We start from the raw sequence: 69,146 nt of genomic DNA, 5'->3' as shown, positions 1-69,146 counted from the left end.
CAGGGGTGCAGATTCGGTGTTGCACGCTCCGCGGGGTGCAGATTCGGTGTTGCACGCTCCGCAGGGTGCAATGGTGGTGTTGCACGCTCCGCGGGGGCGATTTGGTGTTGCACGCTCCGCAGGTGCAGATTCGGTGTTGCACGCTCCGCAGGTGGTGCAATGGTGCTGTTTGCACGCTCCTCAGGGTGCAGATTCGGTGTTGCACGCTCCTCGGGGTGCAGATCGGTGTTGCAACGCTCCGCGGGTGCAGATTCGGTGTTGACGTCCGCGGGTTGCAATATGGGGTGTTGCACGTCTCGGGTGTGCAGTTCGTGGACGCTCCTCGGGGTGCAGATTCGGTGTTGCACGCTCCGCGGGGTGCAATGGTGGTGTTGCACGCTCCTCAGGGTGCAGATTCGGTGTTGCACGCTCCTTGGGGTGCAATGTGTGTTGCACGCTCCGCGGGGTGCGAGATTCGGTGTGTTGCACGCTCCTCAGGGTGCAGATGGTGGTGTGGTGGTGCACGCTCCGCGGGGTGCAGATTGCTGTTGCACGCTCCGCGGGGTGCAATGGTGGTGTTGCACGCTCCGGGGGTGCAGATTCGTGTTGCACGCTCCTCGGGTGTGATCGGTGTTGCACGCTCCGGGGTGCAATGGTGGTTGCACGCGCGCGGGTGCAGATTCGGTGTTGCACGCTCCGCGGGTGCAATGGTGGTGTTGCATCACTCTAGGGTGCAGATCGGTGTTGCACGCTCCTCGGGTTTGCAATGGTGGTGTTGCACTCCGGGGTGCAGATTCGGTGTGCACGCTCTCGGGTGCAATGTGTGGGTTGCACGTCCGAGGGTGCAGATTCGCTGTTGCACGCTCGTCAGGGTGCAATGGTGGTGTTGCACGCTCCTCAGGGTGCCGATACGGTGTGCACGCTCCTGGGTGCAATGGTGGTTTACGCACTCCCGGGTGAGTGATCGTGTGTGTTTGCACGCTCGCGGGGTGCAGATTCGGTGTTGCACGCTCCTCAGGGTGCAGATTGGTGTTGCACGCTCGCGGGGTGGCAGATTCGGGTTTGCACGCTCCGCAGGGTGCAATGTGGTGTTGCACTCCGCGGGGTGCAGATTTGGGTTGCACGCTCCGCAGGGTGCAGATTCGTGTTGCACGCTCCGCGGGTGCAATGGTGCTGTTGCACCTCCTCAGGGTGCAGATTCGTGTTGCCGCCTCTCAGGGTGCAGATTCGGTGTTGCACGCTCCGGGGTGCCAGATTCGGTGTTGCACGCTCCGCGGGTGTGCAATGGTGGTGTTGCACGCTCCTCGGGGTGCAGATTCGGTGTTGCACGCTCCTCGGGGTGCAGATCGGTGTGTTGCACGCTCCGCGGGTGCAGATTCGGTGTTTGCACGCTCCGCGGGTGCAATGGTGGTGTTGCACGCTCCTCAGGGTGCAGATTCGGTGTGTTGCACCGCTTGGGTGCAATGGTGGTGTTGCACGCTCGCGGGGTGCAGATTCGGTGTTGCACGCTCCTCAGGGTGCAATGGTGGTGTTGCACGCTCCGCGGGGTGCAGATTCGCTGTTGCACGCTCCGCGGGGTGCAATGGTGGTGTTGCACGCTCCGTGGGGTGCAGATTCGGTGTTGCACGCTCCTCGGGGTGCAGATTCGGTGTTGCACGCTCCTCGGGGTGCAAATGCGTGGTGTTGCACGCACTCCGGGGGTGCAGATTCGGTGTTGCACGCTCCGCGGGGTGCAATGGTGGTGTTGCACACTCCTCGGGGTGCAGATTCGGTGTTGCACGCCCTCGGTTGCAATGGTGGTGTTGCACGCTCCGCGGGTGCAGATTCGGTGTTGCACGTCTCAGGGTGCAATGTGGTGTTGCAGCTCCGCAGGGTGCAGATTCGGTGTTGCACGCTCCGCATGTGCAATGGTGGTGTTGCACGCCCTCAGGGTGCCGATACGTGTTTGCCCGCTCCTTGGGTTGCAATGGTGGTTTTACGCACTCCTCGGGGTGCAGATTGGTGTGTACGCTCCGGGGTGCAGATTCGGTGTTTGCACGCTCTCAGGGTGCAGATTCGGTGTTGCACGCTCCGCGGGGTGCAGATTCGGTGTTGCACGCTCCGCAGGGTGTGCAATGGTGGTGTTGCACGCTCCGCGGGGTGCAGATTCGGTGTTGCACGCTCCGCAGGGTGCAGATTCGGTGTTGCACGCTCCGCAGGGTGCAATGGTGCTGTTGCACGCTCCTCAGGGTGCAGATTCGGTGTTGCACGCTCCTCAGGTGAGATTCGGTTTGCACGCTCCGCGGGGTGCAGATTCGGTGTTGCACGCTCCGCGGGGTGCAATGGTGGTGTTGCACGCTCCTCGGGGTGCAGATTCGGTGTTGCACGCTCCTCGGGGTGCAATGGTGGTGTTGCACGCTCCTCGGGGTTGCAATGGTGGTGTTGCACGCTCCGCGGGGTGCAGATTCGGTGTTGCACGCTCCTCGGGGTGCAATGGTGGTGTTGCACGCTCCTCGGGGTGCAGATTCGGTGTTGCACGCTCCGCGGGGTGCAATGGTGGTGTGACGCTCCGAGGGTGCAGGATTCGGTGTTGTCACGCTCCGCGGGTGCGATGTGGTGTTGCACGCTCCTCGGGTGCAGATTGGTGTTTGCACGCTCCGCGGGGTGCGATGGTGGTGTTGCACGCTCCTCGGGGTGCAGATTCGGTGTTGCACGCTCCGCGGGGTGCAATGGTGGTGTTGCACGCTCGCAGGGTGCAGATTCGGTGTTGCACGCTCCTTGGGTGCAATGGTGGTTTTACGCACTCCTCGGGGTGCAGGTTCGGTGTTGCACGCTGCGGGGCGCAGATTCGGTGTTGCAACGCTCCTCAGGGTGCAGATTCGGTGTTGCACGCTACCGTGGGGTGCAGTGATCGGTGTTGCACACTCCCGGGTGCAATGGTGGTGTGCACGCTCCGCGGGTGCAGTTCGGTGTTGCACGCTCCGCAGGGTGCAATGGTGGTGTTGCACGCTCCGCGGGGTGCAATGGTGGTGTTGCACGCTCCGCAGGGTGCAGATTCGGTGTTGCACGCTCCGCGGGGTGCAATGGTGGTGTTGCACGCTCCTCGGGGTGCAGATTCGGTGTTGCACGCTCCTCGGGGTGCAGATTCGGTGTTGCACGCTCCTCGGGGTGCAGATTCGGTGTTGCACGCTCCTCGGGGTGCGATGGTGGTGTTGCACGCTCCGCGGGGTGCAGATTCGGTGTTGCACGCTCCTCGGGGTGCAATGGTGGTGTTGCACGCTCCTCGGGGTGCAGATTCGGTGTTGCACGCTCCGCGGGGTGCAGATTCGGTGTTGCACGCTCCTCGGGGTGCAATGGTGGTGTTGCACGCTCCGCGGGGTGCAGATTCGGTGTTGCACGCTCCGCAGGGTTGCAATGGTGGTGTTGCACGCTCCTCGGGGTGCAATGGTGGTGTTGCACGCTCCGCAGGGTGCAATGGTGGTGTTGCACGCTCCGCAGGGTGCAGATTCGGTGTTGCACGCTCCGCGGGGTGCAATGGTGCTGTTGCACGCTCCTCAGGGTGCAGATTCGGTGTTGCACGCTCCGCGGGGTGCGATTCGCTGTGCACGCTCGCGGGTGCAGATCGGTGTTGCAACGCCTCGGGGTGCATGGTGGTGTTGCACGCTCCGCAGGGGCAGATTCGGTGTTGCACGCTCCTCGGGTGCAATGTGTGTGTTGCACGACTCCGCCAGGGTGCAGAGTCGGTGTTGCACGCTCCGCGGGTGCAGATTCGGTGTTGCACGCTCGCGGGGTTGACGATGGGGGTGTGTTGCACGCTCCGCGGGGTGCAGATTCGGTGTTGCACGCTCCTCGGGGTGCGATGGTGGTGTTGCACGCTCCGCGGGGTGCAGATTCGGTGTTGCACGCTCCTCGGGGTGCAGATTCGGTGTTGCACGCTCCGCAGGGGTGCAATGGTGGTGTTGCACGCTCCGCAGGGTGCAGAGTCGTGTTGCACGCTCGCGGGGTGCGATGGTCGGTGGTGTTGCACGCTCCGCGGGGGTGCAGATTCGGTGGGCACGCTCGCGGGGTGCGATGTGTGTTGCACGCTCGCGGGGTGCAGATTCGGTGTTGCACGTCCGCGGGGTGCAGATTCGGTGTTGCACGCTCTCGGTGCAGTATGGGGTGTTGCACGCTCGCGGGTGCAGAGTGGTGTTGACGCTCGCGGGGTGCAGATTCGGTGTTGCACGTCCTAGGGTGCAATGGTGGTGTTGACGCTCCGCAGGTGCAGAGTCGGTGTTGCACGCTCCGCGGGGTGAGATTCGGTGTTTGACACGCTCTCGGGGTGCAATGGTGGGTTGCACGCTCCGCAGGGTGCAGATCGGTGTTTGCAGCTCCGCGGGTGCAGATTCGGTGTTGCCAAGCTCGCTAGGGTGCAATGGTGGTGTTGCACGCTCCGCAGGGGTGCAGAGTCGGTTGTTGCACGCTCCGCGGGTGCAGATCGGTGTTGCACGCTCCGCGGGTGCAGATTCAGATTCGGTGTTGCACGCTCCGCAGGGTGCAATGGTGGTGTTTGCACGCTCCGCAGGGTGCAGATTCGGTGTTGCACGCTCCTCAGGGTGCAATGGTGGTGTTGCACGCTCCGCAGGGTGCAGAGTCGGTGTTGCACGCTCCGCGGGGTGCAGATCGTGTGTTGCACGTTCGCGGGGTGTGCGAGGTGGTGTTGCAGCTCCGGGTGCATGAGTCGTGTTGCACGCTCCGCGGGTGCAGTTCGGTGGTTGCACGCTCGCGGGGTGCAGATTCGGGTGGGGTTGCACGTCGCGGGTGCGATGGTCGGTGTTGACGCTCCAGGGTGCAGATTCGGTGTTGCACGCTCCGCGGGGTGCAGATTCGGTGTTGCACGCTCCTCGGGGTGCAGATTCGGTGTTGCACGCTCCGCGGGGTGCAGATTCGGTGTTGCACGCTCCGCGGGGTGCAGATTCGGTGTTGCACGCTCCGCGGGGTGCGATGGTGGTGTTGCACGTCCTCGGGTGCAGATTCGCGTGTTGCACGCTCTCCGCGGGGTGCGATGGTGGTGTTGACGCTCCGGGGTGTGAGATCGGTGTTGCACGCTCCGCGGGTGCGATGGTGGTTGTTTGCACGCTCCGGTGGGTGCAGATTCGGTGTTGCACGCTCCGGTGCAGATTCGTGTTGCACGTCTGGGTGCAATGGTGGTGTGCAGTCCCAGGGTGCGAGTCGGTGTGCACGCTCCGCGGGGTGCAGATTCGGTGTTGCACGCTCCTCGGGTGCAATGGTGGTGTTGCACGCTCGCAGGGTGAGAGTCGGTGTTGCACGTCCGGGGTGCAGATTCGGTGTTGCACGCTCCTCGGGTGTGCAAAGGTGGTGTTGCACGCTCCGCGGGTGCAGAGTGGTGTTGCACCGCTCCGCGGGTGCAGATCGGTGTTGCACGCTCCTCAGGGTGCAATGGTGGTGTGCACGCTCCGCAGGTGCGAGTCGTGTTGCACGCTCCGCAGGGTGCAGATTCGGTGTGCACGCGTCCGCAGGGTGCAGATCGTGTTGCACGCTCCTCAGGGTGCAATGGTGGGTTGCAACGCTCCGCAGGGTGTGCAGATTCGGTGTTGCACGCTCCTCGGGTGCAATGGTGGTGTTGCACGCTCCGCAGGGTGCAGAGTCGGTGTTGCACGCTCCGCGGGGTGCAGATTCGGTGTTGCACGCTCCGCGGGGTGCGAGGTGGTGTGCACGCTCCGCGGGGTGCAGATTAGGCGTGTTGCACGCTCCGCGGGGTGCGTGCAGATTCGGTGTTGCACGCTCCGCGGGGTGCAGATTCGGTGTTGCACGCTCCGCGGGGTGCGATGGGGTGGTGTTGCACGCTCCTCGGGGTGCAGATTCGGTGTTGCACGCTCCGCGGGGTGCAGATTCGGTGTTGCACGCTCCGCGGGGTGCAGATTCGGTGTTGCACGCTCTGCGGGGTGCAGATTCGGTGTTGCACGCTCCGCGGGGTGCGATGGTGGTGTTGCACGCTCCGCGGGGTGCAGATTCGGTGTTGCACGCTCCGCGGGGTGCAATGGTGGTGTTGCACGCTCCGCGGGGTGCAGATTCGGTGTTGCACGCTCCGCAGGGTGCAGAGTCGGTGTTGCACGCTCCGCGGGGTGCAGATTCGGTGTTGCACGCTCCGCGGGGTGCAACGGTGGAGTAGGTGCAACCTAGCCGGAGTAGGAAAATCCGTGGCTACTGGTTTCCACCTGGGACCAGAGGGAGACGGGAACATCCTCAGCAGAGGAAAATCCTGATTGGAGATCTCCGGGTGAGGTCATCACAAAAATTCCGTGGATTGGGATTTCCAGTCGCAAAAAAATTCCGTGGATTGGGATTTCCAGTCGCAAAGAAATTCCGTGGATTGGGATTTCCAGTCGCAAAAAAATTCCATGGATCGGGATTTCCAGTCGCAAAGAAATTCCGTGGATCGGGATTTCCAGTCGCAAAAAATTCCGTGGATTGGGATTTCCAGTCGCAAAAAAATTCCGTGGATTGGCATTTCCAGTCGCAAAAAATTCCGTGGATTGGGATTTCCAGTCGCAAAAAATTCCGTGGATTGGGATTTCCAGTCGCAAAAAAATTCCGTGGATTGGGATTTCCAGCTGGTTTGGGGTCAGGAAGGAGATGGGAAGAGCCAGGGAGGATCCCAGAGGGATGGAGGATCCGGGGGGGGGGGGGGGGTCTGGAATATTTTGGGGGGGATCCCAACCGGAGGATCCTTGGGGAACTGGGACATCGAGGGGAAATATGGGATGGAGGATCCCGGCGGGATGGGGGTATCAGCAGGGGGGGGCGATTCCTTCACAGCGGACCCCCAAAATCCCCGTTTTTTCCCCCGATTTGCCGCAGCTCCCCAGCTCCTTCCTACGTAAAGGCACAGGGAAAAAAAAAAAAAAAAGGGAAAAAAAACACTGGACCTTTTCTCTGCGCCCCCCCCCCCCAAAAAAAAACCCCCACCCTGGGGCGCCCCCAAAATACCCTGGGGACCCCCAAAACCACCCCCTACCCCCCCTGTGGACCCCTGGGGTTTCCCCTAAACCCCCTTGGGACCCCCAAAGTGCTCCAAGGGTCCCCCAAAATCATGCCAGGGACACCCCCCCCCCCCAAAAAAAAAACCAACCCCCCCCCCATGCCAGGTATACCCCAGAACTATCCCAGGGACCCCCGAAACCCCGCAGGGACCCCCCCCAAACTGCTCCAGGGACCCCTCAACCCCCCCCAGGGACCACTTAACCCCCCCCCAGGACCCCTTAAATGCCCCCTGGGACCCCCCAAATCCCCCCGGGGACCCCCCAGATCCCGCCTGGGACCCCCCCAAACTGGTCCAGGGACCCCCTAAACCTCCCCAGGGCCCCCCCCAACGACCATTCAACCCCCCCCCCGGGGACCCCCGTAGCCCACCTGGAGTCTCCAAATCCCCTCTGGGAACCCCTAACCCCCCCCCAGGGACCCCCCAAAACCTCCCTGGGGACCCTCTGAGCCCCCCCCAAAATCCCCAAAGTCCTCCAGGGACCCCCCCAAACCCTCCCTGAGGACCCTCTCAGCCCCCCCAAAACCCCCAAACTCCTCCAGGACCCCCCCCCCAATCCCCTCTGGGAACCCTACCCCCCCCAGGGACCCCCTAAACCCCCCCAGGGACCCCCCAAAACTTCCCTGGGGACCCTCTCAGCCCCCCCCAAAACCCCCAAACTCCTCCAGGACAACCCCCAAATCCTCCCCGGAGACCCCCCCAAACCCCCCAAACCTCCAACTCCCCCCCCCGGACTCCCTCACCCCCGCCCCAAACCCCCCCAGGGACCCCCCAAAACCTGCCTGGGGACCCTCTCAGCCCCCCAAAAACCCCCAAACTCCTCTAGGGACCCCCCCCAATCCCCTCTGGGAACCCCCCCCCCCCCCCAGGGACTCCCTAACCCCCCCCCAGGGACCCCCCAAAACTTCCCTGGGGACCCTCTCAGCCCCCCCGAGACCCCCAAACCCCTCCAGGGCAACCCCCAAAATCCCCCCCAGAGACCCCCCACAACCCCCCCAAACCTCCAACTCCCCCCCGGACCCCCTCACCCCCGCCCCAAACCCCCCCAGGGACCCCCCAAAACCTGCCTGGGGACCCACTCAGCCCCCCCCAAAACCCCCAAACCCCTCCGGGGGAACCCACAAAACCTCCCCAGGGACCCCCCCAAATCCCCTAAGGAGCCCCCCAAAACGTCCCTGGGGACCCTCTCAGTCCCCCCAAAACCCCCAAACCCCTCCAGGGGAACCCCCAAATCCTCCCCAGAGACCCCCCCAAACCCCCCCCAAACCTCCCTAGGGACTCTCCAACTCCCCCCCGGACCCCCTCGCCCCCCTTGGACCCCCCTAAACCTCTCCAGGGACCCCTCAACCCCCCCAGGGACCCCCCCCCCAACCTCCTTGGGGACGCTCTTAGCCCCCCCAAAACCCCCAAAACCCTCCAGGGGAACCCCCAAACCCTCCCCAGGGACCCCCTACACCCCCCCCAAACCTCCCTGGGGACCCTCTGAGCCCCCCCCAAAACCCCCCAAACTCCTCTAGGGACCCCCTCAGTCCCCTCTGGGAACCCCAGAACCACACCAGGGACCCCCTAAACCCCACCAGGGACCCCCCCCCAAATCACCCCATAGACCCCCCAACCTCCCGAGGACCCTCTGAGCCCCCCCAAAACCCCGAAACTCCTCTAGGGACCCCCCCCAATCCCCTCCGGGAACCCCACCCCCCCCCCCCCAGGGGAACCCCCCCAAAACTTCCCTGGGGACCCCTCTCAGCCCCCCTGAGACCCCCAAACCCCTCCAAGACAACCCCCAAATCCTCCCCAGAGACCCCCCCCAAACCCCCCAACTCCCCCCCGGACCCCCTCACCCCCCCCCCCAAACCTCTCCGGGGACCCCTCAACCACCCAGGGACCCCCCCAACCCCCCCAGGGACCCCCCAAAACCTGCCTGGGGACCCTCTGAGCCCCCCCCCAAACTCCCAAACTCCTCCAGGGCCCCCCCCATTCCCCTCTGGGAACCCCAGAACCCCCCTCAGGGACCCCCCCCAAACCCCCCCATGGACCCCCCAACCTCCCTGGGGACCCCGTCAGCCCCCCCTGAAACCCCCAAACCCCTCCAGGGGAACCCACAAACCCCCCCAGGGACCCCCCCAAATCCCCTAAGGAGCCCCCCAAAACGTCCCTGAGGACCCTCTCAGCCCCCCCCAAAACCCCCCAACTCTTCCAGGGGAACCCCCCCAATCCCCTCTGGGAGCCCCAAACCCCCCCCAGGGACCCCCAAAACCCCCCAGGGACCCCCCAAACCTCCCTGAGGACTCTCTCAGCCCCCCCAAAACCCCCAAACTCCTCCAGGGACCCCCCCAATCCCCTCTGGGAACCCCAGAAACTACCCCAGGGACCCCCAAAACCCCCCCAGGGACCCCCAAAACCCCCCAGGGACCCCCAAACCTCCCTGAGGACTCTCTCAGCCCCCCCTGAAAACCCCCAAACCCCTCCAGGGGACCCCCCCAAACCTCCCCAGGGACCCCCCACACCCCCCCCCAAACCTCCCTGGGGACCCTCTCAGCCCCCCTGAGACCCCCAAACCCCTCCAGGACAACCCCCAAATCCTCCCCAGAGACCCCCCCAAACCCCCCCCAAACCTCCCTAGGGACTCTCCAACTCCCCCCGGACCCCCTCGCCCCCCTTGGACCCCCCTAAACCTCTCCAGGGACCCCTCAACCCCCCCAGGGAGCCCCCAACCTCCCTGGGGACCCTCTCAGCCCCCCCAAAACCCCCAAACTCCTCCAGGGATCCCCCCAATCCCCTCTGGGACCCCCAACCCCCCCCAGGAACCCCCCAGGAAAATCTCCCTGGGGACCCTCTGAGCCCCCCCAAAACACCCAAAGTCCTCCAGGGACCCCCCAATCCCCTCTGGGAACCCCAAAACCCCCCCAGGGACCCCCCAACCCCCCCCAGGGGACCCCCCCAAAACCTCCCTGAGGGACCCTCTCAGCCCCCCCCAAAACCCCCAAACTCCTCCAGGGCCCCCCCCAATCCCCTCTGGGACCCCCAACCCCCCCCAGGAACCCCCCAAATCTCCCTGGGGACCCTCTGAGCCCCCCCAAAACCCCCAAACTCCTCCAGGGACCCCCCCCCAATCCCCTCTGGGAACCCCAAACCCCCCCCAGGGACCCCCTAACCCCCCCCAGGGACCCCCCCCAAAACCTCCCTGAGGACCCTCTGAGCCCCCCAAAACCCCCAAACTCCTCCAGGGCCCCCCCCCAATCCCCTCTGGGAGCCCCAGAACCCCCCCCAGGGACCCCCTAACCCCCACAGGGACCCCCAAACCCCCCAGGGACCCCCCAACCTCCTTGGGGACGCTCTTAGCCCCCCCTGAAACCCCCCAAACCCCTCCAGGGGACCCCCCCAAACCCTCCCCAGGGTCCCCCCAAACTCCCCCCCAAACCTCCCTGGGGACCCTCTCAGCCCCCCAAAACCCCCAAACTCCTCCAGGGCCCCCCTCAATCCCCTCTGGGACCACCCCCCCCCCCCCCCCCCAGGAACCCCCCCCAAGCCCCCCAAAGGACCCCCCAAAACTTCCCTGGGGACCCTCTCAGCCCCCCTGAGACCCCCAAACCCCTCCAGGACAACCCCCAAATCCTCCCCAGAGACCCCCCCCAAACCCCCCCAAACCTCCCTAGGGGACTCTCCAACTCCCCCCCCGGACCCCCTCGCCCCCCTTGGACCCCCCTAAACCCTCTCCAGGGACCCCTCAACCCCCCCAGGGACCCCCCAACCTCCCTGGGGACCCTCTCAGCCCCTCCAAAACCCCCAAACTCCTCCAGGGACCCCCCCAATCCCCTCTGTGACCCCCAACCCCCCCCCAGGAACCCCCCCAAATCTCCCTGGGGACCCTCTGAGCCCCCCCAAAACCCCCAAAACTCCTCCAGGGCCCCCCCCAATCCCCTCTGGGAACCCCAAACCCCCCCAGGGACCCCCCCTAAACCTCCCAGGGACCCCCCCAAAACCTCCCTGAGGGCCCCTCTGAGCCCCCCCAAAACCCCAAACTCCTCCAAGGCCCCCGCAGTCCCCTCTGGGAACCCCCCCCCCCCCCAGGGACCTCCGAAACTTGCCCAGGGCCCCCCCCGTCCTCTCCCAAGACCCCCAGCTGACTCTCAGAAGAGGGATCCAGGATTCCAAGAGAGCACCCAGGCATCTGGGGGGGGGCACCCAGGCATCTGGGGGGGGGGGGGGAGCACCCAGGCCCCCTCGTTAGCCGCTCTCCGGACCGTGATGCCCCAGTGCCGCCTGTTCATTTGCTTAGCAATTAACGGTGACGAGGGAGGGGACTGACCCACAACTGGACGCCTGGGTCCTTTTTGGGGGGGGGGGGGGGTGCCCAGACTCCTGGGGTCCCTGTTTGGGGGGGCATGAAGGCGATGGGGGGGGCTTTGGGGGGGGACATTTGGGGTGTCGTCCCCCCCCCCCCCCCCCCCCCACCCCGATGCCTGGGTCCCTGGGTGCTCCGTGGGGCTCTGCCCAACCCCACCCCCTCCCACAGCCGCCTGGGTCCATGGGTGCCCCCCCCCCCCGTGCCCCCCCCAATCTATTGTTCCGGAGAACAAAAGGCTCCCCGATTTGTCGCAGCCCCAATTATCCGGCGCAGGAGAGCAGAGGGACCCGGGTGGCCCCAAATGGGCCCTGCCCGGATCCTTGGGGGGGGGGGGGGAGGAAATTGATGGATGGGTGGTTGGTGGGATGGAAGGATGGGTGGAGGGATGGTGGGATGGTTGGAGGGGTGGAAGGATGGACGGTGGGATGGTTTGGAGAGCTGGAGGGATGGTTGGATGGATATCGGGATGGTTGGAGGGATGGAGGGATGGGCAGAGGGATGGCGGGATGGATGGCGGGATGGTTGGAGGGATGGTGGGATGGAAGGATGGATGGCGGGATGGTTGGAGGGATGGAGGGATGGGCAGAGGGATGGAAGGACGGGTGGAGGGATGGTTGGAGGGATGGTGGGATGGTTGGATGGATGGCGGGATGGTTGGAGGGATGGTGGGATGGAAGGATGGATGGCGGGACGGTTGGAAGGATGGTGGGATGGAAGGATGGATGGTGGGATGGTGGGAGGGATGGTTGGAGGGATGGAAGGACGGGTGGAGGGATGGTTGGAGGGATGGAGGGATGGTTGGATGGATGGCAGGATGGTTGGAGGGATGGTGGGATGGTTGGATGGATGGCGGGATGGTTGGAGGGATGGTGGGATGGAAGGATGGATGGCGGGATGGTTGGAGGGATGGAAGGACGGGTGGAGGGATGGTGGGATGGATGGAGGGATGGTTGGAGGGATGGAAGGATGGTTGGAGGGATGGTTGGAGGGATGGTGGGATGGTTGGAGGGATGGTGGGAGGGATGGAAGGATGGGTGGAGGGATGGTTGGAGAGATGGAGGGATGGTTGGATGGATGGCAGGATGGATGGCAGGATGGTGGGAGGGATGGTTGGAGGGATGGCGGGATGGTTGGAGGGATGGTTGGAGGGATGGAGGGATGGAAGGATGGATGGCGGGATGGTGGGAGGGATGGTTGGAGGGATGGCGGGATGGTTGGAGGGATGGTTGGAGGGATGGTGGGATGGAAGGATGGATGGCGGGATGGTGGGAGGGATGGAAGGATGGGTGGAGGGATGCTTGGGTGGATGGAGGGATGGTCAGAGGGATGGAAGGATGGGCGGAGGGATGGTGGGACGGAGGAACAGACGGATGGCGGGATCACCAGAGGAAGGAATTGGAGGGAGGATGGACAGAGGGAGGGACAGATGGGTGGGAGGAGGGAACGGCTGGAGGGCTCCGGGGGTGGGCGAAGGGACGGAGGGAAGCGGCATTGGGCGGACAGAGGTACGGACAGATGACGGGGTGGATGGACAGAAGGACGGATGGACGGAGGGATCTTTGGATGGAGATACGGACGGACAGACGGATCGAGCGTTGGATGGACGGACAGAGGGGTCATTGGATGGAGACATGAACGGATGGATGGACAGACGGATGGACCCAGATCCGTCCAGCCCCAGATCTTATCTCTGCCCTGGGGCCAGGGTGCCCCCAGGCCCCGCCCCCTCCATAGGGACGAGTGGGGCGGCACTTTGGGGGGGGGCGGAGCCAGCACGCCATTGGTTGATGCCATCCCATTGGTCCCTACAAAAAGCCGGAGCCCTTGGAGGAGCCACAGCCCCGTGGTCCCGGCATGGTGAGTCCTGGATATTTGGGTCCCCTGTCCATTCTGGGGGGGGTTATGGGATCTGTGGGGCAGGATTGGTCCTGGGCACCTGGGTCCTGTGTCCTGCTGTGGGGTCTATGGGGCAGGATGGGTCCTGGGCACCTGGGTCCTGTGTCCTCCTGTGGGGTCTATGGGGCAGGATGGGTCCTGGGCACCTGGGTCCCCTTTCCATTCTGCAGGGGTTATGGGATCTATGGGGCAGGATTGGTCCCGGACACCTGGGTCCCCTTTCCATTCTGGGGAGGGTTATGGGATCTATCGGGCAGGATTGGTCCTGGGCACCTGGGTCCCCTCTCCTGCTGTGGGGTCTATGGGGCAGGATGGGTCCTGGGCACCTGGGTCCCCTGTCCATTCTGGGGGGGTTATGGGATCTATGGGGTAGGATTGGTCCTGGGCACCTGGGTCCTGTGTCCTGCTGTGGGGTCTATGGGGCAGGATGGGTCCTGAGCACCTGGGTCCCCTCTCCTGCTGTGGGGTCTATGGGGTCTATGGGGCAGGGTGGGTCCTGGGCACCTGGGTCCCCTGTCCATTCTGGGGGGTTATGGGATCTATGGGGCAGGATTGGTCCTGGGCACCTGGGTCCCCTCTCCTGCTGTGGGGTCTATGGGGCAGGGTGGGTCCTGGGCACCTGGGTCCCCTGTCCATTCTGGGGGGGTTATGGGATCTATGGGGTAGGATTGGTCCTGGGCACCTGGGTCCTGTGTCCTGCTGTGGGGTCTATGGGGCAGGATTGGTCCTGGGCACCTGGGTCCCCTGTCCATTCTAGGGGGGGGTTATGGGATCTATGGGGCAGGATTGGTCCTGGGCACCTGGGTCCCCTCTCCTGCTGTGGGGTCTATGGGGCAGGATGGGTCCTGAGCACCTGGGTCCCCTTTCCATTCTAGGGGGGGTTATGGGATCTATGGGGCAGGATTGGTCCTGAGCACCCGGGTCCCCTCTCCTGCTGTGGGGTCTATGGGGGTCTATGGGGCAGGATGGGTCCTGGGCACCTGGGTCCCCTGTCCATTCTGGGGGGGTTATGGGATCTATGGGGCAGGATGGGTCCTGGGCACCTGGGTCCCCTCTCCTGCTGTGGGGTCTATGGGGCAGGATGGGTCCTGGGCACCTGGGTCCCCTCTCCTGCTGTGGGGTCTATGGGGTCTATGGGGCAGGATGGGTCCTGAGCACCTGGGTCCCCTCTCCTGCTGTGGGGTCTATGGGGTCTATGGGGCAGGATGGGTCCTGAGCACCTGGGTCCCCTGTCCATTCTGGGGGGTTATGGGATCTATGGGGCAGGATTGGTCCTGGGCACCTGGGTCCCCTCTCCTGCTGTGGGGTCTATGGGGCAGGGTGGGTCCTGGGCACCTGGGTCCCCTGTCCATTCTGGGGGGGTTATGGGATCTATGGGGTAGGATTGGTCCTGGGCACCTGGGTCCTGTGTCCTGCTGTGGGGTCTATGGGGCAGGATTGGTCCTGGGCACCTGGGTCCCCTCTCCTGCTGTGGAATCTATGGGGCAGGATGGGTCCTGGGCACCTGGGTCCCCTGTCCATTCTGGGGGGGGTTATGGGATCTATGGGGCAGGATTGGTCCTGGGCACCTGGGTCCCCTCTCCTGCTGTGGGGGTCTATGGGGCAGGATGGGTCCTGAGCACCTGGGTCCCCTGTCCATTCTAGGGGGGGTTATGGGATCTATGGGGCAGGATTGGTCCTGAGCACCCGGGTCCCCTCTCCTGCTGTGGGGTCTATGGGGTCTATGGGGCAGGATGGGTCCTGAGCACCTGGGTCCCCTGTCCATTCTGGGGGGGGTTATGGGATCTATGGGGCAGGATTGGTCCTGGGCACCCGGGTCCCCTGTCCTGCTGTGGGATCTATGGGGCAGGATTGGTCCTGGGCACCTGGGTCCCCTGTCCATTCTGGGGGGGTTATGGGATCTATGGGGCAGGATGGGTCCTGGGCACCTGGGTCCCCTGTCCATTCTGGGGGGGTTATGGGATCTGATGGGAGGTATGGGGTCCGTGAGCACTGGGGTCCCCACTCCTGCTGTGGGGTCAATGGGGTCTACGGGGCAGGATGGGTTCCTGAGCCCGGGGTCCCTCCTTCATTCGGGGGGGGTTGTATGGGAATCTAGGGGCAGGAATTGGTCCTGGGGCACCCGGGGTCCCCTCTCCTGCTGTGGTGTGTCTATGGGGCAGGGATTGGGTCCTGAGCCCCCGGTCCCCCCGCCCCTCATCCACGCGTATGGTCTCTCCAAGCGTGGGGAGAGGGGCCTCTCGGACATCCTCCTCATCTGGGTTGATCAGTGGCTCCAGTGGCGGTGAGTCCCGTGGCAAAAAAGGCCACGTTTATACACCAAAAGTTCCCCCACCCCCGGACCATCTTTACACCAAGTCTCCTTCCCAACATTGTTTGAAGTGCATTACACCCCAAATTCGGACATCAAGCCCCAAAACACCCACTTTTATTACACTTATGACCGTTCCTTCTCAACCCAAACAAACCACGCATTGCACAGGGGGAAAAAAAATGAAGTTTTTTGCAGAGCAAGCCACGCATTGCACGGGGAAAAAAAAAAGAAGTTTTTTGCAGAGCAAGTCGTGCATTGCACGGGGAAAAAAATGAAGATTTTTGCAGAGCAAGCCGTGCATTGCACGGGGGAAAAAAAAATGAAGTTTTTGCAGAGCAAGCTGTGCATTGCACAGGGAAAAAAAGAAGATTTTGCAGAGCAAGCCACGCATTGCACAGGGGGAAAAAAAAATGAAGATTTTTGCAGAGCAAGCCATGCATTGCACAGGGAAAAAAATGAAGATTTTTGCAGAGCAAGCCATGCATTGCACAGGGGGAAAAAAAATGAAGCTTTTTGCAGAGCAAGCCGTGCATTGCACATGTAAAAAAAATGAAGATTTTGCAGAGCAAGCCATGCATTGCACGGGGAAAAAAAAAGAGTTTTTTGCAGAGCAAGCCATGCATTGCACAGGGGAAAGAAAAAAGAAGTTTTTGCAGAGCAAGCCATGCATTGCACGGGGAAAAAAATGAAGTTTTTTGCAGAGCAAGCCGTGCATTGCACGGGGGAAAAAATGAAGTTTTTTGCAGAGCAAGCCGTGCATTGCACGGGGGAAAAAAAAATGAAGTTTTTGCAGAGCAAGCTGTGCATTGCACAGGGAAAAAAAGAAGATTTTGCAGAGCAAGCCACGCATTGCACAGGGGGAAAAAAAATGAAGCTTTTTGCAGAGCAAGCCATGCATTGCACAGGGGAAAAAAAAATGAAGCTTTTTGCAGAGCAAGCCGTGCATTGCACGGGGGAAAAAATGAAGTTTTTTGCAGAGCAAGCCATGCATTGCACAGGGAAAAAAATGAAGATTTTTGCAGAGCAAGCCGTGCGTTGCAAGGGGAAAAAAATGAAGATTTTGCAGAGCAAGCCATGCATTGCATAGGGAAAAAAATGAAGATTTTTGCAGAGCAAGCCATGCATTGCACAGGGGGAAAAAAAAATGAAGCTTTTTGCAGAGCAAGCCATGCATTGCACAGGGAAAAAAATGAAGATTTTTGCAGAGCAAGCCATGCATTGCACGGGGAAAAAAATGAAGATTTCTGCAGAGCAAGCCATGCATTGCACAGGGAAAAAAATGAAGTTTTTGCAGAGCAAGCCATGCATTGCACAGGGAAAAAAATGAAGATTTTTGCAGAGCAAGCCATGCATTGCACAGGGGGAAAAAAAATGAAGCTTTTTGCAGAGCAAGCCGTGCATTGCACGGGGAAAAAAATGAAGATTTTGCAGAGCAAGCCATGCATTGCACGGGGAAAAAAAAGAAGTTTTTTGCAGAGCAAGCCATGCATTGCACAGGGGAAAGAAAAAAGAAGTTTTTGCAGAGCAAGCCATGCATTGCACAGGTAAAAAAAATGAAGATTTTGCAGAGCAAGCCGTGCATTGCACGGGGAAAAAAAAAGAAGTTTTTTGCAGAGCAAGTTGTGCATTGCACGGGGAAAATAAACCCCTCGATATTTGCACGCTGCAGCTTCCCCCCCCCCGACTCCGTCGCCCGAAAATTGCATCCGCCAACCGGCGCTGAGATTTTTGCAAAACCTTGCGACCGAATAAACCCTTGCATCGCTTTTCCGGCTTCTTCTCGCTCGCAACCCGGGCCCGGCCAACCGCAACGGCTCCGGTTGCAAAAGCAACCGGGAATCCCGCCAGCTCCTCTGGGGATTTCTGGGAAATTTGGGCCTCCCGCTGCCAAAGGCGGTTGCTCCTCCTTTGTTTTCTTAGTTCTTTATTTTTTGCAACGGGGACAGCTGAGACGTGGCCAACACCTGATATTTCTGCTCCCCCCCCCCCCCAACCCTGCCCTTTCCAGAGGTAAATAAAAAGCAAAAAAAAAAAAAAAAAATCTCTGCTGCCCTCCGCCCCCTCCCCGGATCTTGCATAATTGCGGCCGCAAAAGGTCGGGAAAGTGAGAAGCCGGGGCGGCGTGACGGCATCTGGCTCGGGATTTCAGCGCCGGTGGGTTCGGGTGGCGGCGCGAGCGGCTTTCGGGTTGCGATGACGCCGCTCGCCGGGGTTTGCGACGATGCCGCTCGCCGGGGATTTCGAAGCGCGGAGCCTTGGGTCGCGCCGGGCCTGGCTTAGGATTGCGATTCCTGTTGCTTTGGTTTGCAGGGGGCTTTGCTTTGGGTTAAAACAGGCCTCGTGCTGCATTGCAGCGCTCCTCGCTTGGGATTGCGACGCCTGTTGCTTCGGTTTGCGACGGGTCTCGCTTCGGATTGCGACGGGTCTTGCTTTGGATTAAACCAGGCCTTGCATTGGATTGCAACGGGTCTTGTTCCAGATTGCAACGGGCCTTGCTTTGGATTGCAATGGGTCTTGCTTTGGATTGCAACGGGTCTTGGTTTGGTTTGCAACAGGTCTTGGTCTGGATTGCAATGGGTCTTGCTTTGGATTAAAACAGGCCTTGCATTGGATTGCAACGGGCCTTGCTTTGTATTGCAACGGGTCTTGCTTTGGATTGCAACGGGCTTTTCTTTGGATTGCAACGGGTCTTGCTTTGGATTGCAATGGTTCTTGCTTTGGATTAAAACAGACCTTGCATTGGATTGCAATGGGTCTTGGTTTGGATTAAAACAGACCTTGCATTGGATTGCAATGGGTCTTGGTTTGGATTGCAGTGGGTCTTGGTTTGGATTGCAATGGGTCTTCTTCTGGATTGCAATAGACTTTGCTTTGGATTGCAACGGGCTTTGCTTTGGATTGCAATGGGTCTTGCTTCAGTTTGCAGTGGGTCTTGCTTTGGATTACAACGGATCTTGTTCTGGATTGCAATAGGCTTTGCTTTGGATTGCAATGGGCTTTGCTTTGGTTTGCAATAGGCTTTGCTTTGGATTGCAACGGGTCTTGTTCTGGATTGCAATGGGTCTTGCTTTGGATTAAAAGAGGCCTTGTTCTGGATTGCAACGGGCCTTGGTTTGGATTGCAACGGGCCTTGCATTGGATTAAACCAGGCCTTGTTCTGGATTGCAATGGGTCTTGCTTTGGATTGCAATGGGTCTTCTTCTGGATTGCAGTAGTCTTTGCTTTGGATTGCAACGGGCCTTGCTTTGTATTGCAACGGGTCTTGCTTTGGATTGCAACGGGCTTTGCTTTGGATTGCAACGGGTCTTGCTTTGGATTGCAATGGGTCTTGGTTTGGATTGCAATGGGTCTTCTTCTGGATTGCAGTAGTCTTTGCTTTGGATTGCAACGGGCCTTGCTTTGTATTGCAACGGGTCTTGCTTTGGATTGCAACGGGCTTTGCTTTGGATTGCAACGGGTCTTGCTTTGGATTGCAATGGGTCTTGGTTTGGATTGCAATGGGTCTTCTTCTGGATTGCAATAGGCCTTGCTTTGGATTGCAAAGGGCCTTGCTTTGGATTGCAACGGGCTTTGCTTTGGATTTAAAGAGGCCTTGTTCCGGATTGCAAAGGGTCTTGCTTTGGATTGCAATGGGTCTAGCTTTGGATTAAAACAGGCCTTGCATTGGATTGCAACGGGTCTTGCTTTGGATTAAAACAGACCTTGTTCTGGATTGCAACGGGCCTTGCTTTGTATTGCAACGGGTCTTGCTTTGGATTGCAACGGGCTTTGCTTTGGATTGCAATGGGACTTGCTTTGGATTAAAACAGGCATTGGTCTGGATTGCAACAGGTCTTGCTTTGGATTGCAACGGGCTTTGCTTTCGATTGCAATGGGCCTTGTTCTGGATTGCAACGGCACTGATTTTGGATTCAATGCACATTATTTTGTATTGCAGAGCAGCTGCTTTTGGATTGCAAAGCCTGTTGCTGTGGGTTGCAACGCACCACGCTTCGATTTGCAATGCACCACGCTTCGGTTTGCAATGCACCACGCTTCGATTTGCAACACACCACGCTTCGATTTGCAGTGCACCACGCTTCGGTTTGCAACCGGCCTTGCTTCACGTTGCGGTGGGCCTTGCTTCGGATTTCCACCATCCCTAGAAAACCTCGAAGCATTGGGGCAGAAAGTTGCAAAAATCCCCCCAATCCCACTGGTGCATGATTTTTTCCGTGCATCTTTTTAGGGGCTGATCTCCCGGGGTGGCCTCCACCCATTTTTTTGGGGGAAAAAAGGCAATTTCTTCATCCCCGGGGATTATTTTCCCAGGAAAATACCCTTTTCTAGGACAGAGACCACCTGGTTGCTCATAAGCGATGTCAGCGAAAACATTTTTCTGGGGAAATCGTCAAACTCAGAAGTCTTGTAAATATTTGGGCTCAGAAATAGCAATTGAGTCCTGTGCCCGGGGAAGGCATCCAAAACCAGCAAGTGATTAATTCTGTTTAATTTGTGCTGGATTTTGCATGATTTCGGGTGAATTTGGTGACCCCGGGGAAGATTGTTGGTGTTGAAAGGTTCCTCGGCTGCAAGAGGCCAAAATTCAGTGATTTATACCTTTTTTTTTTTATTTAATTGTTTTGGGTTTGTTAGAATTCTTTGGGGATAATTTATAAATGGGGCGGGATTTTATTTAATTGCTTTGGGCTTTTATTTAATTGCTTTGGGATTTTGCTTTACTTGCTTTGGGAATTTGCTTTAGTTGCTTTGGGATTTTGCTTTAATTGCTTTGAGATTTTTGCTTTACTTGCTTTGGGATTTCTTTTAATAACTTTGGGATTTGCTTTAATTGCTTTGGGAATTTGCGTTAGTTGCTTTGGGATTTCTTCTGGTTGCTTTGGGATTTTGCTTTATTTGCTTTGGGAATTTGCCTTAGTTGTTTTGGGATTTTGCTTTAATTGCTTTGAGATTTTGCTTTAATTGCTTTGGGATTTCTTTTAATTCCTTTGTGATTTGCTTTAATTGCTTTGGGATTTTGCTTTAATTGCTAGAACTCATGCGGGATAATTTGGAAATGCTTTGGGGGTTTGCCATGATCGCTTTGGGATTTATTATAAATGCTTTGAGATAACTTCTAACTTCTTTGGACTTACTTTATCATCACTTTGAGAAGTTATAAATACTTTGGATTTTTTTATAAACATTCCGGGGGGGGTTGTAATTGCTTTGGGATTTGTTATAATTGCTTTGCGATTTGTTTTAATTGCTTTGGGATTTATTTTAATTAATTGCAGGGGGGTTCTTTGACATTAATCCCTTCAGGATATTCCCCAGCTTTCTCCGGTCGGTTGGGATCACAGAAACTCCCTCATTATTGTGGGTTTCTCACGTCAAGTGAAATATTCCAGAAGTCGAGCAGCTGCCGATGGCAGCGTTTTCCTGCTGACTTGATGACAGGAAAGTTTTCTGTAGAAATAGAATGACCTTGCATAGACTTTGCGGGAAACAGCTGGGTTGTTGGTTTTTTTTTTTTTTTTTCTCTAATTTATGTTTCAAAAATGGAGCTATTGATGTATTATATTAAAAAAAAAAAACCTGCCCAGAAAGAGGGACAGCGGATGCACAGGGACGTGTGCACGTGGCTGCCGTCAACTCAAGCAAGTTTCTGCCTTTGACGAGCCCAAGAATTTACTTCTCGAGCAGGCAATTCTCGGTTTTGTCCCAAATTGTTCATTATCCTTTATTTGTTTTTAATTACTCAGCCTATTGCTACCGCCCCGTGTGAAGTAACGCAAGAGCTGGGGTTGTGTTTGTGTCACCTCCGAAAAGGTTTAGTTCCCACAGTAATTCAGCTGTACCCTCAAGTTGCAAATAATTTGGGATATTTCACCACGGGAAATATGTTGGGGTGTTTCCTCGTGGAAAAATCGCCGTGTTTCACCGTGGGAGACGTGTCGGGTGGGTTGTTTGACTGTGGAAGCCACGTTGGGTTGTTTGACCACGGGAGACACGTCGGGTGACCTCTTTCCCCGTGGGAAGACGCGTTTCACCGTCGGAAACCACACTGAGGTATTTCCCTGCAGGAACAATGTCGGGGTGTTTCCCCACCAACGGTGGAAACAGAGAAGACAATTCCCATTTTTTCCCCCCCACCCCAGAATTTACAAAGCAAAAAAACCCCCCACAAACCCATGAGAAAAAACTTTGTAAAAAGGGTTTATTGAATTACCCAACAGCAGGCAGTATTATACTGAAAACAGTCAAAGGGAATAGTGCATTTCTGGAGAAAAAGGCTACGATTTGGGTCTGTGGATCTCAATTTTATGTTTATTTCGGCTTGAGGTGTTTATCTCGCTTTCCTTCAGGCCGCTCCGGTGCAGATGGGTCATCTCGGCTTTGCGCTCTACCTGAAGTAGATCAGGTCTTTAAAATACATCTTTTTTTCCTCACCATTTGAGGCCAGATCAAGCGTTTGCCCTTTTTTTTTTTTTTTTTTGCAGGTATTTGAGGCCGTGCGACCCTGCTGCTGTAGGCGCCCATCATAGCTCAGTGCCGGTTTTCCTTCTGCGCTTGCAGAAACTCAACCTGAGACGCCGGTTTGTGCCTCCCGAGGCATGAAAACCTCGGCAGAAGTTATTTACAAGAAGCGCGGGAACCGGTGCGCGCGCGCGTGCGGAAATTGTCCTCTCGCATCGGTCCCCCGCGTGGTTTCGCCTACTGCATAGGGTAGACGGGGGCTTCCACTTCCATCCGCACGAGGCTGGAGGCGCGGCTGAAAGAGACGAAACGCGGGCAGCCGTCAGGGCCCCCCCTTTGAAGAGGAACCAACAGCCCTTCCTCACCCTCGTCATCGCAGAACATTGCATCTTCCCCTTCCCGAAAGGTGAGTTTTGCTCAGCGCGACCGCGTTTTTATGGGGCCGATCTTGTCCTCGGGCGTGGGATCGCGCTCAAAAAATTTCCAAGCCTGGCTGGCTTCATCTTCCGCGTCACGGATGTCGCCAAAAAAAAATTGCAGTTACCTCCCCACCCACCACCCTGTTGTTGCGACCTTGTCCGATTTCCCTCGGGAGCATCCTCGTAGCCAGCAGCAGAGGGGAAGCAAGGGTTAAACGGTTGGGTTAGGGCACGTTTTGGTGTTAGGCGGCGGCGCGGAGGTGCCGTGCGGGACGGGCAGCGCGACGCGGCGGGGCTGGGGAAGGCGGTGGAGTGAGGGGAAGGCGGTGGGCAAGCAAGCAGAAGGTGGGGATGGGATGGCCGTTGGGGAGATCTTCGTTGCCCTGTAGCGGTGGCTTTGGGGTTGCTCTGTGTTCGGCAAAATGGCTCTGAATTGGGCAAAATGGCTCTAAATTGGGCAAAATGGCTCTAAATTGGTTCAGTAAAATGGCTCTATAGTGGGCAGAATGGCTCTATAGTGGGCAAAAAGGCTCTATAGTGGTTCAGTAAAATGGCTCTATATTGGTTCAGTAAAATGGCTCTATAGTGGGCAAAATGGCTCTATAGTGGGCAAAAAGGCTCCACAGTGAGCAAAAAGGCTCCATAGTGAGCAAAATGGCTCTATATTGGGCAAAATAGCTCTATATTGGTTCAGTAAAATGGCTCTATAGTGGACAAAATGGCTCTATATTGGTTCAGTAAAATGGCTCTAAATTGGACAAAATGGCTCTATAGTGGGCAAAATGGCTCTATATTGGTTCAGTAAAACGGCTCTATAGTGGGCAAAATGGCTCTATAGTGGGCAAAATGGCTCTATAGTGGGCAAAAAGGCTCCACAGTGAGCAAAAAGGCTCCATAGTGAGCAAAATGGCTCTATATTGGGCAAAATAGCTCTATATTGGTTCAGTAAAATGGCTCTATAGTGGACAAAATGGCTCTATATTGGTTCAGTAAGATGGCTCTAAATTGGACAAAATGGCTCTATAGTGGGCAAAATGGCTCTATATTGGTTCAGTAAAACGGCTCTATAGTGGGCAAAATGGCTCTATAGTGGGCAAAATGGCTCTATAGTGGGCAAAAAGGCTCCACAGTGAGCAAAAAGGCTCCATAGTGAGCAAAATGGCTCTATATTGGGCAAAATAGCTCTATATTGGTTCAGTAAAATGGCTCTATAGTGGACAAAATGGCTCTATATTGGTTCAGTAAGATGGCTCTAAATTGGACAAAATGGCTCTATAGTGGGCAAAATGGCTCTATATTGGTTCAGTAAAACGGCTCTATAGTGGGCAAAATGGCTCTATAGTGGGCAAAATGGCTCTATAGTGAGCAAAAAGGCTCTATAGTGGGCAAAATGGCTCTATATTGGTTCAGTAAAATGGCTCTATAGTGGACAAAATGGCTCTATAGTGGACAAAATGGCTCTATATTGATTCAGTAAAACGGCTCTATAGTGGGCAAAAAGGCTCTATATTGGGCAAAAGAGCTCCATATTTGGCAAAAAGGCTCTATACTGGGCAAGATCGCTCATTAATTGGCAAAATCACTATCTGTTCAACAAGAGCAACTTATATTCAGCAAGAACAACTTATATTCGGCAAGATCACCTTATATTCAGCACGATTGCTCTATATTTGGCACGATGGCCCTATATTCAGCTGGATCACGCTATATTCGCCCAGATCGCACTGTATTTGGCAAGATCACACTGTATTAGGCAAGATCACCCCATATTTGGCAAAGTTGCCCTATATTCGGCAAAATGGCTCAGTATTTTGCAAGAAAGCCCTGTGTTCAGCAAGGTTATTTTATATTGGGCAAAATTACCCTATATTCAGCAAGACCGTTCTATACTCGGTGAAACCTATCTAAATTCAGCACTCACTCTATATTTGACTCTGCTTCTCATGGGGACAAACCCGAGCAGCTTAGCGAAGTAGAAGGCATCCCGTGAGACACCAAAGAACTATTTTTTTCAGCTTGATCTCGGCTTAGTTTTTCTTTCTACAAAGAAAACTTCCCTGGGCACCGTGATTTTGGCCGATAGCCGTTTTGTACAGGGTGGCTGACATCGAAGCTAAGGCATCGGGTGTCTACTCTTCATACACGTCTAAGTCTGGCCCATGCTGAGGCGCCAGAAACCCCCAATTATTCAGGTAATTAATTAGGGAGGGTCGAACAAACTAAGCCTTATCCAATCATGGGGCTGCAGGAGCATTTGTAGTGTGAGATGTGACAGCAAAGAAGGACAAGAGTCACTTACCAGAATAATTTCCGTGGGTTTGTGTGTGTCAGTCGCTGTGGATGAAACCAAAGAAGATGGAGAAGTCCTTTCCGGATGCCGCCTAGCCCAACCCGTTGATGCCCCACGGAGGTTGTTCCCTACCCTCTTGCTTGCACAGGCTTAAAAAAATATCAACCCATGGTTTGGGGGGGGGGGTGGGTCTTTTGGGGTCACTCACCATCCCGCAAAATCCCTGGCTTTCCAGGCATCGACAACCTCTGCGATGTTCCTCACGGTCCGGCCATCAGGCAGCTTCAGGTCATCGCTGGGGTCACCATTGAAGTTGCCACAGGGAGCGCAGAGCTGGTTGACCAAGGCGGCCCCTACGGTCACTGTCACCTCCCCGCTGGGGCTGAAGAGCACATCCATCCCTGACGTATGGGAGACGGTGATGTTCCCTGCCACCGCGCTCAAGGAAATGGCTTTGGACACCGCACTTGGAAGGCGGGTGAAAAGACCGTTCACCTGCAGCGAGGCAAAACGCCAGAAATGGGTTCAAAAAAAAAAAATCCAAGACCGCCCCGTAAAAATAGTACGGCACAAAGATATCATTGGGTTGAACGCCTAAGAGCGACTAAGGGAAGAGGAGATAAATCCCACCCCAATTCCACGTCTTAATTTAATTACTCAACTAGCTCATCCGCAAGGGTCGCCCGTGCCCCGCCCCGACTTACCCACACCTCCATGTTGTTATTCACAGTGATGAAAGCTTCGCGGAAGAAGATGAAGACGGCCACGGCAGCCGGGATGCTGTCATCCCGGCACTCGCTGACGTCCACCACCACCTTGAACCAGTTGGGTGACTGCTCGTTGCAAAGGGCGGTGACTTTGTAGGTGCCGCTGGCGAGGAGCCTTCCCCCAGCGCCGTCGAACGTGGTCAGGGAAGCCCCCGGGGAAACCCGGCACTGGCCTTCCCGCTTGACGCACCGCTGTACCCCGTCCCGCGTGGCACAGACCTCGTCCGGCGGACACCGTATGTCCTCACAAACAAGTCCCTGGGAGAGGTGGCAATTGCATTTCTTGGAGCAGTTGCTGGAGATGATGGTCTCACCCGCCTGGAAAGGAAAGGCTCAGAGGTTAATCCACGCGGACACCATCTCCGAATTTGGGGAGGAATTTCCCACCTTCAAGCGGGGAAGAAATCCCAGAGAGAGGAAGAAAAACCATGAGGTGGATTTGGTGGAATTTGTGAAACTCCCTGGACTAATTGTCCTTTCCCCCCCCGGTCCAGCAGAGCAAAATACGCATTTTAGGATGCTATTAATTGCATTATTTTAGATGTGTGTCCTTAAAATGAAGTGGCAACCCACCTCATTGAAGGTCGAGTCCCAAAACCGGTTGCATTGACTAAGCGGGACAACCAACCTCACCAAAGGAGTCCCCAAACCTGTTGCATCATCTAGATGGGACAGCCTACCTCACTGAAGATTGAGACCCAAAGTTAGTTGCATCAACTCAATGGGACGACCCAACTCATCAAAGATTGAGGCCACAAACCGGTTCCATCAACGGGACGACCCAACTCATCAAAGATTGAGGCCACAAACCGGTTCCATCAACGGGACGACCCAACTCATCAAAGATTGAGGCCACAAACCGGTTCCATCAACGGGACGACCCAACTCATCAAAGATTGAGGCCACAAACCGGTTCCATCAACGGGACGACCCAACTCATCAAAGATTGAGGCCACAAACCGGTTCCATCAACGGGACGACCCAACTCATCAAAGATTGAGGCCACAAACTGGTTCCATCAACGGGACGACCCAACTCATCAAAGATTGAGGCCACAAACCGGTTCCATCAACGGGACGACCCAACTCATCAAAGATTGAGGCCACAAACCAGTTCCATCATCTAGTTAGGACAACCCACCTCATTAGAAGACCGAATTGTCAAACCAGTTGCATCACCCAGATGGGACAACCCGCCCCACATTCCTTCCCCAACCTGATTTCCACCAAAACCGCCGATGCCAAGCCTCGATGGTCAACCTTACCTTGAAATACCGTCCCTGGTGCATGCAGCCGCACTGCTCCAGGGACACGCAGGCTTCTCCATCGAAGAGGTAACCGTCATCGCATTGGCAGCCCTCAAAGCAAGTCCAGCTGCACGGGGCTGGCACGGATAGGCTGGCGCAGGTGAAGTCGCAGGTACGGGTGCAGAGTTCATAGTGACTATGCGGTGGGCAGGAGAGGGCTGGGAAAAAAAAAAAAAAAAAAAGAGAGAAGTACCATTATTGCCCCCCCCCAAAAAATTATGACCATTTTTCCCCGACCCGGTGGAGCATCCCCACGGCTGACCAATGGTCTTGGGCATCTCTGATGGCTCCAAAAGATGTTAAGCCAATTGAATCGCGCTTTTAACATCCAAGTTAAAGCATTTGCATAGCACTAAGCACCTCGAGGCAAAGTAGAGGGATGTCCATCTCGAACTCATTGGACGCAAATATTGATGTTTTGGAGGTGGGAAGCTGGAATTTCTTTCTTCCAGGGTGTTTTGGGTGGGAAATAGGTGATTGAAGCCCCAAACTGAGCTTTTTTGAGGGAGGTTTAAAAATAATTTCTGGGCTATTTGATAGATTTTGGCGGGGGGAGTTAAGCAAAAAGCAGCCTTGCGTGATATTACGCAGGTCATTCGTATGTTGTCTTGGTCCAGACAGTGAAGGCGAGTTTGCCTCAAAAGCAGGAGGAAAAAGCCACGCTTGCAAAATTGGAGGATTTTTCTGGGGGTAAACGTGACTTTGGAGGAAAACAGGAGTCGAAGTGGCTCCACGGAGGTATTCCGGAGCACTTACGGCAAAAAGCGGTCGTTCTCCACCCGCCGATCTCGGCCCCAGCGGCTTGGCAAGCGGCGACGTAGGCTTGGAGGCTGTGGCACAGGACGTCACGAGCGCCGTCGGCAGCACAGACGTCGTGGACGCAGTGGTTGAAATACTCCACCGGGCTCACCCGTGGGTGACACGGCCCGAAAGGTCCCGCCGGATCCCGGATGAGCCCGCAGGAGTCGCCGGCGCCGTAGGGAGCGGCGTCGGCGGCATCGCACACGGGGCAAACCTTGCCGTCGCAGCCGTTGGTGCACGTTCCGTCCTTCGCCGGCACCTTCCAGGAGGTGATGAATTCCTCGGTGCTCTGCGCCAGGGACCCGCCGGGCAGCTGGAAATCGTCACCGGGGTCCCCGTTGTAGTTGCCGCCCAGTCCGCACACGCGACCGCGGTACGAGTCGGGGATGGTGACGAGGAGGTAGGTGGCCACGTTGTAGAGGAGCCGGAGGCCGGCGGCGGACTGGAGGACGACGTTGTTCCCTTCTTGGCCAATCCGTAGCTTCTTGTCCTCCGTCACCAGCGGCAGCGTGTAGCGCTCCCCGTCCACCTGGGATGTGCACATGGGACGGGTTTGCACGCGCGCGTGCACCAGGGGATTTGGCATGCACGCGCGCACCAGGGGATGTTGCACCGACGGATAGGGACGTCCCAACTTCTGGATCAGGGGATTTTGCACGCGTGCACCGGGGCATTTTGCACGCACGCACCGGGCAATTTTGCACACATGCACGCACGCACCGAAGGATTTTGCACACGTGTGTGCACCGAGGGACAGGGACGTTCTGACTTAGGGGGGGAAATTTTACACGCGCCAGGAGATTTTGCGTGCGCGCGTGCACGGGAGATTTTGCACGGATGACCGCGCCGAGGGATTTCGCATGCAGGTGTGCGCCGAGGGATTTTTTTTTTTTGCACGCGCTTGCGCACCCACGAGGTGTGCGAGACCCTCCCAACTTACCGTCACCTCCCACTTCCGTCCCCTCTCCATGCTGACCGTGTACCCGTGGATGGAGACGACCACCTTCTTCATCAGGGCCACGTTACCCCGGCCGCCCATGTCGTGCTCCAGCAACACCGAAAAGTTCGTCAGCCGCCGCTCCGGCTTGCAGAGCCGCGCCAGGACGTAGGTGCAGGAGCCCTGGAGGTCGAAGGCTCGCCCGTCGAACGTCACGTAGTGTGGGTCACCAGACACCACCAGCCGCCCGTAGCCGGCGGGGTAACACCCCAGCACCCCGTCCTCTACTCGACACTCCTCGTGGGCGCCGCAGAAGACCTCCTCGCACTCCACCACCCCGTTGGCTTTGCAACGGCATCTCTCCCGGCACGAGGCGTAGAAATCCTCGCCCTTCTTGTAGTAGCGGTCCCGGTGCTCGCAGCCGCACTCGCCCGCCGGCACGCACTCGTCACCGCTGAGGACGAAGCCCTCGTCGCAGAAGCAGCCTTCGGTGCACGGCACCGACGCGCAGCCCTCGGGGACGGCTCGGACCCGACACGTGGCCGGGCAGCTGCTCCCGCAGAGCTCGTAGTGCGAATGAGGGGGGCAGGAGGCGCCTGCGAGAAGCAGAGGAGAAAAATGTGAAGCCCCGCTTGGATTTGCGGCTGAAAGCGTCGGGGTGTTTCCGTCATTGCACTGAGGTTTGGGGGGCAGACGCAGGCAAGTCCTTGGTGGTGGAGCATCAATATCACTCTGGAGGGTGAAGGGGATTTATTTTGCATTCCCCTTCCTTGCATTAATGAAATACGTGGCAGGCGATGGGCATTTATTTTGCATTCTCCTTCCTTGCATTAATAAAATAGTTGGAGGGCAATGGGCAGTTATTTTGCATTCCCCTTCCTTGCATTAATAAAATACGTGGCAGGTGATGGGCATTTATTTTGCATTCCCCTTCCTTGCATTAATAAAATAGGTGGAGGGCAATGGGCAGTTATTTTGCATTCCCCTTCCTTGCATTAATAAAATAGGTGGAGGGCAATGGGCAGTTATTTTGCATTCCCCTTCCTTGCATTAATAAAATAGGTGGAGGGCAATGGGCAGTTATTTTGCATTCCCCTTCCTTGCATTAATAAAATACGTGGCAGGTGATGGGCATTTATTTTGCATTCCCCTTCCTTGCATTAATAAAATAGGTGGAGGGCAATGGGCAGTTATTTTGCATTCCCCTTCCTTGCATTAATAAAATACGTGGCAGGTGATGGGCATTTATTTTGCATTCCCCTTCCTTGCATTAATAAAATACGTGGCAGGTGATGGGCATTTATTTTGCATTCCCCTTCCTTGCATTAATAAAATAGGTGGAGGGCAATGGGCAGTTATTTTGCATTCCCCTTCCTTGCATTAATAAAATAGGTGGAGGGCAATGGGCAGTTATTTTGCATTCCCCTTCCTTGCATTAATAAAATACGTGGCAGGCGATGGGCATTTATTTTGCATTTTCCTTCCTTGCATTAATAAAATATGTGGCGGGCAACAGGGATTTATTTTGCATTCCCTTTCCTTGCATTAATAAAATACGTGGCGGGCAATGGGCATTTATTTTGCATTCTCCTTCCTTGCATTAATAAAATAAGTGGAGGGCAACAGGGATTTATTTTGCATTCCCCTTCCTTGCATTAATAAAATACGTGGCGAGCAATAGGGATTTATTTTGCATTCCCTTTCCTTGCATGAAGGAGGAACACGGCGGGCAATACTGATTTATTTTGCTCTATTGCATGAAGGAGGAGCAAATTTTGCTTTGGAGATGAGTTGGAGGAAATTTTCCCGCATCTGTATTTGCGTCTAAACTCATCATTTGGCCTTGGGGCTGTAGAGGGAGAGGATAAAATAATTTTTCTGGAAGGAATGGTTGAAAATGGGGTAGATAAATCCTATTCTTTCATCAGCCCAAAGCCTAGGGTGCAAATCCGAACAAATCTGGAGTGGTTGAGCATCAATATCGCTCTGGAGAGCGATGGGGACTGATTTTGCATTCCCCTTCCTTGCATCAAGGAAGAATCTGGAAGGCAACGGGGGTTTATTTTGCACCGTTGCATGAAGGAAGGAATTAATTTTGCTTTGGAACCAAGTTGGAGAGGATTTCCCCACGTCCATATTTGCACGTTAACTCATCGTTTGGCCTTGGAGCTGGGGAGGGAGAGGATAAGCTAATTGCATCACAAGGCGATGTTGGGAAAAGGGCAAATAAACCCAATTTTGGAAGCGCTTTGCGTTTCCATTGGCTCTAAGCAAAGCCGAGAGTGGGCGCTTGGGCTCAAAAACCTTATTTTTATGGCCAAGCGTGTGGAGGGGGGAAATCCCGCTCACCGCAGAAGGACGGCGTCCTCCACTGCTCCACGTTGATGCCACGGCTCTGGCATTCCGTCACGTAGGCGGCGATGGCTTTGCACAAGGTGTCCCGGTGGCCTTTGTAGTGGCAGGCATCGAAGGCGCAATCCTCGAGGAAGGGCGCGGGGTCGATGGCGTCGTGGCAAGCGCGGAAGGGCCCCCCAGCTCTGGCGATCACCCCACAGTAGCCGTCGCCGCGGTAGAGCCGTTTCTGTTTCTCGTCGCACACCGGGCAATCCCCCACGCAACCGGCCGAGCAGCCGGGGACATCTCCCACCTTCCAGCTGTTGGCCAACTGGATTTCGTCCGCGGCCCGTTTGCCGTCACGGGTGACGAAGTCGTCGTCGGCGTTGCCGTTGGCGTTGCCGCAGAGGCCGCAGACGGCGCCGGCGTAGTCGTCAGGGAGGATGACGCGGGCGTAGCTGTACCAGTCAAAGCTCACCCGCAAGCCGAAGGCGGTGCGGACGAAGCCGTGGACGCCGCTGTGGTAGAGCTCGAACTGGCCCTTCTGGGTGAACGGGAGCTCCACGAAGGCGCCGTTGACCTGGAGAAGGTGGAGGGGTCGGCGGTGGCACCGGTTAGCAACACGGCTCGCGCAACCCGCTCGAGTTTGGGGCGGTTTTTTGGTTGTTTTTTTTTTTTTTGCAAAACCTTTTGCACGGGGAAGATTTCCGTGCAAACGCAAATCGGTTGAGATGCGGGCGTTTTTTGCAAAACCCTTTGCACGGGGAGAATTTCCGGGCAAATTCAAATCAGTCGAGTTTGGGGTGGTTTTGGTCAACACTTTGCATGGGGAGAATTTCTGGACAAAATGCAAATCGCTTGAGATGCGGGTGTTTCTGCAAAACCCAGGAAGGATTTCCAGGCAAATGCAAATTACTCAGGATTTGGGTGTTTCTGTAAAACCAACGCAAATCCCTTGAGATTCGGGCATTTTTGCAAACCCCTTTGCGCGGGGAGGATTTCTGGGCAAATTCAAATCAGTCGAGTTTGGGGTGGTTTTGGTCATCACTTTAGATGAGGAGAATTTCCATAAAAAATGCAGATCGCTTGAGATTCGGGTGTTTCTGCAAAAACCATTTGCATGAAGAGGATTTCCAGGCATAGGGTTCTATATTAAGTGGAAAATATTATTGTTCAGCGAGAGAAATAGAGGAAAAGTTGTAGCTAACCCTTTTGTGCAACACTTTGGCTAAAACGAGGTGGGAATTGGACCTTTCCCAAATTAATTGAGTCAGTTTGCAGCTGTCAGGAAGAAAGGAAATATAAACTCAGAAAGCCTCGTGGGAGCAAAAAAAGGAAGCCGAAGACGTCAAGCGAAGCGGATGCTTTTGAATGTGGAAGTATTTTTGCTATTATTCATGGATATTTTTCACTTGCTTAGTCTGCCAGAGTGAAAACTGGCTGTTTCCAGGACACCATAAACAAATTGTAGGGTTTTTTTCTTTTCTTTTTTTTTTAATATGAACTTCTTTAAGTGTTTAAAAATAAGGTGTTTAAACCCAAACTAGCTGCTCAGGGCTCCCTCTGGAGATGGCAGACAGAAACCGATGCTTCCACAGTGGTGCGCATGAGGAAAAAAAAGGGCGATTTGGGGGGGAAAACATAGCAAATAAGCAGTTTAGATGCAAGCTGCACGAGGTCCTCATCGGACACCTACCTTGACCTTGCGCGGATGCTCCTGGCTCATGCTGATGACGTTGCCGTAGACCTCCAACGTGACGGCTTTGGTGAAGGACACGGCTTTGCTGCCCCGGTTGTTGTTCTCCACCTTGACGGTGAAGGGGACCAGTTTGGGGTCCTGAGTGCAGAGGGCCGCGAACTGGTAGACGCACGTCCCTTGGAAGTCGTATTTCAACCCGTCGAAGGTCGTGTAGTGAGGATCGCCCGTCCCGATGCAGGTAAAATACTTGTTCGCCTGGCACTTGGGGACGCCGTCAACCGTGACGCATTTCTCATGGGCCTTGCACCCAGCCTTCTTGCAAGCCACCTTCCCCCCTGCCTCGCATCGGCACCGGCTCTGGCAGCTCCCGGCCTCCCAAAATTCCTCCCGGACCTTGTAGGAGCGACCGTTGTGGAAACAACCGCAGGTCTCCACTGGGACACACGAGTCATTGCGGAGGACGAAGCCCTCGTCGCACTGGCAGCTCGCCGTGCACGGCTCGCTGCAGGACGCGGGGGCTTTGGGGTCGGTGCAGGTGGCAGGGCACGCCGTCCCGCAGGCTTCGAAGTGGCTGTTTTTGGGGCATCTCTGAGCTGCGGGGGTGATATTTGAGAAGAAGGTCTCAAAAAAAAAGGGCAACGCAAGGGACGAGCTAAGCGCTTTCCTTAGAGGGACATCAGGCTCCTACGTTGGCTCAGTTGATGCCCGCAAGCGATTCAGAGTCCCCGAGATATCCCGTGGGCATGGCCCTCAGGAGCCTGCCCCCCATAATTCTGTGTGTTATGGACATCTGAAGTCAGATAAGGTGCATTTTTGGGGTGGTTTGGCATGAAAAGAGCAACACAATCCTTGCCCAATGTTGGTTAAGTTGATGCCTACAAGCATCAACTTGGTGGGCTGGGCAGCAGCTCTCAGGCACCCGTGGCCAGATCCCTGTGTGGATCCCCTTCTTTCTCCCCCAAAATGTTTAGGGACCCCTGAACTCACCACAGCCTGCTGTATCCTGCAGCGTCTCCTGGTCTTCACAATCATCCTGGCAGGAGGGATCTCGCCAGCTCTCAGCCCAATCCTCCACGCTGGAAGCCTGAGTGCCATCAGAAAGTGTCATCTCGTCCTCTGAGTCCTCGTTGAAGTTGCCGCAGAGTCCACAGGTGCCCCCAAAATAACTGCTGGGCACCGCCACCATTACGGCCCAGTCTTCATCGTAGGTCACCTGCAGCCCAAAATCCGTTTGCAGGATGGTCCGACCCTCGTTTTGGGAGATCTGGATCTTCCCCGCTTCCAGGGTGGCTGGTAGGCTGGTGGGTTTGTTGTTGACCTTGGGGGAAAGGAGAAAAAGAAGGGTTAAATCTCATCGGGGGGTGGCTTTGCTAAGAGTTCACAACCCCCAAAAAGCATCTAGATACAGTCAGAAAGAGAAATTTCTTTCAGGAAGAAGCAATTATCAGCAGAAACCAGCAATTTTGCCCCGCATCGTGTAGATACGCAATAGGCTTTAGCGGGAAAAGTTCAAAACCCAAATGTGTCATGGGAAAACCATCTCCTTCAAATTCTGAGCTTAAAATCTCGTTTATGTTAAGACCGCTGAACTCTACGGCTGGGAGAAACCTCGTCTAACCTTGTAAAATAGACTTACGGCTCGCTTAGACTCCCTTTTTGTGGTAGATTTCCATGGCTAGTGGACCCCATGGATAAATCCAGGCTTACAGTAGAGTTGCACCCTTAAAATTGCCTTTTTCTTGATTCTAACCAAAAACCAAGCATGCTTTAATTAAAGACACCTCGAGACAGGTGCAAAGCACCCTCTCCTTTGCCACGTCTTGATTTGTAATGCAAAATTTCCCAATACTCCGTGGTTTCGGTGCTTCTCCTCATTTTTTAATTTGAACCTCGCCCGCCGCAATGTTTTATCCGCTTCCACTTGGCACAAAAGGCTTTCTCCAGAATAACGCCGCCACGGCCTGGAAAAACCTACCTGGATTTTACCTCCCTCTCCTATGTGGATGGAGATATTGTAGGAGTACACGTAGATATTGGTCAACCACGCCTTAAAATCGCCTTCGCTCTTCTTCTCCTCCACGACGAAAGGCACCAGGGTGGGATCGTTGCCGCAATACTTGGCAATGGTGTAGGTGCAACCGCCCCGGATGTCCACGGTCATCCCGTCGAAGGTGTGGTATTGCAGGGACTGCGACCCCATGCACGTTCCCATGTAGTCGTGCACGCACACGGCCTCCCCCTTCTCCATCTTGCACGTCTCCTTCGCGCGGCATTTGACGAGCTGGCAGGGATCTGGAAGAAATCACACGCAATTATTTGGGGGGATGAATTTGCTGCCAGATGTGGCCTCGGGGACAGCGCAAGCATCACCGTCACCGAAGATGGTCAACCAGCACCTCCAGATCTCTACTATATTAAAGCTGGGATTTAGCCCGGGTGGGTTTAGCCACCTTAAGCTTAGACTTGAACATCTGGGTTGAACGCTTGAGGCTCTTTTCATTGATTGTTTAATTACAGATGATTGATTTATAGATTAAAATTTATCCCAGGTGGGTTTAGCCACCTTAAGCTTAGACTTGTACATCTGGGTTGATTGCTTGAGGCTCCTTTCATTGATTGTTTAATTACAGATGATTGATTTACAGATTATTTATAGATTAAAATTTATCCCAGGTGGGTTTAGCCACCTTAAGCTTAGACTTGAACATCTGGGTTGAACGCTTGAGGCTCTTTTCATTGATTGTTTAATTACAGATGATTGATTTACAGATTAAAATTTATCCTAGGTAGGTTTATCCACCTTAGGCTTAGACTTGAACATCTGGGTTGATTGCTTGAGGCTCCTTTCATTGATTGTTTAATTACAGATGATTTATTTACAGATTATTTATAGATTAAAATTTATCCCAGGTGGGTTTAGCCACCTTAAGCTTAGACTTGTACATCTGGGTTGATTGCTTGAGGCTCCTTTCATTGATTGTTTAATTACAGATGATTGATTTACAGATTAAAATTTATCCCAGGTAGGTTTATCCACCTTAAGCTTAGACTTGAACATGTGGGTTGATTGCTTGAGGCTCCTTTAACTGATTGTTTAATTATAGATTATTTCCTTAGAGGTTATTGATTGATGCTATATTTATAGAAGTAATACCCTCTCCTAAAATGGGCCAAAGCCATGTTGGATTAATTACCCCCTTTTAGACCTGCCTATCCTTGTGCTACAAGACAAAATCTTGAGTTTCAGCTCAAACCAGCTAATTTTAGATACTTTTCTAGATGCGAGCTCCGTGTTTATCAGCTATGGGGATGGAAAGGGGATGTTATAGACACCCGGCCCGGAGGACTAAATTTTGACTCCTAAAAATGCGTGGGTTTGCCTTGCATTGCAACCACGCTTTCGAGACGGGGCAGGAGGGAAGCAAAAAGGGGGTTAAGGAGGCTGGAGGTGGCCACGGGACACTCACCACTGTCGCAAACAGCCGCCGACCCGTAGGCTTTTTGCTCCCGGATCCCTACGCTGAGCAACCCAAAGGGAGACGTCTTGTGCTCCACCGTATGGACGGCAAATTGACTGCCCAAACTCTGCCCGGCCCAGGAGTAATCGGTGCCCGGGACAGGTTTCCACGCGACGTTTCTCAACGGCATTTTGTTGAGCGTCATTCCAGACGTCTCCGAGGTCTTGGCGATCAGCAGGGCGTAATTATCGTAACCCTCCAGGGCAAAGATTTTATAGGAGTGGCAGTAGCTGGAGACATCTGGGATGGTCATAAAAAACGGGTCATAAAAGATGGCATCTTTATTACCTCCGTCGGCAAAAAAAATGACCTGGACGCCAGCGTTGGCAGAGAGGTACAAGGTATTTAAGGCTTGGAGTCCGTAGAGCGTTGACCGGCTGGGCCGTAGCTCCCGAACGGACTTGGTCACCCCGTGTTGAGACTCCACGCGCGTCGGCTGGGAGGTGGAGACGTAGATGATATCAGACTGAGTCTCGAAAGGCAACGGCGGCACGATGAAGGTGGTGCCCCAGCTGGAAACAGGTTGGAGCTGCTCCACCAAGTGGTCGCAGTGGGCGAACCTGGCCAAGCAAGTGTGGCCGGTGAAGACGGCTACGGGTTTTTGCGCCACGATCCTTGTGCCGGACATATCGGATGGGCTTTGGAGCTGGGCTGCTTGGAAGGGCTCCAGTCTGATGGGGAGGACTGAGCCCCGGGGGTAAGACCGGCCTTGGTAGGTCACCGCGGCTTTGAGGTGTACGTCAACCACGGTGGGCTCATCCCAGGCGGCCACCACGAACTCGCCGTAGCGGTCAGTGCCCACGTTGGGTGTCACCACGTGGTACTCCGTGCCCCAGTTGTGCACCGGGTATACCACGGCTGAGTCAACCGAGGTGGGTTTCTCATTGACCATCACCAAGGAGATGGCGTTGTTGGCCCTCACCACCACGGTGTTGTCAAAGGTTTTACTTCCCACCATCTCCGCTTGAGGTGGGATCTTCACCAGGATGGTTTGGCCTGTGGTCGCCTGCACCGTCATCCTCAAACCTGGCTTCTTCATGGAGATGGTCACAGACGTGAAGGGCGAATAACCTGTGATGAGCAGCTTGAAGTCGCTGTTGAGGGTCTGCTGCAAACCGTTTTGCATGAAGGCCACCACAAAGTCTTCCCCCAGGTGATGTGGAGCCGACGCAGCGACGTTGAGCAAGTAAAAAACACCTAGAAAAGCCCGAGGAAGAGGAGAATTTGCCATCAGTGCCTTCAGCATCCATAAAGTCAGATTTGGCAACCCTAGCTGGGGGCCAAGACTCAAGTTGGGCTTGAGGTGGCACCCGATTTAATCTTGGTGGATAAGGAATAGCGATGTGGTGGGCTATTGATTTGACGGGATATTATTTTGGAGAAATAACCATTTTAATTAACATTGATTTGAAGGACTCTTGATTTGATGGACTCTTCATTTGATGGACTATTGATTTGATGGACTATTGATTTGAAGGGATATTATTTTGGAGAAATAACCATTTAATTAACATTGATTTGATGGACTATTGATTTGACGCACTCTTGATTTGACGGACTATTGATTTGATGGGATATTATTTTGGAGAAATAACCATTTTAATTAACATTGATTTGATGGACTCTTGATTTGATGGACTATTGATTTGAAGGGATATTATTTTGGAGAAATAACCATTTTAATTAACACTGATTCGATGGACTCTTGATTCGATGGACTCTTGATTCGATGGACTATTGATTTGACGGGATATTATTTTGGAGAAATAACCATTTTAATTAACATTGATTTGAAGGACTCTTGATTTGATGGACTTTTGATGGACTGTTGATTTGATGGCTTATCAAGTTGGAGAAATAAGGTCTGTCAATTTGAACAAATATTGAATTGAAGAAATTGTTTTGAAGGAGTATCGATCGAGAGGACTATCAATTTGAAGAAACAGCAATTTGAAGAAATAGCAATTAATTCCCTGGGCAAAAGATGAGTTTTTGGGGTGGGTTTTGTGCCAGATGGAGGAACTCAAAGGGAGCAATTGGACTTTTTAAGGCGTCCCCTTTCACCTCTAAAAGGCCACAGGGGTGGGAACGTGGACAGCCACGCTCAGACAAGATGCTGAAGCGCCATGGCTGGTGCTGGATTGCAACCAGGGAGAAAATTGCCTTATTTTCAACCAATCCCCCCAAAATTTGTCTCGGGTGGGGTCTTTGCCTCTTGGTTTCCCCTCTATGTGTCAGGGGGTGGGGGGGATTTTGTCTCTTCTTAATCATTGCACAGGATGGGGGTGCAAAATATGGCCTCTTGGACTGGAAAAATCTTATTTTGAGGTAATTCACATTTCGGGGGGGGGGGGGATTTTACAGGTTATGATGCATTTCTCCATCCTGTTTGAACTCACCCCATAACACGACGGTCCAGACCCGCAGCGGCACATCAACTTTTCCCCGGCCCGGGTTGCCATCCATGGCTGCATGAAGGTGAGAAAAAGATCAAATTCTCTGTTTTCTTTTAAATTGCATTTCTGTTTGCCCATGGCCCCAAATTCTGAGGTTTATTGCGCTTGCACATGTCCCAAAATTCAACATTTTATTCCATTCGAATTCGCATGCATCCCCCAAAAATCTGTGGGTTTTGCCCTTGCACTCATCCACAAAATAAGTGTTTTATTGCACTTGCCCCAAAATTCTAGTTTTTGCACTCACACTCGCCCCCCAAAATCTGGTTTTTTTCACTCATACTCATCCCCAAAGTCATTATTTTGTTGCACTGTCCCAAAAATCTGCTTTTTTGAGGGGCATTTACATATGCCCTCCCCCCATCCAAGGACCATTCCCCCCCCAATCACTTCACATCTCCATGGAAACCGACCCAGGACGACAGATTTGGGTCCTCACAAATTTTTAAAAAATTCAACTCCCCTCTGAGCATATTTGCTTTCTCCCCCTTTCCTCCCTCTTTTTTACCTATTTTCCCATTCCCCCCCCTTTTCCCCCCTCTTTTCCTTTTTACCCTTTCCTCTCTTTTTCTTTTTTCCCCTTTCTTCCTTTTTTCCATTTTCCCTTTTTCCCCCTTTTCCCCTATTTCCCTTGTTTATTTTGCCCCATTTTCCCCTTTTCTCTCTTTTCCCCCAATCCCCTCTTTCTCCTTTTCCTCCTTTTTCCTTTTCCCATTCTTCCCCTTTTTCCCCTATTTCCCTTGTTTATTTTGCCCCATTTTTCCCTTTTCTCTCTTCCCCCCCAAATCCCCTCTTTTTTCTCTTTTTCCTCCTTTTTCCTTTTCCCTTTCTTCCCCCTTTTTCCCTTTCCTCCCCTTTTTTCCCTCTTTTTCTCCCCCTTCCTCTCCCTTCCCCCCCCCCCCCCAAAATCCCCCCAGAAATGGTCAAATTCAGCTACTACCATGAAAAAAACCCCAAGGCTGGGGGGATATTTGAGGAATTTCCAGACTTAGTTTCACACTTCAGGCTCTTTTCTGCAAAGAAATATATTTATTTTTATATATATTTAAGCTTACCTGCCTCTGGTTTTTATCCGGGCCCCAAAATCTCCGTTTTTGTCCTCAAATCCTCGATGCAAATGCCAAGAGCAAAGCCAGGGCAGGCGACTGCTGCTTCTCCCTTTATAATTATTTGCAGAAAAGGGGAAAAAAAAAAAAGACAAATACAGACGACCCCAGGGGACCGACCCACCCAGCGCTTTGACATCATTTTTGGCGAGAAAAAAAGGTGAAAACGGGGAGGAAAACATTGTTTTGATTAAAGCCGGGCCAGGGGTTGATGCAAATGGCAAAAAAGGTCTGAATTACTAAATAGGGATTTTTTTTTTTTTTTGCCGGTGTGGTTGAAATTGCCCCAAAATTACAAGCGGGGGCGAAGGGTACGAAAGGGTGGGGATATTTTTCTGCAGAAACGGGGTGCGTTAATGGGCCAAAAAAGGCCAAAAAAAGGAAAAAGAGGGGGAGGAGGGAGGGTTTGTTTCAAAAAAAGTCCCTTTTGGGGGATGACGAATAGGGCCGGGGGGGGGGGGGGGCGTGAAGTTGTGTGTTGTGTGTGTTGTGTCGTGTCGGAGCGTGTTGTGGGTGCAACATTTTGGGGGGGTTTGTGCCAAGTTGTGTGTGTTGCGTCATGTAAGAGCATTGGGGGGGGGTTGTTGTATGTTGTGTGTTGTGCACATGTGTGCACACCTCGTGTGTGCTGAGTGTTGTTTTGTGGTATGTTGCACGCCTGTGTTGTGTGTAGCGTACATGCGTGCGCACCTCGTGTGTGTTGAGTGTTGTGTTGCACGTGTTGTGTTGCACACGTGTTGCGTGGTATGCAAATGTGCGTTGTGCCCATGTGGTCACGCGTAGCGAGTGTCGTGTTGTGTTGCACACATGTTGTGCACGTTGTGTGTGTGCACACCTAGTGTGTTGTGTTGCACACATATGTTGTGCACGTGGTCACACCTAGTGTGCCCTCCTAGTCTGTGTTGACGTGTTGTGTTGCACGTGTGTTGCGTGTAGTGCACATATGTGCACACTTTGTGTGTGTTGAGTGTTGTGTTGCACAGGTGTTGTGTTGCACACGTGTTGTGTGGTGTGCAAATGTGCGTTGTGCACATGCACACACCTTAGTGTGCGTTGAGTGTTGCGTTGTTGCACGCATGTGTCGTGTGTAGTGCACACGTGTGCACACTCCGTGCGTGTTGACGGTCGCGTCGCACGCACGTGTCGTGTGTTGTAGTGCACGTGTGCGTTGACGTGCAAAGGTGTGTCATGCACATTAGTGTGTAGCGTGTTGTGTGCACGCGTGTTCTGCTGTGCACGCTAGCGTGTTATGGGCGCCCCAAGTGTCGTGTGCAGCGTGCACGTGTCGTGCGCGTGTGCATTGTGCAAAAACACTTTCTCTTTAGGGAAAAAATTCCCCTTTACGGAAAAAATTCCTCTTTAGGGAAAAAATCCCGAATTTGTGGGGTTTTAGGTGATTTTTTTTTCCCATAAAATTTGTATTTTTCGCCAAAATTAGTCACTTGGGCTCTTGGCGCAATCCTGACCTCACGTCCCTGCAGGAAAATGCCCATAAATGGGAGAAAAAAATCCAGGATTATTACAAATAAAATGAGCCCAGAGCATTTGGAAATAATTTTTTGGCATTGTCTGCAAAAGAGGGAGAAAAAATCATAAATGCATGACATAGAGTACAAGAAATTATTAAGTTGTGCACGGAGCACAAAAGAATCATGCACACCGGCAAAAAACATATTTCATGCACATAGAGTGCAAAAAATCATAAATCTGTGCTCGTAGAGGGCAAAAAATGATACATTTATGCACACAGAGGGCAAAAATTATACATTTGTGCACACAGAGGGGAAAAAAATCATAAATTCGTGCAAGCAGAAAGCAAAACTTCATAAATCTGTACAGCTACAATTAAAAAAATCAGAAATTCACACACACAGAGAGGCAGAAAACCATAAATATATGCACAGAGAGTGAAAAAAAGTAATAAATTCATCCACAGAGGGCAATAAATCATAAATTCGTGCACACAGACATAAAAAAATCGTAAATGCACGGAGAGATGTAAAAAAATCATAAATTTGTGCCCATAGAGCGCAAAAAAAATCACAAATTCATGAAGAGACGGGAAAAAAAAAATCATAAATTTATGCCCATAGAGCGCAAAAAAAATCACAAATTCATGAAGAGACGGGAAAAAAAAATCATAAATTTATGCCTGCAGAGGGCAAAAAGTCATAAAAGTGTGCGTGATGTAAAAAAAATAAATCATAAATTCATGGTCACAGAGTGCAATAAATCATTAATTCGTGTATACAGACACCCACCCCCCCCCATATATTTGTGTATGCAAAAGGCAAAAAATCATAAATTCGTGCACATAGAGTGCAAAAAAAAAATAATTAATGCACAAAGAGGCCAAAAAAAAAAAAGATGAATTCACGCACACCTAGTCCAACCCCCCCTCAAAGCACACGGCCGCACGTGAGAAATGAAGAAGACGCAGGAGCCGCCATGTCTCAGCTGCAATTTTATTGCTCCCGTAGAGGTCGACGCGTCCCGCTGGGCGACCCTGTGCTCCGCGTGGGACGGGGAGATGATGGGGATGGGGACGATGGGGACGGTCCTTCCACCTCAGACGCTTTGATTTATCTGTGGGAAGAAACCAAGAACTCAAGAGGAGGAAACGCTTTTCCAAGCCATTCTCAAATTCTCCCGTTTTTTTTTTTTTTTTTTCTAGGTTTCTGCCCCAAAACCCCGACCTACAACCAGCAGTTGTTGCTGTTGGCGACCTTGGGCACCTCCGTGGGGACACCCGTCACCTTAAAGTCATCTACTTGGAAGACCCAACGCCCTGGGACGTTGACGTTGGAGGTCTTGGTGATGTTGATGATGGCATCGGTCTGGGAGCCAGGGATGTTGTAGAAATTGGTTTCATCTCCGCTGTTGAAGCCGGCCTGGAAAAGGGGTCAAAATGGAGGATTCAGAGGGTTAACCCCACCCAAGGAATTAATGGCGTGGGACAACTTCTTACTGTTGGCGGTGGTGTCCCCAAAAAACGTTACGGGCCAACCTCCAATCTTCAGGGAACCTGGTGGTGTCGCCCCAAAATGTTATGGGCCAACCTCCGATCTTCAACGTTGTCGTCACCAAAAAGTGTCGGGGCCAACCTCCGATCTTCGGCGAACCTGATGTCATCCCCAAAAACACGACAGGCCCACCTCCTACCTTCGGCAAACCTGGCATGGTCCTCCCAAAAATGTTATGGGCCGATCTCTGACCTTCATCATCTTTGTCCCCAGAAGACGGTATGGGACAAGCTCCTACTATGAGTGAACCTGGTGTTTTCCCCCCAAAATATTGTGGCTCACCATCCTAGCATTGACACTGTTGTCCCCCAAAATGGTAGAGGACGACTTCCAGTCTTGGATGAACTTGGTGGTGTCCCCCAAAACCATTATGGGCCAACCTATCTTCGGTATCGTCTTCTACCAAAAAAATTATGGGCCAAAGTCCTACCTTCAGTGGTTTTTTTCCCCAAAAACGTTGTGGGCCAAAGTCCTTCCTTCAGCAAATCTGATGTTATCTCAAAAAACCATTACTGGTCAATGTCCTCCCCCATTCCTCAGCTCGTCCCTTTTCCCTCTGCTTTTCCTTCAACCCCACGTACGTGGGCCGGGGTGCCTCCGAGACCTGTGTCAGGGTCACCGTCACTTGCTGCCCCCGTAGTCCACTGGATATCCCAATAGTTGAGGATGATGAAGGACGTCTTGGTGTTGGTGGTCAGGACGGCTTGGAAGGTGTTGCCCTGCAAAAAAAGGAAGGAGGAGACGACACCGTCAGTGGTGGGATGAGCAGGTAGGGATGGGATTTAACCCTGAGGGCTGCACGCGGGTGTAGACTCTTTGCCCGGAGCTGTGCAAGGAAGCTATCTTGGTGAGGTATGGCCCAATCGGGTTGGTTTTTTGGTGTCTACCTTCAGATGAGTACTTTTGGTGCTCTACCACAGCCTCTTTCTCTGCACGAGGTGGCCAGAGGAACAGTGTAGTGGAAAAACTGGCTTTCAACACAGAAAAAAAAATGTGAATTAATTGGGGAGTGAAGGTTTGGATGCGATGTCTGGATGACTAAGGGTAGTTGGGGAGCTCCAGGGGGTTTTGTGTACCCATGCAGGGCTGGCAGGTAGGACAGAGGGAGCAGAGGATACACGCTCACCTCAAAAATCATGAAGGCACGTGAATGGGTGGCAAGGACCAACGAATGGGTCGTGAAGGCCAACGAATGGGTTGTGAAGGCCAGGAATGGAACGTGAAGGCCAAGAAAGAGGTCTTGAAGGCCATCAAATAGATTGTAAAGCCGACAAACGGGTCATGAGACCAACAAATAGGTCGCGAAGGTCAGCGAGTGGGTCGCGAAGGCCAGCGAGTGGGTCGCGAAGGCCAACGGATGGAATGTAAGGCCAACAAAAGGGTTGCAGGGCCAACAAATGGGTCATAAGGACAAGAAGTGGGTCATGAGAGCCAACGAGCGGGTCGTAAGGCCAACACATGGGTTGCGAGAGCGAATGAACGGGTCGCGAACGCCAACCAATTGAGCACCTGCAGCAGAGCTCTGGTTTCGGCTTGTCTAGATCTTCAGCCACCGAATCGATGACGGATTTGAGGCCACGATTCGCTTTGCCCTCCAAAACGCACCCGCCTGTGGCCACGTGCTTGTCTCTGCACCGAGTCAGGGCGGGATTAACTAATTTTTCATGCGTGTGACCTTATCTGGCCATCAAGTCACGACCGTGGACCTTACCTTATTGGTGGTAGAGCCGTAGTAGGCCACGTGGTCCCAGGTGGCCACGAAAGCCCACGTGGCGGCGTAACGGATCTTGGGGAAGTATTGGTTGATGTCCTTGGTGACGCGTGCCAGCAGCGTCGGGTCGGTGGTCTCTCGGTAGAAGACATCCCCTCCCCTCACATTGTCCACGTCCCCCCAGTACGGGGCCACGAAGGTGCGTCCATCAGCCAGGGGGAAGGGGTCGGGGGTGTATTGGTTGACCCGGGTGTCGAAGGAAATCACACCGTTGTTGTTCACCTGCAAAAGACGCCGGGTCAAGCCCAGGGTGGCGGCAACCTACGTTGGAACTCTATCACGGGGTCAACACCTTGACTTGGTTGTGGTACCCTGGAGATGGACACGGGATCCAGATGTGGTCTTACCACTGACTTCTCCATCTCTACGACCATATTGGAGGTGTTTAGGTCATTATTGCATCTACAGCTCTGTCAAAACGAGGGGGGGGGTGGGATATAACACCCTCAACTTGGCCATGGACCTCCCAGCCGCTGCTCCGGAAGGGTGTAGTTCTCCTCCCAAGACCCACCAACCATACGAGGATGCTTTGATGCACCAGAAAAAAAAAAAAAAAACCCAAACCCTCGTATTAAGGCAACCACGTCAACCCCTTGGATGGGTAGATTTTTGTTGAGGGGCAAGTGACAAAATGGACTGGAAAAGGGAGCAAAAAAACCCCAAAGGGGAGCGAAATCGGAAAACGGAGAGACATGCAAGGAAGAAGTGGAATTTTGGCTCACGTACGTAAAGGGTTCGGTACTCTTTGCCGTAGAAGGTGAAGGGCACGGCGAGGGAGATCTTCTTCGATGACCCATCATCAAGTTTGGGGTTCTTGTGGTCCTGCTGCTCCAGACCGTAGGGGTAGAGCAGGGATGCTGCAGGAAGGCAGAGGCTGAGGTATTGGGGGACACCCCCCCCCCCCCACCAACCTCATGCGTTTTGGGGTGAAGCCTGCCAGATTTGGGATTCCTGATTTTAAATGGGACCGCTTTGCTCCAGATTACCTAAAAAATGGCGTTGACTTCTCTTGGGTGTCCAACGGTTGGGGTGACAGCGGGGCTGAAGGGAATTGCCCCGTGGGAATTACACGGGGTACACCCAGATTTGAGGACAAACGGGGCAAAAATAGAACATTTGATTTTCATATACCCACGGCGTAGCCACGAGGAAGCTCTGCTCCCTTCCCGCTTCCCAAACTAAACGACGCCATTTTGGGTGGAAATACCATGTATTAATGCAAGACCCCGCACCCCAAATACCCACCTTTTTCTTGCGCTGGTTGGACGTTCATCACAGCTCCTGGAAAAGAGATGGAATATTAACCCAGGAACAATCATCACCTGTGAGTTTTCCATCTAGCAGCATCCTCAGAAAAAAATTGGTTTTTTTTTTTTTTTTTATTTTTTTTTTCAAACCTACCTAACATCAGGAGCAGGAAAGCAACAGAGGGCTTCATCCCAGCTCTTGCAAAATTGTCAAAATTCTGTAAAAATTAAAAAAAACAAACACCCCACCCAACAAACTGATGAAGCAGCCCAACGATGCTCCGGAGGTGAAAGGGTTCTCATTAAAATACCACCCGACCTCTTTTCACGGCATTTTTGCCCCATGCCGTGCTGGGGTTGAATTATTTTGACCATTTTTTTAAAGAATTGCATGCCTAGGAAAGTTTTTCTTTTCATTGCTGACCGAAAGTCGGGAAAAATCAGGTTTCCTGAGTGTATTTTAACCCTTTACTCGTCCCATTTTGCCTCAACCTGGGGACCGAACCCAGGGGTCCTGCCTATGGGAATCACCCCCCGGAGCAAAGCTAGGCATAAATTGGAGGCATTTTAGTGAAAAAAAAAACAAACAAAAAACACCTAGGTGTTTTCCTGGCTGGAAAAAGAGAAACTGAGGCAGGGTGGAGGATGCACGATGCGAACGAGGTGATTTGATGAGCACCCACGTGTGCATTTTGCAGAACAAACTCCGGATCTGGAGCAGGACAATCCTTTGCACTGAATCGGGGGCTTTTTTTCAGGAGCATTTCTGCTCGATTCGTGCAATTTTAAGCCATTTGAAAGGGAGAGCGACCGCTCGAATCCATGTAATTTAAGCAATTTCAAGCGAGAGGATTTAAAAGGGAGCGATGGATGCTCGCAGTGGGAATAAAATCTCTTACCTCGGTATCTCGCTGCGTCCCGATTTCCCTGGGAAAAGGTGGGAAGAGGAGAAAAGAGACACCGACACGAGCTCAGCCACCAAGAAATGGGTTTTCTGTCGCATCCTGCCCCTTCTTTTAACACGCAGCCCTCCTGCCCGCCCTCCACCACGAAAAAAACCCACCCCCTAAACACGGTGGAATCCTCCAACTTTCTGCCTATCAAAGCAAAGCGGATCCCTAATCCCCCGAGGTCTCCGAAAAGGCAGATTTCGGGACACGGGAGACATTTGGCTCCTCCTGATGGTTTGTTTTTTGTTTTTTTTTTTATTCCCAGATAAGGTTTTGGCAAGGAGACGCGCAGTTCTCAGGAATTCCCATAAGGGAGATTTCTGATTAATCTCCAAAAAAAAAAAAAAAACCCCCAAAAAACCAGTTCCCCCCCCTCGCTCCACCCTGGAGGGAGCGAACAGGGGGGGTCACTGGGCAAAACGTGTTGCGGGTGCATCGTTTCCAGGGGGGGGGTTGATGAAATTTTGGGGGGGTCTCAGCGGTGGGGGGGAAGAGTGAAAGGCTCGGAAGGGTGCCGGGGTGCAGCTGGGGACGGCGCGCGTGCGGCGGGATTTATTCAGCTGAAGGCGTTTGCAGCAGCAAAGAAATATTCAATAATATTAGCAGGGATGGTTGTGGGTCCTGCACCCATCGCAATGTCTCCTGTGGGTCCTGCACCCGTTGCAACGTGTCCTGTGGGTCCTGCACCCATTGCAACATCTGGTATGGATCCTGCACCCATTGCAACATCCCCTATGGGTCCTGCACCCATTGCAATGTCTCCTGTGGGTCCTGCACCCATCGCAGTGTCTCCTGTGGGTCCTGCACCCGTCGCAATGTCCCCTGTGGGTCCTGCACCCATCGCAATGGCCCCTGTGGGTCCTGCACCCATTGCAACAAGTTGTCTGGATCCTGCACCCATTGCAACATCTTGTATGGGTCCTGCACCCATCGCAATGTGTCCTGTGGGTCCTGCACCCATTGCAACATCCTCTATGGGTCCTGCACCCATTGCAATGTCTCCTGTGGGTCCTGCACCCATTGCAACATCTGCTATGGATCCTGCACCCATCGCAATGTGTCCTGTGGGTCCTGCACCCATTGCAACATCCCCTGTGGGTCCTGCACCCATTGCAATGTCCCCTGTGGGTCCTGCACCCATTGCAATGTCTCCTGTGGGTCCTGCACCCATTGCAACATCTTGTATGGGTCCTGCACCCATCGCAATGTCCCCTGTGGGTCCTGCACCCATTGCAATGTCCCCTGTGGGTCCTGCACCCATTGCAACATCTGCTATGGATCCTGCACCCATTGCAATGTGTCCCGTGGGTCCTGCACCCATTGCAACATCTCGTATGGAACCTGCACCCATTGCAATGTGTCCTGTGGGTCCTGCACCCATTGCAACATCTCGTATGGAACCTGCACCCATTGCAACATCCCCTAAGGGTCCTGCACCCATTGCAATGTGTCCTGTGGGTCCTGCACCCGTTGCAACATCTCGTATGGATCCTGCACCCATTGCAACATCCCTTGTGGGTCCTGCACCCGTTGCAACATCTCGTATGGAACCTGCACCCATCGCAATGTCCCCTGTGGGTCCTGCACCCATCGCAATGTCCCCTGTGGGTCCTGCACCCGTTGCAACATCTCGTATGGGTCCTGCACCCATCGCAATGTCCCCTGTGGGTCCTGCACCCGTTGCAACAAGTTGTCTGGATCCTGCACCCATTGCAACATCCCCTATGGGTCCTGCACCCATTGCAATGTCCCCTGTGGGTCCTGCACCCATTGCAATGTCTTGTATGAATTCTGCACCCATTGCAATGTCCCCTGTGGGTCCTGCACCCATTGCAACAAGTTGTCTGGATCCTGCACCCATTGCAACATCTTGTATGGGTCCTGCACCCATCGCAATGTGTCCTGTGGGTCCTGCACCCATTGCAACATCTCGTATGGGTCCTGCACCCATTGCAACATCTTGTATGGGTCCTGCACCCATCGCAATGTGTCCTGTGGGTCCTGCACCCATTGCAACATCTTGTATGGGTCCTGCACCCATCGCAATGTGTCCTGTGGGTCCTGCACCCATTGCAACATCTCGTATGGATCCTGCACCCATTGCAACATCCCCTATGGGTCCTGCACCCATTGCAATGTCCCCTGTGGGTCCTGCACCCATTGCAATGTGTCCTGTGGGTCCTGCACCCATTGCAACAAGTTGTATGGATCCTGCACCCATTGCAATGTCCCCTGTGGGTCCTGCACCCATTGCAATGTCCCCTGTGGGTCCTGCACCCGTTGCAATGTGTCCTGTGGGTCCTGCACCCGTTGCAACAAGTTGTATGGATCCTGCACCCATTGCAATGTCCCCTGTGGGTCCTGCACCCATTGCATGTCCCCTGTGGGTCCTGCACCCGTTGCAATGTGTCCTGTGGGTCCTGCACCCATTGCAACAAGTTGTATGGATCCTGCACCCATTGCAACATCTTGTATGGATCCTGCACCCATCGCAATGTGTCCTGTGGGTCCTGCACCCATTGCAATGTCTCCTGTGGGTCCTGCACCCATCGCAATGTGTCCTGTGGGTCCTGCACCCATTGCAACATCTCGTATGGATCCTGCACCCGTTGCAATGTCCCCTGTGGGTCCTGCACCCGTTGCAACGTCCTCTGTGGGTCCTGCACCCATTGCAATGTCCCCTGTGGGTCCTGCACCCATCGCAATGTGTCCTGTGGGTCCTGCACCCATTGCAATGTCTCCTGTGGGTCCTGCACCCATTGCAACATCTGGTATGGATCCTGCACCCGTTGCAATGTCCCCTGTGGGTCCTGCACCCGTTGCAACGTCCTCTGTGGGTCCTGCACCCATTGCAATGTCCCCTGTGGGTCCTGCACCCATCGCAATGTGTCCTGTGGGTCCTGCACCCATTGCAATGTCTCCTGTGGGTCCTGCACCCATTGCAACATCTGGTATGGATCCTGCACCCGTCGCAATGTGTCCTGTGGGTCCTGCACCCATTCCAACATCTCGTATGGGTCCTGCACCCGTCGCAATGTCCCCTGTGGGTCCTGCACCCATCGCAACGTCCTCAGCAGCCTTTTTGCAAAGGAAACGTCGCAGGCGAAGGAAACCAGCTGCACGTTTTCAAGTCCTGGCTCCCCGAATTGCACCAGAATCTCCGATTCCCAGGAACTCCGGGGCAGTTTCATAACCTGACCTCCTCGGGTCGTGCCAAGACTCGGCAGCCCCGACCCCATCCCCTGCCACGAGATTCTGCCGAATCAGCTGAAATCAGCCCAAATCAGCCCTTTTCGGAGCCAATTCCTTCTCCTGCTGCTCTCAGGGGGAGCTCTGCGAGGAGATTCTCAGGAAAACGCAGATAAGCCCCGTCTGGTTATAAAAAGGGAGAGTTTGGGACCAACCCTGCAGTTTTTTTTCTTCATCCATCCTCACGTGTCCATGGGCTTCGAGGAGAGGAACGAGAGACGCTGATCGGAGCCTGCCGGTAAGCGATGTGGGGTTGGGAAGGGTTTTCCTTTCCTTTTTTTTTTTTTTTTTTTTTTTTCCTTGCATTTTGCCTCGTCCTTTCGGGCGTGAGCCCAGGTATGTCCCATCTGAGCAAAACAAGTTGCCAGTGATGCCTTCACCCACCTAGCAGGAGTCCCAGGTGGGTTAAATTGACTATAAAATTATTTAAAAAAGGGTTTTTTTTTTTTTTCTCCCTCCCAAGCCCGGAGAGAGATGGTTTGGATGAAACCCGTGTCGTAAATCCCCATTGGGTGCAACAAATTGAGTGGGAACCCCAACGGATGTTGAGCGACGGTTGGGGATCGGCAGCTCTGAGAACGTCCGGAAAGTGGATAGAAGGGTTGTCCATGCTATTTGGCCGCTTTTTGACCCAAATTTTGGTGATTTTTTTTTTTGGGGGGGGCAGATTTCGTCCTCGGGAAGTTTTGTGGAAGGTTACTGGGAGGGTTTGATGGGAAGGATGGGGTCTTTGAGGTGGCATCAGGAAGGGGGTTGGGGGATTTTTGGGTTGGCAAGGGGACAATTGGGGTGTCGTTGGGTTGGGGGGGGGCGTCAAGCAGGATTCGACCCCAAGCGAGTTGCGAGAGGTTTCCATCGGGTGGAAAAAGTCTTTTTGGACCAATTTTGGGTCAAGTAGGGAACTCTGGAGATGCCAGGCTCCCCTTTGGGCTCCTCGTCCCTGCGTGGCTTTTTTTTTTCCACCCACCCCTCCTCAAAAAAAAAAAGTACATTTTCATTTTTGGGGTGGTTTTGTTTGGTTTTTTTTTTTTCCAGCGATGGCGATGGGCAGGATGTGGCGGCTCCCAGCTTGGCTGGCTCTCTTCTGTGGTGAGCAACAACCCAACCCTGTTCCCCTCAAAAAAAAAAAAAAAACAACCCACAACCCACAAAAAAACCTTAATTTCCTGGGTTTGGGGGGTATTTTAGGCCTTTCTACTGCAGGTTTCTGCAGCAAAAAGTCTTTATTCCCTTTTTTATGGGGAGGGTCAGAAAATTTCCCTTATTCCCTCATTTTCCCCCAGCAGAAAGATTTTATTACCTCTTTGCCTCTTCACCAAAAATCTCTCATCCCCTGTTTTTGGTTTTTTTTTTTTTTTTCCCCCACAAAGAAATCCTTATCACCGGCCTTTTTTTTTTTTTTATTAGCAAAGAGCCCTTATCACCCTCTTTTTTTCTCCAAGGGGAAAAAAAAAAAAAAGGTGATAAGGGGGAAAAAAAAAAAAGCCCTTATTTCCTCAATTTTTAAAGGAAAAAAACATTTGTTCTCTGTTTGGGGGGTTTTTTTTTTGAAGTTAAAAAAAAATTAATACCTGTTTGGGTGTTTTTTTTCCAGAAAAAAAAATGCCTTAGGCACTCAGGCTTTCTTTTAGAGGGGGAAAAAGCCCTTATCACCTCTCTCTTTTTTTTTCTTTAGGAAAAAGCTCTTTTATTTGTTCTTATCTTAAGAAAAAAGACGTTATTGACCTGGTTTTCGTTTGTTTTGGTTTTTTTTTTTTTTTTCCCCCCCTCGGGGAAAAAAAAGCCCTTATCTGATTTGGGCTTTTTGGCCACAAAAATGTCTTTATTCCCTGTTTCTTTCAGAAAAAAAAGCCCTTACTCCCTCTCCCCCCACCCAAAATCATTATTACCTGTTTTCTTTCACCCAAATGCTCCTATTAGCAGTTCTTTTTCACCAAAAAGCCCTTATTACCTTTTTTTTTTCCTTTTCAGGAAAAAAACCCACTTATCACAAATGCCTTACAGGAAAAAAGCCCCTTATCACCTTTTTGGGGGCAGAAAAAATCGTATTTTTTAATCAACCCCCCACTCTCACCTCTTTGTTTTTCAGCAAAAAACCCTTTTTAGCTCCTTTTCTTTCAGAAAAACCACCTGATTTATTTTTTCTTCCAGCAAAAAAGCCCTTTTTACCCATTTTTATTTCCAGCCAAACCTCATTATTCCCTGGTTTTCAACAAAGTGCCCTTATTCCCTGTTTTCTTTAAGAAAAAGAAGTGCTCAAATTAGCTGTTTTTACCAAAACAGCCCTTATTACCTTGGGTTTTTTTTCAGGAAAAAACCCTTATCACCTGCTTTTTCTTTTTTTTTTTTTTTTTAATCAAAGAGCCCTTATCACCTTTTTTCCCCAGCAGAAGCCCTGATTTCCTTTTTTTTTTTTTCACCAAAAAGTCCATGTTACCTATTTGGTTTTGAGCATAAAGTTCTTATTCCCAGGTTTGGGAATATTTTTTGGTTTAAAAAAGAAACCAACCCAATACTTCTCCCCAGTTCATGATACAAAATGCCATTATTCCCTGTTGTTTGGGTTGATTATTTTAATTATTATAAAATAAATAAGCCCATATTACCTGTTTGGTTTGTAGATTTTTTTTTTTTTCCTTAAAAAAAAGCTCTTTTTAACCTGTTTTGGGTTGTGGGTTCTTTTCAGGAAAAAGCCCTTAGTCCCTCATTTTTTTTAATAGCATTAAAAAGTCTGTAATACCTGGGGTTTGGTTTGTGGTATTAGGGTTTTTCCCCCCCCCAGGAAAAAAAAAATAAACCACCTTATTACCCGTTTTATCGGAGAAAAAAATTTTAAAAAAAGCGCCCCCATCACCTCTTCTTTTTTCACCCCCCCAAAAAATCCTAACCTGTATCTCACCAAAACCCTTTTATCTGTTTGGGGTTTTTTTTCCCATTCAGAAAAAAGCCCTTATTATCTGTATTTTTTCAGGAAAAAAAAACTTAATTTTTTTTTTTTTTTAAGGAAACAGCCACACACCTGGCTGTGTTTTTTTTTAAAAAAAAAAAAAAAAAAAAATTTAAAAGCCCTTATTACCTTCTTTTATTGGTTTTGTTTGCTTTTTTAAAGAACAAACCTTACTGCCTAGGAGTTTTTCATCAAAAAGCCCTTAAAACCTGTTTTGTTTTCACCAAAAATCCCTTATTACTAATTTTCTTTTTGGAAAAAGCCCTTATTCCCCATTCTTTTTCAGCAAAAGACTCTTATTTTTATTTCTGTCAGCAACAAAAGCCCTTACTACCTGTTTTTTAGGAATATTTACTGCAAGTTTCTGCAGCAAAAAAAAGAGGTTTATTTCCAGTGGAGTTTTTTCAGGATTTTCCACTGCAATTTCTGCATCCAAAAAAAAACCTTTTCCGCCCTTTCTTTTACCCTTGGAACTTTCTGCAGGTTTCTTCTGCAAAATGCCCTTTTTCCTGATTTTTATTTTTTGGGCCTTTCTATTGTTATTTCTGCAATAAAACACCTGTATTATATGCTTAAAAAAACCCCCCACACACGCACAAAAAAAACCCCCAAAACCCAAACCTCACGCTTTCTATCACAATTTCTGCAGCAAAACACTTTTATTCCCCATTTTTATTTTCCAAGACTTTCCAACTGTACATTTCTGCAAGGAAAAAAAATCTACCCTTATTCTCTAATTTCTAATTTTCGGAAACTTTCGTTGCAATTTCTGCAGCAAAATTTATTTCCTCGTTTCTTCAGAACTTTCTACTGTGCGTTTCTGCGGCAAAAAGAATGTTATTCCCTATTTTTTAATTTTTTTTTTTTTCAGAATGTTCTATGGCAGGTTTTTTCAGCCCAAACCCCCTCATTCCTTGTTTTTTGCAGAACTTCCTATCGCACGTTTCTAAAAAAAAAAACCCAAAGCAGCCTTATTTCTTGATTTGGGTTGGGGTTTTTTTTGCCGAAATTTCTACTATAATTTCTGCAGCCAAAAAAAAAAAAAAAAAAAAAAACCCACCCCAACCCCTATTTTCCCTTCTTTTCCCAGGTCTTTCCACCGCAACTTTCCGTGGCAAGGAATTCTTCACTGCCTTCCTGCAGAACAACGATGAAGGCATCTACCCCGACCTCCAGCTCATCTTCACGGCTTACTTCACCTCCACCAAGGTGACGGTGACGGCGCACGGTGGCACCTTCACCCACACCGTCACCCTCGGCAAAGCCGAAACGGTTTCCGTCCGCATCCCCAGGAACATGGAGATTGTCGGCACCCAGATTTCGAATAAAGTCATCTCCATTCAGTCCACCCAGGAGATCTCCGTGGTCTCTGTCAGCGCCAAAAAGCACACCGTGGGTGCCACCACCATTTTGCCCGTCGAGAAGTTGGGCGACCAATACTACCTGGTGACGCCGGAGGACACCAGGGGAGACGGCATGAAGGAGTTTGTTGTGGTGGCTGGGAAGACTTCGGCCAGAGTTTCCATCAACGTCAAAGGCCAATTTTATTACAACGAGAGGAATTACGCCCCTGGGTCCACCCTCCGCATCTTCTTGCACCCCTACCACAGCTTCCAACTGCAAAGCAGCTACGATTTGTCCGGCACCAAGATCACGTCGGACAACGCCGTCGCGGTCCTCAGCGGACACAGCTGCGTGAAGGTTCACACCGCCTGCGATTACGTGGTCGAGCAGCTTCTGCCGGTCGCCGCGTGGGGGAAAATCTACGTCGTCCCCCCCAACCCCTTGCAGAAGAACGTGGACTTCGTCTACGTCGTGGCAGCTGAGAAAGCCTCCATCACCTACAACGCGGGTACTTCGGCTGCAACCAAGGACATCGCAGCCGGGGAGGTCCAGAAGTTCAACGTTAACCAAAATTTGTTTCTTTATGTGAGTGCTTCGGCTCCAATTCAGGTGGTTTTCTTCTTCACCGGCGCCCATAATGGCTTGCTTGGGCAAGACCCCTTCCTACTCAACATCCCACCCGTCTCCGCCTACTGCACATCCTACCGGGTCAGCAGCCTGGATGACTACGAGAACCACGTGGTCCTCATCGCCCATAATGCGGACGCCAACGCCGTCACCCTCAACCAGAAGTCGGACAGTACCATCTCCTGGCAAGCGATTCCCGGCACAGACTTCTCCTGGGCCACCGTCACCATGAGCGAGCCAGGAGAAATCCAGAGCGCCGAGAACCGGTGGGCACCCTTCGGGCTCCTGGTCTTCGGCTTCCAGAATTACGCCGGTTATGGCTTCGCTGGTCTTTGCGCCGCGAGTAAGTAGGGCCAACGCGTGGTTGCGTCTTGCCGACGGCTGGGTCTTCTCCGTGGTCGCCATCCGTGGGGGGTTTTTTTTCTCTTTTTCTGCAGCTTCTGCTCCACATTCCTGTGAAGATGAGGGCTGCGAGAGAGTGGACAGGGAACCCAGGTACATCCAAGAAACTGCCTCGACCTGCTGGGCCACCGGCGATCCCCACTACCAAACCTTTGATGGGAAAGCCTTTGATTTCATGGGCACGTGCACCTACACCTTGACCAAGACCTGTGATTCGGATCCGACCCTGCCTGTCTTCAGTGTCGAGGCCAGAAACCAACAGAGGGGTAACCCAAAAGTCTCCTACATCGACTCCGTGACCATCTGTGTCTATGACATTACCATCACCGTGGTCAGGTCTGAGAATGGGATCGTGAGGGTATGCAAGAAAAATAATTATCAAATCCAAAGCAATGTTAGGGTATTTCACTGGAATAATGTATTTAACGATGATCTTAAGGGTCTTTCCCAACCTAAATGATTCTATGATTTGTCATGCATGAGTCGATGACGCTACTGCGTGGTCACCTCTTGCAAGAAGACGCCTCAAAGCTCAAAAAACTCCATGTTTTTTCCCCATGTTTGATGCTGTTTGTTTTTCACGTTTTTTGGGTTTTTTTTTTCTCCTCCAGGTGAACAACCATCGCTCCCACCTCCCCATCTCCCTCGCCCAAGGGAAACTTCACCTGCAGCAGAAGGGCAAGTCCCTGCTGATTAAAACCGACTTCAGGCTGAAGATCCTCTACAACTGGGATGACCACGTGGTGGTGAAGCTCCCCAGTACGCTCTTCGGCAAAGTGTGCGGGCTGTGCGGCAACAGCAACGGCAAAGCCTTCGACGATGCCCTCATGCCCGATGGCAACCTGGCGCAGAACCCTGTGGAGCTGGGCCAGAGCTGGAAGGTGCCCAAGAGCCATCGCTGCTGGGACAGCTGTAGCGGGGACTGCAGACGTTGCCGACGGGACGAAGAGGCAAAGTACACCGGGGAGACGTCGTGTGGGTTGCTCACCCAACGCTCGGGGCCGTTCGCGCGCTGCCACGCCACCATCAGCCCCAACGTCTACCAGAAAAACTGCATCTACGACCTCTGCATGAACGACGGGCTCCACATCAAGCTGTGCCAAGCCCTCAAAGCCTACGCGGATGACTGCCAGGAGGAGGGAATCACCGTTTCTGACTGGAGGACGCTGGCACGTTGTCGTGAGTAGCTCCTGGTTGGCAGAAAATCCTCCTCCTGGGTGGGCAGGGCGCTGCGACCTTAATTGAGGTGGGTGTGATTAAGGGGGGATGGGATGGGAATGAGGAGAAAACAGGCACAAAAGGGAAATTACATCATCGGGGAGGGGGGTTGTTTCTCCTTAGCGCTCTTGAGCTGTCAAGCAAGGTGCGGCCAGGTCATTTTGAATCAGGCTGCACAAAGCTGGGCCTGAAAGGGCTCGGGGTTCCAAGCATCGTAGATTCATGGGAAAAGGTTATTGCAGCAAGTCCAAGCAGAAAGCCCAGGAAATTCATGAAGACTCCAGAAAGTCTATGTAGAAAGTCTGTGTAGAAACTCCAGAAAGTCCAAGTCCCAAAACTCCATGCAGAAAGTCCAGAAAGTCTGTGCAGACTCCCAAAAACCTCTGCTGAAAGGCCAGAAAGTCCATTCGGAAGGTCCAGAATGTCCTTTGAGAGTCCCAAAAGTCTCTGCTGAAAGGCCAGAAAGTCGATTCGGAAGGTCCAGAATGTCCTTTGAGACTCCCAAAAGTCTCTGCTGAAAGTCCATGCGGGCTCCAGAAGCATGTCCATGCAGAAAGTGCAGGGACTCCACGGAGACTCCGTGAAATCCATGCAGAAGGTCCAGAAAGTGATGGTGACCCCCAAAAGTCCCACTAGATAGGCCAGTAAGTCCAAGTCCCAAAAGTCTCTGCAGAAAATCCATTCAGAAGGTACAGAGAGGCCATGGAGACTCCCCAAAGTCTCTGCTGAAAGTCCAGGGAGTCCATGCAGGCTTCAGAAAGTCTGTGCAGAAAGTCCAAGTCCCGAAAGTCCAAGTCCTGAAAGTCCAAGTCCTGAAAGTCCAAGTCCCAAAAGTCCAAGTCCCAAAAGTCCATGCAGAAAGTCCAGAAAGTCCATGGGGACTCCCAAAAGTCCAGGTAGATAGTCCAGGGAGTCCATGCAGACCTCAGAAGGTCCGTGCGGAAGATCCAGAAAGCCCACGACGACTCTACAAAGTACCCGTAAAACTCCAGAAAGCCCACGCAGGTTTTCTTAGCACTCAGCTGCACCTTCTTACGGCCGAGGAGCATTATCTCCACCGTGACCACGGTGTCCCGTCCCTTCGACAGCTCTCTCCTGCCCGAAGAACAGCAATTACACCGCGTGCGGCACCGCCTGCCCCGCCACCTGCAACAACGGCGCGATGCCCGCCGACTGCGCTGCCTCTGCCTGCGTGGAGACCTGCGAGTGCCAGGAGGGCTTCGTGTTTGACGCCGACGAGTGCATCCCCCAAGGCGAGTGCGGCTGCGTCTTCGAAGGTCTCCTCCACGGCCTCCATGAAGAGTTTTGGGGTGACAGCGCCTGCACCAAACGCTGCATCTGCGATGCGAAATCCCGCAGGGCCGTCTGCCGTTCGGCCAGCTGCCATGCCGAGGAAGAGTGCCGGGTGGAGGACGGCGTTCGGGGTTGCTACCCCAAGAGATACGGGACCTGCGCAGCGACCGGTGCCACCCACTACGAGAGCTTCGATGGCGGGAAGTTCATCTTCCAGGGTACGTGCATGTACCAGTTCGCTGGGTTGTGCCAGAAGAGCCAAGGTTTGGTGGACTTCCAGGTGCTGGTGCAGAACGGCCGCCAGGACAACGAACTTCTGTCCTCCGTCGCTCTCGTGATGGTCAAAGTCTACGGCAAAACCATTGTGATCAGCCAGGAACACCCCGGCAAAATCACGGTGAGTTTAGCAAATGTTTCTTTACCTAATCGCCACGTTCTTCACTTTTTGCTCCTCACCCTAACCTCCTTGTCTCATTTCTTCTCTTCCACCCTCACTCCTCTATTTTTTTGTCTGTATTGGGTAATGCTGAATATTTTTCTCCAACTATGCCGCCGAGATCCAGAGCTACCAGGTCTGTTTCCCCCACTTTAATCAAGATGAGATTTAATCACCTAAATAGAAGGATCTCCACCTGAAGCGGGAGATTGGTGCGTGATATAAGCCGTGGAGCCTCAGGCAGCGTTCACGTCTAAGCTGGTGGGCAGCTGTACGTGGCGCAGATGATTCAATCTGAAAAATCTTCGTCTACATAATTTGGGTGCTTTGGCTGGGGCCCAAATTGCAGGTGGCGTGAAAAGACAATTTGCCTTTACTGTTGGATACCAAATTTGGGTTGTTTGGGTTTTTTTTGCTTTTGTCCTCAGATCAATGACCGGTTGGTCAACCTACCATATTACCAGAGAGATAGGAAGATCTCCATCTACAGAGATGGGCAGGAAGCGGTGGTAGAGACAGACTTTGGCCTCACTGTCACCTACGACTGGCAAAGCCGAGTCACCGTGTCGGTGCCCAGCACTTACGCAAACACCCTGTGCGGCCTCTGCGGGAACTACAACGGGAAGGCGGGTGACGAGATGATGATGAAGAACGGCCAAGTGACGTCAAACCCCGACGCCTTTGGACGCAGCTGGAAGGTGACCGACGTCCCAGGTTGCGTGGAGCTGTCGAAGGTGGAATGTCCTGCCATGGCAGCGGCTCTGCGGCGCCAGGAGGTCTTGAAGTTGGGTTGTGGGATCATTCCGCAAGTGGACGGACCCTTCGTAGCTTGCCATGCTCTTGTAGATGCCAACAAATACTTCCAAAACTGCGTCCATGACTTTTGCCTCTTTCCGCACCAAGAAGGTGTGGTATGCCGGATCATCGCCCGTTATGCCGCTGCCTGCCAGGCTGCCGGCGTGATCATCGGGAAGTGGAGGACAGACGATTTCTGCAGTAAGTTGGGCTAATTGGAGGGGTTTCGGCTTCGTGAGGGGTCACGAGCATCAAAGGGAACCCCAATCCTGGGCCAAACCCATGTGGGGACGAAGCAGAGGTTGGGAATCACCTCACTCAGTGGTGCTTTATCCCACCCAAAGTCTAGGTTGGTTGCATCATCTCTGTTTACAGCCAATGCCCAGAAACCTTTCCAGGGAACAAGATGTCTCATCTGGCTACGACGGGTCGAATAATTTAGCCCCAATAAGCACCAAATCCTTCGCATTGACTAAAAACGAGAGGGAGGGCTAATTGCCTGGATTGCTTAGAGGGCAAAACACAGGAGATGCACCAAAAATATCTAAATTAGGGGACAGGGACCCGCCCCGGAAGTCGATTGGGGACCCAACGTGGGAGCGATTCTGTCGCTTGAGGGAATGTCCTTGTTTCCTCGACGATAATGGGGAGAACCAGGTGATTCAGGGGGCTAAAATCCCCACCTCCAAAGGGTTGAAATGTCTCTTATGGACACCCCTTCCCTCATCATTCCCACAATGAGGAAGAGATGAGATTTAACCATGAAGCAATTGGGTAAAACAAGTTCTACGCCTGGTGAACCTCATGACCAGGCACAACGGTGTCCCTAATTGCAGGGAAATTGCAGGACCTGGCCTGTAATTTCCTTGCTCCTAACGAATCTCCTTGTGTCGTGGCAGGTATTTCGTGTCCTGCGAACAGCCACTACGAGCTCTGCTCCCAGAGCTGCACGCAGACCTGCAGCAGCATCTACACCCCGGTGAAGTGCTCAGAGCGGTGCAGGGAGGGCTGCGTGTGCAACGACGGCTTTGTGCTCAGCGGTGACGAGTGCGTCCCCATGTCCCAGTGCGGGTGCCTCCATCAGGGCTTCTACTACAAGGCGAAGGAGACCTTCTTCCCCACCAAGCAGGAGAATTGTCAGTGCCAGGCCGGCGGCGTCGTCGACTGCCAAGAAATTCCTTGCCCGGGAGACAGCGAAGGCAAACTCATCGATGGCGTCTTCCAATGCCAACCCGCCACGCTCAGGGCCTGCGTAGCCACCGGTGACCGCAACTATCTCTCCTTCGATGGGCTGGCTTTCAACATCTCGGGCACCTGCTCCTACGTCCTCACGAAGACCTGCGGCGGCGACAGCGTCAAACCATTTGTCGTGAAAATCGAGAAGGACGGCCGGCAGAAGAGGAAGGCCTCCGGCATCCAAGCGTTGTCTGTTGAAGTCTACGGGCTCACGTTGACCTTGACACGAGGCAAGAAGGGAGATGTCATGGTAAGGCGGTACTTGGTCATCCGTCTCTTTCCGGGCCCAAACACGCTGGTGACAAAGTCTATGGGCTCATGTTGACTTTGCCACGAGGCGAGAGGGACACAGTCCCCGCCCACGCGGGGCGGTCCACCTCTTTTAGGGTACGAACGTGCCGACGTCAAAGTCTATGGGCTCGTGTTGACCTTGACACGAGGCGAGAGGGGACCCGTCACAGTTAAGTCTGTGCTTTGTGCTCCATCTCGTTTTGAGGGCCAACATTTTGGTGGCAACGTCTACGGGCTCATGTTGACCTTGGTGTGAGGCAACAAGGGACCTGTCATGGTGGATCGTGAAGCGCAGCCGTACCTCTTTTTGGTTGCAAGCATGTCGGTGTCAAAGTCTCCAGGCTCACGTTGACTCTGGCGTGAAGCAAGAGCTGCACCGTCACAGTAAGGCCATGTTTTGTGGGCCGCCTTTTTTGGGGTGTGAGCAGGGAAGCCCAAAAAATTGGTTTTCCTTGATGGAGGGAAGATCTCACCCTTATCTGCAAGACAAAGCCCTGCTCATCCCCGCTTTGCCTTCCAGTTTCAAAGGGGAGCAGTAAATTCATGAAAAGGTTGGTTGGAAGGTGTTTCCCCCGATGTTTTTTGCTCCTACCTCCGTAGTTTTCTCCTTGTAGCATCCTTGAGGCTCACTGGAGGATTTCTCTCTCTCGGTCCCAGGTGGACTCCATACTCCACCACCTCCCGGCCATCCTGAGCAAGGGACGGGTCCAGGTGCACCAACACGGGACGGGCGTCCTCCTTCAGACCGACTTCGGCCTTGTCATACGCTATGACCTCCACCGCCACGTGGCGGTCACGGTCCCGCAGAGCTACCAGGGCCACCTTTGCGGGCTGTGTGGCAACTACAACGGGCAACAGAAGGACGATTTCCGCCTCCCCGGTGGCCAACAGGCCGCCAACGCGATGGTCTTTGGTTCTGCCTGGAAAACGTCCGATGCGTCTTGCAGCGATGAGTGCCCCAAGGACAAGTGCCCCGTCTGCACAGAGGAGAGGAAGGTAGTCCTCCAGAAACCCAACTACTGCGGCATCCTCACGTTACCGAAAGGTCCCTTCGACTCCTGCCACAACCTCGTCAAGCCAGACCTATATTTCCAAGCCTGCCTCCACGATCTTTGCCTCACTGGAGGGGACACCCGTGTCCTCTGCCAGAGCATCCAGAGCTACGCCACTGCTTGCCAAGACGCCGGTGGCGTCATCGCGGCTTGGAGAAGACCGTCCTTCTGCCGTAAGCGGGGGCGTCGCGGGTGGGAAATGTCCTTCGCGGCCGGGAAGTCACATCTTTTTGGGATTAATTGAAAAATAGGCAGGGCTTTATAATTTATTTCTAAGGGACGCTGGGGTCGGGTGTCTGTGCTGAGCACCCTCGATGCATGGGGTGATGCAAATGGTGCTGTTGGGTTGGGAGCCCAGGGTGGGGAGGATGATGATGGCATGAAAATCGTTGCACCCGGGAAAAGCCAATGGAAGGGGGGTGCGTTTTCGGGAAAAGCCAATGGAAGGGGGGGGGGGTGCGTTTTCATTGACGCTGGGGATAAATGAGAAAAGCCAACGCGAGCACCAACCGGGTGTGTTCTCATCCACGGTTTGGACAAGCAGGAGAAACCAACGTAAGTGCCAACCGGGTGGATTTTCATTGGCATTTTGGGCAAGTGGGAAAAGCCAACAGAAGCACCAAACAGATGTATTTTTGTTGGTAGGGGGTGAAAAGCCAATGCACGAGCCAACGGGGGTGAACTTTCATTGACACCGGGAAAAGCCAACAAAAATTCACTTTCTTGGTGCTTGTGTTGGCTTTTCCCACTTGTCCCCAACACCAAGTGCCAACGGGTTGCATTTTCGCCAGCGTTTGGGCTCTGCCATCTCCTTGGGGTGCAACCCCCCTACTCTTCCACCCAACGTTCAATCTTGGGATGATCATCCTTCTCCTTCTAGCCCTCAGCTGCCCGGCCAACAGCAACTACTCCCTCTGCACCAACCTCTGCGTCAACAGTTGCACAGGGCTTGTGGATTCTTCCAAATGCCCCAAAACCTGTGTCGAAGGCTGCCACTGCAATAAAGGGTTCACCTTTGATGGACGTGGCTGCGTTCCCGAGGACAAATGTGGATGCTTTGTGGATGGGAAATATTATAAGGTAGTAATGTCCCGAGTTTGGGGGGGGGTTGGGGGATTTTTTTTAACATTTTCCTCCTGCCTGCGTTGCAGCACGTTGCTCCAAAGGCGACGTGCGCACGGCCCAAAGCACCTTGCAGGAAAAAAAAAAAAACACCAACCCTCAAAATCTTCCATCTGCCAAGCGATTCTGTGGTTTCACGTGAAGAAAATTGGGGCATTTCCATCTCTTTTATCACTTGGCATAAAGGTGCTAGCACAGATGTGGATGCCCAGATAGTAGCAATGCTTTCCGCACCTGAAGGCGCTAAATAATAATATATTTTTCCTTCAGAGGAGGTGGAAGAGGGCAAAGGGATTTTTTTTTTCCCTGCATTTTTTTCTTGCAACAAAAGGGATCAATTCCTCAGCAATTCTGCATTTCGCAAAGCTGCTTATTCTCGCCGGTAGACCTCAATATATCATTTTTTTCCCCCCCATCTACATATTTTTATGCATTTCTGTGTAACGCAGTTTGCTTTTCTAATCACGACGCTTTGCAACCTCTCGCCCTGCAGCCCCACGAGTCGGTCTTGAAGGATAACTGCCAGCAGCGTTGCACGTGTGTCCCTGGCAAGGGCTTGACTTGCAGCAGCCACAGCTGCACCGATGATGAAACCTGTGAAATCCGGGATGGGATCTTGGGTTGCATCAATCGAAGTAAGGAAAAATGGAGTTGCTTGAGTTAAAAAAAAAAAGGGGGGGGAGAATCTTGGAGCCGGAGAAGATCCTGGGGCTGGTCTGGATGTTTAATTTGGAGGTGCAGGCTGAGGTGCAAACCTTACAGCAAGGGGAGACGGAGGCTACAGAGCCGGTCTCCCACCCTAAGAGGGTCAGGGATGTGATGGGAGAATTTTGGAGGCGCAAAATGCTTCAGAAAAGCCACCCCTTGGCTTTGCGTTCACTCCTGTGTCCTGTTTTAACCACTCGCCTTGCTCTTGAAGGATGGGTGCAATCTTGGGTAAGGATGAACCCAATCTCGATGCTTTTTTCCATGAACAGGGCGGGGGGAAAGACAACTGAAAAGGGGAAATTTGGGTTTGGCGATGGATCGTTGTGCTCTGATTTACATCTCGGAGGTGCCAATCTCCTGCCAAAGCCCAAGGGGGAGCAGAGGACACTTGGTGGGACCTCAACACTGGTGAAGACGCTTGGTTTGCGTGGTGAGGTGGGATGTCCTCCTCACCAGGACTTCTCCCATGGTTTCTCCCATGGTTTCTTCTCCTTCCAGATCCCTGCAAAGCCCTTCGGTGCCGGCCCAAGGAGAGGTGCAAGTTGAAGGGTGGCCAAGCCAAATGTGTCCCATCCCTGGTTGCCAGCTGCTGGGCTTGGGGGGACCCCCACTACCACACCTTCGACGGGCTCGATTTCGACTTCCAAGGCACTTGCACCTACACCATAGCCGAATCCTGCGGGAACGACACCACATTGGTGCCCTTCAAGGTGGAGGGCAAGAACGACATCCGTGGTGGGGTGAAATCTATCTCCTACGTGAGCTTGGCCAACATCAAGGTCTACGGCCAACACGTCTCCATCCACCTGAGGGAAGTGGGCAAAGTCAGGGTGAGTTGGCCTAAAATTGAGGGAAAATTGGCTTTTCCCCACCTCTTTTTTCATCCATCGCTTCCCCACCTCCTTTTTTGTCCATCTCCTCCACCGCGTTCAACCCCCCCTTCCTGCTCCATCAGGGCCACCGTTATTTTTGGCTAAATCAATCAAACCGCAATGCGGATTTTTGGAATGTTGGGGTATGCCGGGAATACGCTGCCTTGCATGGGGCAACCTGTGGTGGTTTTCTACCCCTTGCGGAAGCCAAAACCACCAAAAGTGGCTGCAGTAGGTCTCCGAGAAACCTCAAAGCGGGTGGAACGCCCCCCCCCCCCCCCCCCCCCGGGAGGTTTGCGGTGGCAGCCGGCGCCTGCGAGTCGGGTGAGGCAAAAGCAAAGCCCGACGAAGGCAGCGATGTCATGAAACTGGAGGATTTTTGCTGCACCGAGCATCTCGGCAGCCCCTGATGAGGTTGGCTCCAAGTTTTGGATCTTGCCAGGAGGGCACGGACCTCGCGGTGGGTGTTTTCTCGCTGCGGCGGGTGATTGCGTGCCGCGGCGAGGTGGTTGCCCGCTGCAGCGAGGAACGGCCGCAGAAGCGATTGCGCGCCGCGGTGAACCGCGCTCACAACTGGTTCCCCCCGCCCGCAGGTGAACGGGGTGGTGACGCTGCTCCCGGTAAGCCTGGAAGACGGCAAGGTGCAGGTCTTCCAGAGCGGGCTCAGAGCCGTGCTGGAGACAGATTTTGGGCTCCGGGTAACGTACGACTGGAACTGGCATCTGCATATCGACCTCCCCAGCAGCTACTACAAACACACTTGCGGTCTCTGCGGCAATTTCAACCTCAAGCCCGAGGACGACGTCCCCGAGGGCGGCAGCGACCTCAACACCTTGGTGGCCTGGGCCGGAGGCTGGAAAGTCCTCGACGACGACGACCCGTTTTGTTGGGATTATTGCGAAGGCACCTGCCCGGTGTGCGAGGAGGAGAAAAAAGAGCTGTACGGGGGCAACCAGTACTGCGGTCTCATCAAAAAAAGCTTCCAGGGGCCCTTCAAGGCTTGTCACAACATCGTCAAGCCCCAGGAGTTCTACCGCAACTGCCTCTACGACGTGTGCATGAGCAACGGGGCGAAGAAAATCCTCTGCCAGGTGCTGGAGGCTTACGCGTCCACCTGCAAGAAGCACGGAGCCGTCGTGCATGACTGGAGGACGCCGTCGGGCTGCTGTAAGCAACGGGCTTCCTCCTCCGTCTATGTGATTTTGCAAAGAAGGGGAATATCTAGCAGGGGATGATGCATGCAAAACACTCGGTGTTATTTGCAGGGGATGATGCATGCAAAACACTCGGTGTTATTTGCACAGGGGGAATATCCAGCTCTGGGATGTTGCATGCAAAATAATCGATGCATTTGCACGGGGTAGTATCCAGCCCCGGGATGTTGCACGCAAAGTACTCGGTGCATTAACACGGTGCAATATCCAGCCCCGGAATGTTGCACGCAAAGGGCTTGATGCATTTATATGGTGCAATATCCAGGCCCGGCCACGTTGGATGCAAAATACTTGATTCATTTGCAGGGGTGAATATCCACACCTGGGTATGTGGCATGCAAAACACTCAGTGCATTCACACAAGAGGATATCCAGCCTTGAATCCATGCAAATATCCATGCAAATCACTCTGTGCATGAGCACAGGGGGATATCCAGCCCGGGCTGGTGCATGCAAGCGCTCAGCGCATTTGCTTGGTGTAAAATCTAGGCGGGATGTTGCATGCAAGGTGCTCTCCACAAAAGCACGGTGCAACTTCCATCCCCGGGATATTGCATGCAACGTGCTTAACGCATTCGTACGGTGCAATACCCGTTCCCCGGGACGATGCACGCAAAGCGCTCGGTGCATTCTCGCGGCGCAACGTCCGTCCCCGGGACGTTGCGTGCGAAGCGCTCGTCGCGTGAACTCTCTGCAATACCCGCGGGATGCTGCTGCATCGTCCCCCCCTCTAATTGCTCCATTTCCTCCCCCCCCCCCCCCCCGCAGCGTTACCCCTGCCCCAAAAACAGCCACTACGAAGCCTGTGGCAACGCCTGCCCGGCCACGTGCACCAACCAGGATGCGCCCGCCGCTTGCACCCAACCCTGCGTCGAGACCTGCGCCTGCAACGAGGGCTACGTCCTCAGCGGCGGCCAATGCGTGGCGGTGGCCAGCTGCGGCTGCACCCACGACGGTCGTTACTACCGTCCCGGTGAAGAGTTCTGGGCCGACGAGACCTGCAAATCTCGGTGCAGGTGTGACGCCGATTTGGGCATGGTGGTGTGCAAGGAAGCCGGTTGCAAGTCGGGCGAGAGGTGCGCCGTGGTGAAGGGCGTGCGGCAGTGCGTGGCCAAGAGCCGTTCCGTCTGCGTGGCCACCGGCGACCCCCATTACACCACCTTCGACGGGCGCCGCTACGATTTCATGGGCACCTGCGTCTACCGGTTGGCCGGCCTCTGCTCTGACGACCCCACCCTCGTCCCCTTCACCGTCACCGTGGAGAATAACAACCGGGGCAGCCGCGTGGTCTCCTACACCAAGGAGGTCACCTTGACGGTCTACAACATGACCCTCAGCCTCAGCCAGGCGCACCCCAAGAAGCTCAAGGTAGGGGAGAACGAGGCGCCGGCGAGTTCCAAGGTCACCGCGCGGCATCTGGGTGGGCTGCAAGGTCCTCGTATGGTGTTTAGGTGGGTCGCAAGGTCGTTGCATGACGTTGGGTTTGGTTGCAAGGTTGATGGGTGGTGTCCCGTTGGGTTGCAAACTCATTGCGTGACATTTGGATGGGTTGCAAGGTCCTTGCATGACATTTGCATGGGTTGCAGGGTCCTCGCGTGACGTTTGGTTGGGTTGCAGGCTCCTTGCGTGACATTTGGTTGGGTTGCAGGCTCCTTGCATGACATTTGGTTGGGTTGGAGGCTCCTTGCGTGACATTTGGTTGGGTTGCAGGCTCCTTGCATGACATTTGCATGGGTTGCAAGGTCCTTGAGTGACATTTGGATGAGTTGCAAGGTCCTTGCGTGGCATTTGCATGGGTTGCAAGGTCCTTGCGTGACATTTGGATGAGTTGCAAGGTCCTTGCGTGGCATTTGCATGGGTTGCAAGGTCCTTGCATGACATTTGGATGAGTTGCAAGGTCCTTGCGTGACATTTGGTTGGGTTGCAGGCTCCTTACATGACATTTGGATTGGTTGCAAGGTCCTTGCATGACATTTGGTTGGCTTGCAGGGTCCTTGTGTGACATTTGGTTGGGTTTCAAACTCATTGCATGGAGTCTGGGGGGTTTGCAAGCTTGTTGTGTGGTGTTCAGGTGGGCTGCAAGCTCATTGCACGATGCCTGGTTGGTTTGCAAGGTCATTGATTGGCGCCTGGGTGGATTTCACGGTTGTATGGCATACGGTTGAGTTGCAAGCTCATTGCGTGGTGTCATGGTGGGCTTCAAAGTCATTATGTGGTGTTGTGGTGGTCTTCAAAGTTGTTGTGTGGTGTCTTGGTGGGCTTCAAAGTCATTGTGCGGCATCTTGGTGGGCTTCAAAGTCATTGTGTGGTGTCTTGGTGGGCTTCAAAGTTTTTGCACGGTGTTATGCAACCCATGTTGCCCTTCCAGGTCAACGGGATCCTGGTGGATCTGCCCTTCAGCCATGGCAACAAGCTCCACGTCTACCTCAGTGGCTTCCACGGCTTCATCAAGACCGACTTTGACGTCATCGTCACCTTCGACTGGTACAGCTACGCCAGGGTCATCCTCCCCAACACCTACTCGGAGGCCGTCTGCGGCCTCTGCGGCAACGCCAATGGCAACCCCGACGACGACTTCAATTTGTCCAATGGGCAGCCGGCTACGGACGAAATCCAATTTGCCGACTCCTGGAAGGTGGCCGACGTCCCCGGTTGCTGGGCCGGTTGCACCGAGGATTGCAAAGTTTGCACCGAAGCGGAGAAACGTGCCTACCGGGGCAACAAACACTGCGGGCTCCTGATGAAGAAGGACGGACCCTTCAGCGCCTGCCACAGCACCATCGACCCGGCTCCCTACTTCGACGATTGTCTCTTCGACACCTGCCTCTACAAGGGGCATCAGGAAACCGTCTGCAGCTCCATCAGCGCCTACGTCACCGCCTGCCAGAGCCAGGGCATCCGCATCAAGCCGTGGCGCACTGCCGCCTTCTGCAGTACGTGGGGCTCGGGGCAGGGGGGATCTCGTGGGGGTTGCACGCACAAAAGTGCTTGGGGTCGCACGTGCCAAGGCGTTTTTTTTGCCTGACCCCTTTTTTGCTCGCGGAAAGGCGCTTGGGTCGCACGCGTGAAGGTGGTTGGGTTTGCAACAACGCTTTTTTGGTTGCGCAAAGGAGCTTGGGGTCGCCCAACGCTTTTTTCCTTGCGCAAAGGCACTTGGGGTTGCACGCTTGAAGGCAGTTGGGTTTGCCTGACGCTTCTTTTGCTTGCACTAAGGGTTTGGGGTCGCACGCGTGAAGACGGTTAGGTTTGCCCGACGCTTTTTTTGCTTGCACTAAGGGTTTGGGGTCACACGCATGAAGACGGTTGGGTTTGCACAATGCTTTTTTTGCTTGCACTAAGGGTTTGGGGTCACATGCACGAAGGCGGTTGGGTTTGCCCGACGCTTTTTTTGCTTGCACTAAGGGTTTGGGGTCACATGCACGAAGGCGGTTGGGTTTGCCCGACGCTTTTTTTGCTTGCACTAAGGGTTTGGGGTCACACGCATGAAGGCGGTTGGGTTTGCCCGACGCTTTTTTTGCTTGCACTAAGGGTTTGGGGTCGCACGCGCGAAGGCGGTTGGGTTTGCCCGACGCTTTTTTTGCTTGCACTAAGGGTTTGGGGTCGCACGCGTGAAGGCGGTTGGGTTTGCACAACGCTTTTTTGATTGCACAAAGGAGCTTGGGGTCGCCCAACGCTTTTTTCCTTGCGCAAAGTCACTTG

The 69,146-nt window shown here is 53.5% G+C and overlaps 2 protein-coding genes and 1 long non-coding RNA gene across 4 annotated transcripts; 2 read left to right on the top strand and 1 right to left on the bottom strand.

The window, feature by feature from the left end:
* The first annotated feature begins 17,830 nt into the window (after positions 1–17,830).
* LOC115338430 lies at positions 17,831–20,168 on the top strand. 2 transcript variants are annotated; one of them, XR_003922401.2, is made up of 2 exons: positions 17,831–18,889; positions 19,198–20,168. It is a non-coding gene; the product is annotated as an uncharacterized LOC115338430 (long non-coding RNA). The 2 variants fall into 2 exon arrangements; XR_005931944.1 differs by having other exon boundaries at positions 17,831–19,043.
* Positions 20,169–21,740: 1,572 nt separating this feature from the next.
* Positions 21,741–46,703, bottom strand: LOC115338429 (IgGFc-binding protein-like). Its single transcript, XM_041121967.1, has 19 exons — positions 46,591–46,703; positions 45,846–45,909; positions 45,690–45,725; positions 45,171–45,301; positions 44,385–44,666; positions 43,255–43,392; positions 42,349–42,541; positions 38,488–38,556; positions 36,038–37,285; positions 34,546–34,862; positions 33,558–33,888; positions 32,568–33,163; positions 30,887–31,451; positions 28,541–29,133; positions 27,556–28,129; positions 26,758–26,957; positions 25,431–25,811; positions 24,935–25,221; positions 21,741–22,312 (listed from the first exon to the last, which is right to left on the bottom strand). Exons 2-19 carry the CDS (start codon positions 45,880–45,882, stop codon positions 22,255–22,257), a joined length of 6,036 nt encoding a protein of 2,011 aa, XP_040977901.1. The 5' UTR covers positions 45,883–45,909; positions 46,591–46,703; the 3' UTR covers positions 21,741–22,254.
* A 3,241-nt stretch (positions 46,704–49,944) lies between these two features.
* On the top strand, positions 49,945–66,568 carry LOC115338431 (IgGFc-binding protein-like). The gene is made up of 14 exons (XM_030007000.1): positions 49,945–50,128; positions 50,926–50,979; positions 53,928–55,151; positions 55,246–55,568; positions 55,822–56,389; positions 57,517–58,118; positions 58,586–59,153; positions 59,852–60,438; positions 61,137–61,704; positions 62,412–62,611; positions 63,147–63,288; positions 63,860–64,191; positions 64,827–65,400; positions 66,216–66,568. Exons 2-14 carry the CDS (start codon positions 50,928–50,930, stop codon positions 66,422–66,424), a joined length of 5,949 nt encoding a protein of 1,982 aa, XP_029862860.1. The 5' UTR covers positions 49,945–50,128; positions 50,926–50,927; the 3' UTR covers positions 66,425–66,568.
* Positions 66,569–69,146: the final 2,578 nt, after the last annotated feature.

This window comes from Aquila chrysaetos, unplaced genomic scaffold (assembly GCF_900496995.4).
Source record: "Aquila chrysaetos chrysaetos unplaced genomic scaffold, bAquChr1.4, whole genome shotgun sequence".
Taxonomy (NCBI): Eukaryota; Metazoa; Chordata; class Aves; order Accipitriformes; family Accipitridae; genus Aquila; species Aquila chrysaetos.
The sequence above is the reverse complement of the archived record's forward strand: the minus strand, read 5'-3'. Positions and strand labels throughout refer to the sequence as shown.

What these genes read in the sequence shown, in the direction of transcription:
- LOC115338429 (XM_041121967.1), bottom strand. Translation starts at nt 45,882, where the DNA reads ATGAAGCCCTCTGTTGCTTTCCTGCTCCTGATGTTAG. An exon ending in CCAACCAGCGCAAGAAAAAG is followed by an intron (nt 45,302 to 45,689) that starts GTGGGTATTTGG and finishes GCCTTCCTGCAG; the next exon opens with CATCCCTGCTCTACCCCTAC. An exon ending in CTGGACCGTCGTGTTATGGG is followed by an intron (nt 37,286 to 38,487) that starts GTGAGTTCAAAC and finishes GGGCTTTTCTAG; the next exon opens with GTGTTTTTTACTTGCTCAAC.
- LOC115338431 (XM_030007000.1), top strand. Translation starts at nt 50,928, where the DNA reads ATGGCGATGGGCAGGATGTGGCGGCTCCCAGCTTGGCTGGCTCTCTTC. An exon ending in CGCTGGTCTTTGCGCCGCGA is followed by an intron (nt 55,152 to 55,245) that starts GTAAGTAGGGCC and finishes CTTTTTCTGCAG; the next exon opens with CTTCTGCTCCACATTCCTGT. An exon ending in AACACCCCGGCAAAATCACG is followed by an intron (nt 58,119 to 58,585) that starts GTGAGTTTAGCA and finishes TTTTGTCCTCAG; the next exon opens with ATCAATGACCGGTTGGTCAA.